At 50.7% G+C, this 71,128-nt stretch overlaps 1 long non-coding RNA gene across 2 annotated transcripts; it reads left to right on the top strand.

Annotated features, from left to right (window-relative positions):
- Positions 1 to 44,012: 44,012 nt before the first annotated feature.
- Positions 44,013 to 56,502, top strand: LOC123584294. 2 transcript variants are annotated; one of them, XR_006705303.1, is made up of 5 exons: positions 44,013 to 44,615; positions 45,833 to 45,892; positions 53,416 to 54,239; positions 54,885 to 55,159; positions 55,849 to 56,502. It is a non-coding gene; the product is annotated as an uncharacterized LOC123584294 (long non-coding RNA). The 2 variants fall into 2 exon arrangements; XR_006705304.1 differs by lacking the exons at positions 54,885 to 55,159; positions 55,849 to 56,502 and having other exon boundaries at positions 53,416 to 54,437.
- Positions 56,503 to 71,128: the final 14,626 nt, after the last annotated feature.

Below are 71,128 nucleotides of genomic sequence, written 5' to 3'. Positions count from 1 at the left end.
ATCATTAAATACACCTTCTCACACTTGGCACATAAACCCTGATAAAGTTTCACCTTTTAACGAAATAAATGACTCAATTAACAAGATGAAAAACAGCAGTGTGGTGGCAGGCCCACTTGGTGGCCGGAAAAAAAAGGCTGGAGAAGAATTATCCCAGCAGGGAGTTAATGCGGGCAGAGGCCCCGTGCTCGGTGGGCGCCCGCTGACTGCCAGCCTGCCAGCCTGGGGTGGACGGGGCCTGCTGGCCGCCGCGGCAGCGGGGGTCGCCCACGTTCTGGGCCAGGGCCTGGTGGGGGCTGTGGTCCAGGGGGGCTCCCCAAGCTGAGCCCTGCATTGCTGAATCAGGCGGGGTCAGAGTGTGGAGGGAAAACGAATGCATATTGTGTGTGCGTGAACATTTGCCTTCCTGCCTCGCCGGCCCGGCACCAACAAATCATGCCATCCTTGTCTTTAATGGCGAGACACAGCCATGCCTTGCTCTGGGGTAAATCTTTATATACTTTATCCCCGTAGGACAGAGGGCTGACCTAGAAATCGGGAGGCAGGACGCCGGTTCCGAGCTCAAACTTTGTGTAGCGTTGTGTAACTCCCTTTGTGGCCCCATCTCCCCTGTGCCCAGAGTGTTGGACTAGGGCAGGGTCTCACCCGGGGAGGCCACGGTCTGTGGCCAGGTCTCGGAACCGGGCTGAGAAAATAGCATTGCCCCTCGGTTTTCATCACTGTCTAACTGAAACGGGACACTGTTCGTAGGAGATGGTGTCACCGAGGCACAGGACTCCCAGTGCCTGTGACTTTGTTACCAAGAGGAATCCCAGAGCCTTTCATTTTCCATTGCAGCTGGGGGAAATTTCAAGATGCCATTTACACTTCTCGCTACTTGGAAATTATGGTAGTTATTAGACCCTCTGGTACGGCTCGTTATTTAATGCGTTAATAAAGAAGCACATGGTACTTCTAGATCACAAATCTGTTTTTAATATTTGATAACTTTCAAAATAATTGGTTTCCTTTGTCATCATATGTATTCTATTTTATGCGGGCAAAACTATATTCTGAGAAAGGGCTGTAGGCATCACACACCCGTCCAAAGGTCCGTCGCACGAAAATGGTTGGGGACACCTGGTTAGGGATTTCTGAGGGCCCCCCGAACACTGATGATCTGTGAGTCAGTGGAGCTAGGACAGTCATCATCAATGACAATAGTGTAGTTATGGACTGCTTGTGATGTGCCAGGGACACTATTATTTCTTTTTATTGAGGTATAATTGTGCATTTCACATCCTCAAGCTTTTAAATGCACATGTTGGTGAGTTTTGACAAATGTGCCCATTCCTGAAACAACCCAGTGAAAGTATAGGGCACTGCCACACCCCACAAAGTCCCTGCTGGTGCTTTATTGATCTATCCCCTCCTTCCTGATGGGAGCCACAGGCAACCACGATTCTGTATTGTCTCATCCTAGATTGGGTTTTCTTCCAGAACTTCGAACGGATACCATTTTCCTTCTTTTGCATTTAGTTTCCCTCCCTTAGCATGTGCCTGGGAGACTCATGTGTGCTGTCGTATGCGTCTGTGACCCATTCCTTTGTATTGTTGAACCTTGTTCCATCATGTGGATTAATCCACGTGTGAGTGACTCACTCCCTAGCATCTTTATTCATTCTCGCATAGATGAATATTTGAATTGTTTATATATATGTCATGTATATGATATGTATTGTATATTGTAAACACATGTACAGATCTTTTGGGTAAAAACCAAGGAGCGGAATTGCTGGGCCATGTGATGGTGTGTTTATCTCCATAAGAAAACGCTAAACTATTCTCCCAAGTGGTTGCACCATTTTGCATGAATGATGCAGCTGTTTTATATCCATGCCAACCTTGGCATCATCAGTCTTAGCCATTCCTGAGGATGTGTGGTGGTATCTCAGGGTGATTTTAAATCTTTACTGGCATTGTTTAATTGGCTCCTCAAGGCCCCAGTCCTGTGAAGTGTGGGCTCTTCCTGTCCCTACTTGGTGGATGAGGACCACATCATTTCCCCGGTGGTGGGGCCATGGTTGGAAGGCAGGCTGTCAAGTGTGGGGAGGGTGGACCATGTCCCTTCTGAGGCCCACCCCAGGTCTGAGACCATCTATGAATGTGACTCATTGGCCTGGAGCCCCTGTTGGGATGTGGAACCTGGTCGGGGTCCCCGGATCATCCGGTTCAGAGGATGCTCCTTCCATTGCTTATGGTCTCTGAGTGTTTACATCCCTGAGTGTTTTAGTTTGACCCTTGATTCTCAAGGTGTGGACACTGGCCAGGAGGGGACCAGAGGTAGAGAACTAACACACGTTCGGTGACGACCGTGATCCAGGCAATGTGCCAGGTGCTGCCACAGCAATTAGAAGGTCTCCCATGAGGCAGATCATGTTGTTCCAATTTTGCAGATGAACAAACTGGGGCTTATCCCTGAGCTAGCCTGTGAACAGGAAGTGAAACCAAGCACTGCATGTCAAAAGTTGGTGGGTTACATGGATGGTGAAAGTCATTCTCAGACCTTGGAGGGAGGCCCTTTGAGCTGATGCCCTTGTGGAAGCCTCAAGATGGGGGCAGGTCTGAACAGAAGGAGACCTTTACTCTCGGTGAGGAGGGTGTGACATAGTGGGAGCACCTCGTGTGGGGCTGGGCATGGCAGAGATGAGAGAGGATTGGGGGGGGTGGGTCCAGATGGCATGACAAAGAACACTCGGTCAGGGTCCCAGGGGTAGGAGATGTGGAGAACAGAGGCAGACATCAGATTCCAAACGTGTGTTGTGAACTCGAACTTGTTGGAGGGAGATGAGATGTGAATAATAACAGAAAATGCCACTTTGAGTCCCTCTCAGTGGGACACAGTTTTTCAGTGAAGTGACATGTATCTTGGCTGTTGTTGTTTTAAAGGGTCATTCTGTGACAACCATTTGTTTGCTAACCCCTCTAGTGAACTGCGCATTGCAAATTTATTCTCAGGGGCACCTGGGTGGCTCCCTGGGTTGTGGGTTGAGCTTCCGACTTCGGCTCAGGTCATGATCTCGCGGTCCGTGGGTTCGAGCCCCGCATCGGGCTCTGTGCCGACAGCTCGGAGCCTGGAGCCTGCTTCGGATTCTGTGTCTCCCTCTCTCTCTGCCCCTCCCCTGCTCATGCTCTGTCTCTGCCTCCTCAAAAATAAATAAAAACGTTAAAAAATTTTTTAAAAAGTTTATTCCCAATCGTGAGTCTTTCACATCTTTTTCAAAATGTCTTTTTGTACGAATATAGTACATATTACTTACGTATACAATTTTAAATTATTATATTATATATAATATAATATATATAATATAACTAAGTTAATTAAGTACGTATTACTTATGGGTAATTTCCAATTATTATATTATGTATATGATATATATAATAGAATATAAATTAAGTACATATTACTCATATATAATTTCCAATAATTTTATCTTTTGATGATTTCACTGTTTTGCTATAATAATAGTAATTATTAATATTAATGATAATATTATATATGGTTATATATAGTACATTATATAGAATATTATATATAGAATATAATCATATTAATAATATGGCAATGAACATTCTTATAGATGAATCTTTTTCTACTTTGCCTGTTCCCTAGGATACATTTCTTGTCAGGGACACGTACCCTTCTAGCCTGCTGATCCATATTGTTAATTTGACGATCAGAAGGGGAGGGCCAAGTTGGGCTTTCATGAACAGTTTTGGGACCCCTATTTTGCTGCTCCAGGATCAAAGCTGTAATCTTAAAAAAAAAAAACAAAAAACCACAAAAACTTTGCTAAGTCGATAAGAAAAAAACTCAAAATGTTGTTTCATTATTATTATGAAAGCACGCTTCATGCCCAGTGCAGAGCCCAGCATGGGGCTTGAACTCATGAACCTGAGATCGAGATCTGAGCTGAGATCAAGAGTCAGACCCTCAACTGTCTGAGCCCCCCAGGCGCCCCAAAAGAACATCGCTTTATTTTGCATTTATTTGATTGATGCGGAAGCTGGACAGTTTCGTATCATCTTGGAACTTATGCATTTTTTCTTCTTTGGAAGTTGCTTATTCACGTCCTGGATCTGTTTTTCTTCCCCAGATGTTGCTCTGTCTGCACGACGGCCCGCTGCAGGGGTGCAAGGGTCTGAGGCTGCCGAGAGCGTGCTTGGGCCAGACACACCATGGGGGCCTCGGGCCGTGCCTTCTCCCAACAGCCGCCAAGAATGAGATGTCTCAGCCGCCCCTGAGCAGGATCCGTCTTCCTCATGTGGAAGTCCCCCGGGCTCCCTGCCGGGCCCCCATGCCGTCCAGCTGGGGGGGCTCAGGCCTCCACACCCTTCGCTCACGGCCATTCCCGAAGTGGAACACCAGCACCAGGAGAGAAGGATTTGGTGGCCAGGTAAATCTGGGACTCCCTTGTATTTTGTACACCGCCTTGGAGAGTCACAAGGGAAATTCACATAGTAAAGGCCCTGAGAAGTCCTGCAGCAGAGACACCTGTCTCACTTTGTGCAACTGACCGCTTACCTCTCTTGAATGACCATGAGCATCAGCCTGGTGGCCTCTGAGGATCACACCTGGTGACACGTAGGTCTTGGTGTAGACCCTGGAGCGGACGATGTATTGTTTTATATGATTGCAGTCCCGGGTTCCACTTGGAAGTACAGATTTACTCATGCCTCTTCTCACCCTCCGAACAAAACACACGTGCCACCTCTTTGCTTGCCTGATGCCCTGTGGCCTGTCTGGGGTAAACGGCCTCCCCTGAGAGCCAGGGGCTCCTCTTCCAGATAAATCACGCTTTCTCGACCCCCTTCCTTCAAGCCGGAGCCCCGCCATGCATCTTGTTCTCTATTTTCGATTTGCTGGAACTCCAGGGTGGGGGAGGACCCGGGGCTTCAGGCCTTGAGCCTCCGTCCCAGTGCCCTCTCCCCGATCTGAGTGCCCCTCTCCTCCTGGCCCTGCCTGGGGGGGCCCCACCTGTCCTCTGCCCTCCCCTGCCCTGACAGTGAGCGCTCAAAGCTTCCAAAGATCGGGCGGGGCTGCATTTCTAAGGATAGAGTCAAATGCCACCAAACCGATGGTGTCTGAAAGCTGAACCCCTCGGTGAGCACTGTCCCTGGGGCCGGGCTGAGGGGCTGCAGAAGGGTCTGATGACAACCCAGTGGCCTGTCGCTCTCTCAGGCCCTTGGAGCTGAGCTGCCTGCGGGGCTCTCTCTCTCTTTTCGACTTGCGTTTTCCCCTGAAGCCTCCACTATTTCAGCGTGTGGTGCAGCCAGGACCCCAGTTGGGGGCCACCTTCCCTGCCTTATGTCCCCCCACCCGGCCCTTACCCTTCTATTCATCTTGAGCTCTGGCGCAAATAAAGAGCAAAACCCTCACCCCAGTGGCAAACACAGCCTTTTCACTGTGGTAGCGTGTGTCTTTTTGGGGCGCGGGGGACATTTTGATCCTGGCTCTCTGTGACGTTTTGAGCTCGACAGGTCCCCCTTTTCTGCCCAAAAAAGGGGGGCAGGTGAACATACTCTGGCAGTGTCAGCAGACAGAAACTGAGAAGTTGCCGGGTGCTTGGAACATGCTTTTTGTCCTCACAGTCTTTGGCACAAACGGCCCTCTCCCAGCTGCCCATGCACCCTTCCTGAGCCTCAGCCCTTCATCCGCGCAGTGGGGCTAAGGCCGTGGACCTTGGGGGTGTGAGCAGAGCGAGGTGAGGTTCTGCGTGAACGGTGCCCAACACGGGGCTGGGCTGGGGACCCCCGCTCTCTCCCTTAACGGCCATGCGAGTGCCTCCCCCCACCCCGCCCACATCAGGGGGGCATCTGCAGATCAAGTCGAGGGAAGGAGGTAGGTGAGCCCTCCTTAAGAAATGTCCCCCCATATGAGACAGCACTTTCTAACCTGGAAAGCACCACGCACATTTTCACAATTAATCTTCCCCCAAACACCACCAGGGGCGTCAGGTGTGCGGTATTAAGTGGATCCTTGAAATGTAGGTCATGGATTTCCCAGCCCACAGAAGTGATCCGCAGTTTAGCGGTTCTACTGTGCCTTATGGAGGTGGAGTGGTGTTGATGGAAAATAGGGACTTAGGAGCCAGAGAGTCATGGTGTGAACCTGTAGCGACCATTTCCTAGCCGTGTGACCTTGGGCAAGCCAGGTGGCCCTCCGGGGGCACAGTGTTCTCGTCCGTAGGCTGGGAAGGCTTCATGCTGACTCACAAGGTCATGGGCTCCAATGAGGTCACGGGTCTGAAAGGTGCTCGGTCTGCTGATAAGAAAGGGCTAAGGAAATGTGTCATGTTGTGGCTCAGAGAGTGCCAGGAAGTGCACTAAGCTCGGGACCTTGGCAGTTCATCTGGCTGCCCCAGCTTCAGTTTCTTCAGCTGTAAAATGGGGAGAAGCAAGGTCAAAGGCCAGATCAGAGGCAGTGTGACGCCCCCAAGCTCTCCTTATCCTTGCACTCACCTCCCAAATCTGTGTGCAGGACGGCTGCCCATGCGGAGCACAAACCAAGAACTCAAGCCTGGACCTACGGGCAGAGGAATCAACCATCACATGAGGGAGCCAGGACCCAAGCCCAGGAGACAAGGAGAGAGGCACCAGGCAGGTGGTGGCAGATTTCGGGGCAAACGTCTCTACACAGGCAGGCGTGGAATGGCCCGGAAGGAATTGACATCCTCTGGAGCCAGCCTGGGAGGGCTCCCAAATACAGAGCTCTGTTGCCATGGGCGTTTTGTCAATGGCAGATGAATGACCCACGACACGCCAAACTTGTGCATATGGTCATGTCCACATGGCCATTCTCTTCTGGCCACAGCTGGCAGTGCAGGGTGGGCACCTTGTCTGACTGCAGGTTTTGTTTGGTTTTCCTTTTGGAAATTGCTCTTGGAAGCTGAATTTGGTATCTCCATGAATTTGGCCTGTGAGGGGCTGGAAGTCATCGAGAGTTGCCTTTGGTGGCCCACGTACCAGCAGGTAAAGCCGATCTCTAGAGAGAAGAGAGAGAGTGGGGAGAAGCAGAGATGGGAGACCAGGAGACAGCACGAAAAGAGTGAAAGGAGGGTGGTGAGGGAAAGGGAGAGGCAAAGCTATAGAGACACAGGGTTTCTGTTTTCCAGACCAGGCCCCAAGATTTTCAGCTAAACTTTGTTTTCTTTCTGCCCTGAAATGTCCAGTTGTATCTTCTTCACAGTGAGCTCTTCCTCCAATCGTGACCTCACCCCTTTGCTCCTGTTTGTTTGAGCTAATCAGGAAGGATGCTGCTTTTCATGGCCATCGTGTTCTGGGGTATCCAAGCTAGCATTCCCAGTTGATGGTTTTATTTCTAAAAAAATTTTTTAACGTTTTTTATTTATTTTTGAGACAGAGAGAGACAGAGCATGAATGGGGGAGGGGCAGAGAGAGAGGGAGACACAGAATCGGAAGCAGGCTCCAGACTCTGAGCCATCAGCCCAGAGCCCGACGCGGGGCTCGAACTCACGGACCGCGAGATCGTGACATGAGCGGAAGTCGGACGCTCAACCGACTGAGCCACCCGGGCGCCCCATCAGTTGATGGTTTTAGGAGCCGAAGTTCAGAGATCGCCGCACAAATGGCCCAGCGGGGGGTAGTCCCGACCCGTGCACTGTTGCCAGCTATTTATGTTCCCAGGCTGACTTTCTGTGAACAGCTTCCATGACAAAGACCATTGCTCACTCCAGAAGCATGGCAGCCAGAGTCCCACATAGAGGGATGAGCCGAGGACGGCTTCTCCCATCCGCTGCAGGAGAGGGCAAGCTGATGAGCTGAGACCATTTTCTCCACAGGTTTTGGCCGGCCACACCCTACAGTCAGGAGGGCTGTTTGGGTACCACAAACTGAATGTTGGACGTGCGGGTTTCATGCTGACCCCTGGTTTGAGCAAGGGGCCCAAAGACATGATGGTTCATCGGAAGGAAACCTTGGGATTGGCCACCAGCCCTTTGAGGTCAGCATCTGGCCTGTTCTCTGCTCCTTCCAAGTGCCTCGTCCAGTCTGGACAAGAGCTGGGCCTCCCTGGGAGACAAGGGGTGCAGGACACGGGGTGGGCAGGGGTGACAAAGCGGGCACAGAGCGCCACACTCCTCCAGGACAGCACTGGGCCCTGAGGTCTGCACCTCCTAGTAGCCCTCTGTCTACATGCTGAAGGCTAGACAGCCTTCACCCCACGGGGCTCTGAGCTCCTGCAGACAGCTTTATGCCCCAGGACTTGGCCGAATGTTTTGCCTGTGATTAATGAATGGATGTCTGCCGAGCGAAGCGAGTGCTGGAGGAGAGAGGAAGGCAGACACCAGGCTTCTCAGGACGGTCTTTGAGAGGAAAACCTTGGGTTCTCTGACTCGCCCCCCCTTTTTCCTTTGAGCACTTGCCGCTCTTGTGTTGTTCCCATTGGGAGATGGTGGTAAGAGCTCCGAGGGCAGGGACGCCAGTGGGTTCTCCTGTCATGACTTGTGACTGTCAGTGGAAGGTGAGGAGAGGTTCTGGGGACACAGCCCGGGCCCAAGAATTGATCTGGGGTCTTCACCAGTGGAAAGAAGCCAGTGGACTCCTTGTGAAGTCTGAGTGCCCGAGACCTGCAGGGCAGAGTGTGGGAGAGCCCTGCCACACCTCTCCCTGCTGTCTGGACTGCCCTGGCCTTAGTCACTCAACACAGATGACCCTGGACTGGTCCACTGTCTCAAACTGGTGTCTCCAGGCCTCCGTGTATGCCGATTCCAGTAAAGCAACTCAGGTGAGGTTTGCCCCAGTCTCTGTTGCCTGACATAGAGAAAGAGGGAAGCCTGTGTTTTCTAGATGGTTTGTTTGGAAGCTCTATTAACCATCTTCTGTGGTTGATTCCAATTATGTTTTCCTTTCTGCATGGCAAATGCACCTTGCTGTAATTGCAATAGGGGTCCACTTTATGGGGTGGGACTGTGGTCCTGACCCAGGATCTGGGTGCGACTCCCTGCACCCAGATCCCCTGCAGATCTCCCCCCTCACCCCCCAGTTCTGCATGGAGCTCTGGCCAGAGGGACTCACTGATTTGCACTCTGAGGAATCACAGATCATTTTTTTTTTTTACTTTTCAAAAAATTCCTCTGGTCCAAAGTGATTGATTGCTTCATAACCTCAAAGGCTGATGTCATAGAAAATCCTGGAGCTAAAAAGAAGTGGGTTTGAAATCTGTTCTGTCTCTTACATGCTATGATGGGTACGTCACCCCCCTTCTCAGGCTTTCCTCGGCCAGGAGGGGCTCAAATAGCTTGCACTGAAAATGTACTTCGAGCATCCGATGGGACAAACACATGAAAAAGCTTTGTAGCTTAAAAGAATTATAAATTTTCTCAAGTACTTCTCATTTATTCAAAAATGAACTGTCCATTGAAAGATGTGCTTTTTTAAAAAAAATTGTTTTTACATTTATTTATTTTTGATAGACAGAGACAGAGCATGAGTGGGGGAGGGGCAGAGAGAGAGGGAGACACAGAATCTGACGCAGGTTCCCAGCTCTGAGCTGTCAGCACAGAGCCTGATGCGGGGCTTGAACCCATGACCTGCAAGATGGTGACCTGAACTGAAGTTGGGCACTTAACCGACTGAGCCACCCAGGTCCCCCGAAAGATGTGCTTTTAAGTAAAAAAAGGGGGGACCCTGCCTATTGCATATAGTCATTTTACATTTAACAGGCACCAACTGTTTTCAGTGCAGTCCTGTCTAGATCATTGAAAACAGAATGGCTTTGCAATAATGGCCACGTCCCTTTACCCAAGTTAACGTTTTATCTATTTCTATCTTCCTAAACGTATTTTGGTAAATCGATTTAGAACACGTTTGGAATGAGCCTGGGTACAAACCAATTTGGCCCTGGTGTTTGAAATGATCAAACATCTGGAAGGGATGCGGATTTTTAAAATCGAGTTGTTTGGCATGGGATAGACTGCTGGGAGTCACGGGGCTTTCCTGGCATTGCAGAGACGGACCTCTTCGGGGTGTCCTAGGGTTCTGGGCCTGAGGCTGGATGGCCTGTCCATGAGAAGTGGCTGAGACAGCAGCACCAAGCCCAGGGCCAGCTTCATGGCCATGTGACCAGGGCAGGTGCACAGGGCTCGCGCTCAAGAAGGCCCTGTGCTTGGTTTCACGCTCTGCTCTGGCCTTCTCAAAATTTGTAGTACTTTTATCTTGGAACTTGTAGGTGGGCATCCAGTGGGACAACGGGGCAGGTGTGTGAGCAGAGGGGATGTGTACCATGTGTCCCCCTTCCCTGCTGAACACACAGTTCTCCTTCACCGTGCCCCACAAACACAGAATGTCAGAGCCACAAGGCTGGGAGGTTCAGGGAGCTATCAAAGCAAGTATCGGGTCAGCACGTTATGGAAGCTCCCGGCTGCCACGGAGCATTGGCAGAACGTGCAGGTGTCGAGAAGTGACGCGGTAACAGTGTGGTTGGTTTTCTACAGTGGGCGTTTCCACCGTCGTGGGAAGAATGAAATGTCTGGACTGGGCTCACCACCCCGGGTGCTGCACGGTGGGCAGGTGATCTCTGTGAACAAACTCAGGTCTTGGAGGCAGGTGGTGGAGAAGCAGCCTCACCTTTGCTCTGTGTCTCATGCTACCTGTTTGCTCACGCTTCCTGCTCCTTTCTGGACGCCTGAAGGTCAAGGCCTGGCTCTTACTATCTTTGAGCCTTCCTCACTGCCTCGCTCACCAACTGCCATCCTGGGAGTGAGCTGTTGAGACTTTCCTTTCTTTTTAGAGAGTTAAAACAAGACCCCAAATGCTACAAGCATATCGTGAATAGGTAGACACTTTCTTCTTTCTTTCTTTCTTCCTTCCTTTAAATTTTTTTAATGTTCATTTTTGAAAGACAGAGAGAGAGACAGAGTGTGAACAGGGTTGGGGCAGAGACTGAGGGAGACACAGAATCCGAAGCAGGCTCCAGGCTCCCAGCTGTCAGCACAGAGGCCGACGTGGAACTCGAGCCCACGAGCTGCGAGATCATGACCTGAGCCCAAGTCGGATGCTTAACCCACTGAGCCACCCAGGTGCCCCATAGCACCGACAACATGCTCAAAAAGGTGCTCACTGTATCCACAGTGAGCAAACAATTTGCAACAGTAACAGGCCATTCCTGATGCATGTTTATGCTACTGGCTTCTTTGGCTTCTTTTCAGAAGGTGGCCCTCTCACCTCTGTTGGTAAAACTGGCCTTCCCTCCCCCATCTTCTCCCAGACTCTATACTCTGGGAGGTTCTGCTCATGAGCCCAAATCAGGACAACTTCCCTGTTTTAAGTACGCAAGGGCAGAGACACGCAACTCATACTGAGAGGAAATCTACTGCACACAGATTCTTTTTCACCTGCGGTGCTGGCCTTCAAGCTTGGAAAATTTGTTTCTTAACCATCCTTGAAATCCAGAGGAACTTTCTCTGATTGTTGAAGACGGAATGCCAATAGAAAGCTGGGCCTGAGCCCCAGCATAAGAAATGGATGTGGAACCAAAGGCAGGAAAAAGAGAGCGAATCAAAGAAAACTTGCCCCTCCCTTCAAAAAGTCACACTTTACTATTCTCCCCTCATTTCCATCAATCACCAGGGCAATACCCCCTAGATCAATGCATTAACTTGTTTGTTTTTTACAATGAAGGGAAACTTCATAGCCTCATCATTCATTCCAGAGTGTGGGGGAAAAACACAAAAGCCAGCCACCGAAATTTGCATGGTGCTCAATTATACATTAGTGAACATCACTTGGCAATCTGTTCATATCAATTTAATTGGATTTTAATACTGCCTCTGATCTTGTTTTCTAATTAACAGCAGTGCTTGGAAATAAAGCAGAACCATGCACCCAGCAACACCTTTGATCTCGACCATATGGAGCTCCACCAAGCTCTGGAAAAAAATCTCCCTTGCCTCCACAGCCGGCCGAGAGAAGCGGGGGCCCCCAGATGGCCAGATACCATGGACGCCCGCGCCCCACGGATTGTCTCGTCGTCTGATTGGTCCCTGTGGCAAAGGCAGAGGACTCGCTTCTCCAGCTGGAGGCAAGTCCGTGTCCCCAACCTTGGGTGACGTTGATGGTTTTCGCAGCTCGGTTTTAGGGGACAAATGTTTGAGTAAACAGACCTGACCTTGTAAAGGCTTGTTTTAGAATAGGGTCTCAGCGGCAGGACAGAGTGACGGTAGCAGGCGCTGGTGCACGGGGCGTCACATCCTCACATCCCCCTGCCAGAGAGCACGGTCAGACCCGCGCGGGCAGTTGCAGTTCCGGAAGCTGGTTTCCAGCCGGACTCCGCTGCAAGACGTCTCCCTCTTTGCCTTTTTCCCCTTTCTTTCCTCTCTCTTTCCCCCATCTTTGCTTCTGTAACCTTGCATCTTGTGGAAAGCTTGATCCCCACCCGGAGACAACCTGAAATAGCGTAAGACCGTGACCGATGATGTCAGTGTGGGGTCGCCAGGGATGCTGGATGTGCAGGGGGGCAGGTGGGACACGGCCAAGGGCCTGGGAGCTGCTTACACCAGCGTGGGGCCTGGCAGGTTAGGGGCAGTTGGGAGAGGTGGGAGACAGCCCTGTGGGGAGTGTTTACAGCTGTCCGGGAACAGTCGCTGTCCATGGTAACGGTCACGTGACCCCGGCCTGTCGCTTGACCTCCCTGGGGGAGGGGGGGGGGAGGGGGGGGGGAGGGGGGCTGCGGCTCACAGACCGCACTACAGTTCTGAAATCCTAAAAGCTCCAAAAGTCAATTCTTTTACACATTTATAGCAAACTCATCTGGAGGCAAACCCTGACCTCTGTAATCTTCACTTATCCTACTTAATGCTCATATTCATTCATTTTGCGGGAGAAATAGTAAAATGTCTGGGATGATGGGAGACGGCCCCAGACTCCACTGCGATATTATCTGTTTATCTTTCTAAAATTCAGAATCTTCTGGATTCTAATCTATGTCAGGCCCCAAGGGTTTGAAATGAGGGCCTGTGGCCTAGCACCTTCCTCAGGGGTGTGAGTTAATCCACCTACAGCACTGATCCTCAGTTGGAGGGTTTACCCTCCCCGCCCACCCCTCCCTTCAGGACACATTTGCCAATGTCTGGAGACATTTTGGATAATCGCAATCTGTATGGGGGTGTTGCTACTGGCATCTACTAGGAAGAGACCAGGGATACTGCTAACCTTCTCATAATCCATGGGCCTAGCCCCCATGACAGAGAACTACCTGGTCCCAAATGTGGGTAGTGCAGAGGGGGAGAAACCCTGCTCTGGAGAGGCCAGCTTTGGGCTCACCCCACCTTGCCAGGCCTCCCTTTCTGCATTGGCCACCTGGAGATAATGGGCATGTGTCTCCGAGGGCTGTGGGGAAACCCTGTGAGACAGTAGTCATGAATGGACCTTACAAACTTCACCACTCTGTAAGGACATAAAGTACTATTTAAATCACTCAAGGAATAAAATGTGTTTTCTGTAACCTCTGTTTTCACACTAACCACTTATCTGTCCATGTGCCTTGGGAGCTAAGCAGTGTGTAAGACACACAGACAGAAAGATTCATGGTTTCATTTCCACGGAACTCATAATCTAGCTTCTGTCCTGTCATAGGTAACCATTTATGGCTTGGTCTGTATTGCGGGCCTATATTGCACATATTTCAAATATCTTGAAAGCAAGATTTCCCTTGGCTTGTTTTAACTTAAGAAAAATGTAACGGTTTTTATTATTTTTTTATTAAATTTTTTTAATGTTTATTTATTTTTGAGAGAGAGAGATAGAGTGTGAGTGGGGGACAGGCAGAGAGCGAGGGAGACGCAGAATCCGAAGCAGGTTCCAGGCTCTGAGCTGTCAGCACAGAGCCCGACGCGGGGCTTGGACACATGAACTGTGAGATCATGACCTGAGCCGAAGTCGGATGCTTCACTGGCTGAGCCAGCCCTAAATAAATAAAGCCAGCACCTAAATAAACAGGTGCCCCACTATTTAATTTTGAGAGAGAGAGAGAGAGAGAGAGAGACAATGAGCAGGGGAGGAGCAGAGACAGAGGATCCGAAGCAGGCTTTGTGCTGACAGCAGAGAGCCTCGTGGTGGGGCTCCAACTCACAAACCGTGAGATCATGACCTGAGCCAAAGTCGGACACTTAACCGGCTTGAGCCACCCAGGCGCCCTTCCCTTGACTTGTCTTAATCTTTAGATTTCCCACTTTCCAAATAGCCCCCACCAGTGCACTCACACCCCTTGTCACTAATTCGGGAACTTTGATATGCACGATAAAGCTCTGATAAAGAAACTTGAAACAGCAGGTCCTGCTGGACTTCTGTGTCTCCTGAGCTTCTCTACCTCCAACGGAGATAACTTCACCCCTACTCTCCTGCTTCACCCCTGTGCTGGCCTCTGGGACCAGTGCCACCTGGCATGTGGGGGCTGGGAGCAAGAACCATTCGTCTCTTTTTGCTCAGAATTGCCTCTCATGGGGTTAATCCGCTCCTGCCCTTGAAAGTCGTTTGGCCTCTGGGTTTTGGCCTTGTCCTAGGTTCTCGTTTCCTAACTGGGTCTTAGGTTTGGGAATCAGGTTTCTCTATTGCAGGTGTTTCCTGGAAACCCACGTCGTTCTAGTCTCTTCAGGTTGGGCCCTGCCTTGTGCTAGTGGGGACTTTCCTCAGAAATTGGATCGTGGCTCTTATCAGTCAGTGAACCACAGACTAGCCAGATTTTGCCCACCTGTTCCCAGATCCCTGTCCCTGGGCTCCCACAGGCTTGCTTCTCTGCAGCAGGACAGGGTCTTTTTTGGAGGAGGTCATTCTGGGATCTATCTGTTCAAATTGTCGCTGCTGGAGGGAGGTGACCTCTGCACGCAGGAGCTCCCACTGACCACACTCGCGCTGACGTCTGGCCATTTCCACACCACCTGTGTTCCTGCAGAAGTTACACAAGCTCCTTGGATGTTGTCCAGCCTTCTGACTTGGCTCAGACGTTAGACGCACTCATGGCCAGCTCACTACCTGCTTCCTTAAATATGACCATGTGCATCAGTCAGTAGAAGTAACTGCACTGGTTATGGAAACAACCCGCATGCCAGCCTCCAGGAGCTTAAGAAAACAAAAGTTGATTTCTTGCTCACGTCATCATCTGATGAGACAGGTCCTGGACAGGTCCTCTCTGGGTGTGACCTATGAACTAAAAAGACAAAGCTACCCGTCTCCCTTGTGTCCAACACAGAGCGCTGGGACAGGGGCTGTGGAGTTGGGAAAAAACTCTTCCTGGAGGAAAGTGGATGATGGGGAGATGGGAGCATCCCTGATCTGGAGCAAGTCTGAAATCCTCAGGTCCTGTGGACATTGTGAAGGGTCCTTGCCCTGGGGACTGGGCCTGGTGTCCAGGACAAACTCCCTGCTCTGGGGATCTCTGTTCCTCCCGGATCCCCGATTTAGAGGTTCTTCGTTGTCTATGCCTCTCCTTGGTTACATCTGAAGTGGTTGTTGAGGGATAATGCCCTCTCTGGGGAACGTGCAGGCTTAAAGTGTGCCTCTTGCTCAAGGAAAGGTGGGAGCTTAAGTGTGATGTGTGCGTGTGTTTTTAATGCTAAGGAATATCCATTACCCACCATGAGCTTTTACAAAAGTATTTTAGGGGCGCCTGGGGGGCTCAGCCGGTTGGGTGTCATGATCTTGCGGTTCATGAGTTCGAGCCCCGCGTCGGGCTCTGTGCTGACAGCTCGGAGCCTGGAGCCTGCCTCCAATTCTGGGTCTCCTTCTCTCTCTCTGCCCCTCCCCTGTTCTCTCTCTCAAAGAATAAACATTAAAAAAATTTAATAAAAAGTATTTTGAAAGTTGAGATATAATTTAAGGATGATAAAATTCACCTGTTAGTGGACAGCTACTCTATTCGTTATGGTGAACACATATAATCATGTAACAACCACCACAATCAAGACTTAGGGTAGTTCCATCACCTCCAAATTTCCCTCATTCTTTGTATTCAACCCCTCTGGTCAACCCCCCACCCCCACCCCACCCCAGACCCTGCTGATCTGTTTTGGAATCACACAGCATGTAGCTTTTGAGTCAAACGCCATTCAGCCAGTACAATGCACTGAGATGCGTCTAGGTTGTTGAGTGAATCGAGAGTTCATCCTTTTTTGTTGCCAAGCAGTATTCCATTGTCTGGATGTCACCTTGAAGGATTTCACAGAGATTCCTGTTTTGGGGCCGGGGTCGTGAACAAAGTTTCTGCCACCATTTGCATCCAGGTTTTTATGCGAACCTAAGGTTTCATCTGTCTTCGGTCAACACACAGGGGTGGAATTACTGGGTCAGATGGCAAGTGCCTGTCTCATTTTGTGAGAAATTGCCAAACCGTCTCCCAAAGCAGCTGTGCTATGTTGCATCCCCACCAGCAAAGTGCAGGAGTAACAGTGACTTCCTTTTTCTCTCCACACTCAGTTTTGGTTTTCGCCATTCTATTTAGGAGGATAATTTGCATTCCCTTCACCACGGGTGATGTGGGGCATCCTTTCATGTGTCTGTTTTCATTCAAGTGCCTTCCTCAGTGATCTGCCTCTTCAGATCTTTCGTCCATTGGGTCGTTGAGTTGTTTCCTCATTTCAGGTTGTGGGTGTTCCTTATTACGTAACATAATTCACAGGTATTTTCTCCCAGTCTTTGGCTTGTGTGAAGTTTCTTGTCAGTGTCTTGAAGAGCAGAGGTTATAATTTTGAGGAAGTCTATCAAGTTTTTCTTTTAGGATTGCACTTTTTGCTTCTGCATCTAAGAAATCGTCACCTAGCCCCAGGTCATGAAGATGTTCCCCTGTGTTTTCTTCTAGAACAAAATGTGTCCTAAGTCTTGAATAGCGAAAGGCTTTTAACATTCACTTTTGGTTTCTTTCGCAATGCCTAGCCCTCAAGAACTCTAGCAGCTTCTGCACAGCTTGCTTTGCTCTCGTACCAGTAACCACACCCCAGGTCCCTCCCGAGCCACACCCTTAATCCGATCTTTGCTTTAAATTACTTTATCCAAAAGCAGAGGATTTACTGGGCCCTTGCCCCTCCAATTTTCAAATTTCATTTCTGTTTGGGACCAGAAGCCGTTGACTTTTTTTTAACTTGGTAAGGCCCCACATTTCTGGACTTTCTATTCCCCTTCCAACCTGCTTGCCAACTGGGTAATTATTTTTTTTAATGTTTTATTTCTTTATTTTGAGAGAGAGAGAGAGAGACACAGCACGTGAGCAGGGGAGGGGCAGAGAGAGAGGGAGAGAGAGAGAATCCCAAGCAGGCTCCACACTGCCAGCACAGAGCCAGTCAGGCAGTTCTTTTCTGAGTTTATCCCTTTATAATGTTTTCCCGGTTGCGCCCAACTGTATCTGATACACACAGATTATTAATGCTCTGTTTTCAGACATCTTCCCTAGAGCTATAAGTTTGGGAGGCATGGGTTCTGCCTTCCACATTATCACAGACAATAGTCTTAGAAAATGCTTGCCCTGTATAACTAGATGTCCATCCATCCATCCTAATATATCTGTTTCTTCACTCACCACTGCTTGACTGATAGAAAAGCTGATGCCATCTTTTTTTGTCTCCTAGTTCTTTAACAGTCAGGATAGGTAGCACTAGCTGCTATAACAAATAACCTGGCATTTCAGTGACTTAACATAGTAAAAGTTTATTCTTTTGTTAGCATCCACTGAGGGTTGCTGGCTCCTTCTAGCATTGACTTGTGAAATTGGGGTCCTTCCATTATGTCGCTTCACTACTTCAGAGTCCTTTACCTCTAGCCAGGGGCACAGAGGTGAAGGGGTAGAGGGCAGGCATGGAGGACCATGCGGAGTGGTTTGGAGCTTAGAAAGACCAGCATCCATTGCCCAGAACCTAGTCACATGGCCCTACCATCACTGCAAGGGAGGCTGGGAAACGTAGTCTTTCTGTGAGTCCAAGAAGAGAAAACAGGAGCAGTAGGGTCTAACTGCATGGACCCATTTCATTGGCAGGGCGCTGGAGGCTCTTTGGGTCAGATTTCTCCTTGTTCTTCTAGGGATTGTGTATCGGGTAGAACCTCAACATTTCATTTAATTCCACCCATGTAGAGATTTCTTTAAACAAACATTAGTGAGAATCTCAACGCGCTAGGTATGGTATTGGCATGGGAAAGTGGGAGGTGGGAGGGGGCAGTGCTAACGTTTGTTAAGTGGCTGCTGTATATTTAGCACTTGAAATGATTAATTCCCACAGTGACAGGGAGACCTACTTTATATCCATTGTACAGATACACAAACTGGTTCAGAAAGGCAATCTTGACCAAGGTCACAGAGCTAGTAACTTGATCAACTGTGATTAAATCTTATATTCATTCTGAGTGGTTAACCTACATTTGCATCAGGAGGAAGTTTATCCCCTCCAGGTTATAGTCTGGTAGGGAAGACAGACACAAAACCAGATAATTACAATCCAGGGAGACAAGCGGACAAGGCATCGTCAGAGCACTGACTGTGGTAACTGGGGGCTGGGAGGCATTAGTAAATCTTCCAGGGGGAAGGCCATTGGAGCTGGGGTTATGTGGGGTAGTCAGGAGCTCACCAGATGAAGGAGAAGGAAAAGTTTCACTACTTATATTTCTCTGTGGCCTCTGCTAGAGGCCAGGCCCTATATGGAAGTTTCCCTCAGGTTTCAGTTTGGGGTTTCTGGTTTTAATTTGTGATGCCTGTGGTAGGGGAAGGAACTAAAGGAAATTGCTGTTGTGAGATGGCTGGGCTGTGTCCCCAGGAGGTGAAGATGTTTTGATAAAGGGCTGTGATCATGACCTTGCTGAGCAGCCCTGACAGGAGATAAGGTTGGTGGGGGGAGCAGAAGAAACTTCCTGCTGCAGACTGATTGGCTGGTCAGCGGAAGAGAACTGCCTCCACGGGTGGGCCAGGCCTGTGCAACCCGCTGACTTGGCTGGTGATGTGCTGAGGCTGCAAGAATGCTCCCTCCCGTGTGGCTGTGTCTCTGATCACGTGCTCCATGCAGGACCCATTCCAGATAGTTGGGGGCAGGGGAATGAACTGGGTTTAGTTAGCTGTGAGACCTTGGGAGAGTCACTCCATCACCCTGGGCTTCCTTTTCTTCATATGGAATGAGGCGATCAATGTTTACTTTGAAGCACTGTTGCTAGGAAACAGAGCTGAAGTACCTACAAGGGGTTTGGTGTAGAATAGAAGCTCAATAAAAGATCACCATCATCACCATCATCACCATCATCACCATCATCATCACCATCACCATCATCACCATCATCACTATCACCATTATCATCACCGTCATCACCATCACCATCACCATCATCACCATCACCATCATCACAATCATCATCACCATCACCATCACCACCATCATCATCACCATCATCACCATCATCATCACCATCATCACCATTATCACCATCATCATCATCATCACCATCATCATCATCACCATCATCACCATCATCATCATCACCATCATCACCATCATCACCATCATCACCATCACCATCATCACCATCATCATCACCATCACCATCATCATCACCACCATCATCATCACCATCACCACCATCATCATCACCATCACCACCATCATCATCACCATCATCACCATCATCATCACCATCACCATCATCATCACCACCATCATCATCACCATCACCACCATCATCATCATCACCATCATTGTTATCACCATCATCTTCACCATCATCATCATCATCATCATTCATTATCCTGGTCTGATTGCAGCCTCTACTTAGAGAGGATTCCATTCCAGGTCTTTCTTGAGCCCTGTAGGCTCTGGGGATACAGCCATAAGCAGCCCTGGCTCCCCTGGAGCTTCTGAACTAGGAACTGAGCTGAACAAATAATCAAACCCATAAGCCACCAGTGGCGGTGAACTCTGTAGGGGGGAATCGCAGGTGGTGCCGTGAGGCAGCCCCGGTGGCCTAACCCAGACCTGAGACCCAGAAGTTCTGCCCTAATCTGCCCAGTGACCCTAAGGGCTGGGTTGTTGCAGGATCTGGATCTGCTCAACTCTGAAGACATTGTGTTGTTTTGTACCTGCAAAGTGAAGCCACCATGTTCTCAGAATCCATATTTGTCTTATTTGGCATCACCATAGTCCTTTCCATTTGGTCCTCAAAGGAAACAGGGTAAAATGTCACTCCTCTCCAATTTAGTTTGTCAAAATACTGATGGCTCCTTTCCTCCTTCCTGCCTTCTCTTCCTCCCTCCTTCCTTCCTTCCCTCCTCCCTCCCTCCTTCCTCCCTCCCTTCCTCCTTCCCTCCCTTCTTCCTGCTTTTCTTCCTTCCTTCCTTCCTTCCTTCCCTCTCTCTCCCACCTTCCCTCCTTCCTTCTGATGCTGCTTCACAAATACAACTGTATGTTCCTGTTAGCAGGCAATCTGTAAGCATTGCTGAGCACTATACTTGAACTTCAATATCATACCTATCTTCATGTGCACTATAAAAACCAATTTTCGGGGCGCCTGGGTGGCGCATTCGGTTAAGCGTCCGACTTCAGCCAGGTCACGATCTCGCGGTCCGGGAGTTCGAGCCCCGCGTCAGGCTCTGGGCTGATGGCTCGGAGCCTGGAGCCTGTTTCCGATTCTGTGTCTCCCTCTCTCTGCCCCTCCCCCGTTCATGCTCTGTCTCTCTGTGTCTCAAAAATAAATAAACGTTGAAAAAAAAATTAAAAAAAAAATAAATAAAAACCAATTTTCTATCTAGAAGATTCTGAATACCTTAAATGGCAAGGGAAGCTTCTGTGTCCCATCTTGGCCACCAACTTACTGTGTGACCCTGGGGAGATCCGCCTCTTCTCTGGTTCTCTGGGCCCCTCACTTGGAAAATGTGTGGACTGGTCTCCATCATTTCTAGATCCCTTGTAGTTCTGTGCTGCTGCCTCCCTCTAGCTGGCCAGCATTTCTCCCAGAAACCCTCCCTCACCCCAGAATCCACTGTGGATTGGGGAAAAAAAGAACCCAAACATATATATGATATTGCCTTAGGTCTAATGCGTGAACAAAAAAGTCAGTCAGCAAGATTATTAAGACAGAGTCCAAAGTAAGACTTGGCGAGAAGAATGGAAGTCCCCTTGTGGCGACAAATACATGAGCACAAATGCCTGCGTTTTGGTACCAACTTCGCACACAGCCGTCTTGCCTATTGACAGGGCCGGAGATCTGACTTTGGGAGGAAGCAGGGACACTGTTCTTTGTGAGCTGACGGAACCTCAGTGCCCATGCTGTGTGTAAACCTGGGGCTGCAACTGTGTCTGAGTCCCAGGTCCAGCTGTTTGGGTGAACAGTCTGAACACAAATTCAGGACCACAGGGGAAAGTCAGAGCCAGCTGCAAGGATATTTGGCGATTTTGAGGACTTCTTTTCAACTTGTGCTACGGAATGACTGGCAGAAACATGGACAGGTTCAGGGCATATGGGTGGCTCAGTCGCTTAAACGTCCGACTTCGGCTCAGGTTATGATCTCACAGTTTGTGAGTTCAAGCCCCGCATCCGGCTCTGTGCTGACAGCTCAGAGCCTGGAGCCTGCTTTGAGTTCTGTGTGTGTCTCTCTCTACCCCTCCCCTGCTCACGCTCTGTCTCTCTCTCTCTCTTTCACTCAAAAACAAATAAACAATTTAAAAAAATTGAAAAAAGAAACACAGACAGGTTCATTCATTAGAAACTTCCCTCTGGTGTTAGACTCAGGTTAGTAATACAGGTGAAAGGGTGGGGGCTGTGGGTCTGGAAAGCTAGTGTCCATCATCATCTATGACAGCTTTATTGAGGTCTAATTGACAAGCAATAAACCACACAGGCTTAGAGTGCACATTTTGATAAGTCTTGACATTCGAGTACCCATGAAACCGTCACCACAAACCAGACAGCGAATGTATCCAACACCTCCCAACATTTCTTCACGCTCCTCTGCGATCTCTGCTTCTTGCCCCTCCTCCACCCTCAAGCAACCCTGGTCTGCTCTCTGTCCTGGGGATTAGTTTGCATTTTCTAGAGTTTTCTTTGAATGCAATGGTACCCCTTGTACTCTTCTACATCTGGCTTCTTCCACTCTGCATAATTACTTGGAGATTCACTGATGCAGTTTCCAGCAGGAAAAACTCCTTTTTATTTATTTATTTTTTTAACCGCTGAGTAGTATTCCATTGGATGTCTGTCCTACAATTTGTTAGTCAGGTCAGCTGCCATGGACGCCTGGGCTGTGTCCAGCTATGGATTATTACAAATAAAATGATTATGGGCATTCAAGTATGAGTCTTTGCACAGACATGTATTTTCTTTTTTCTTGGGTAAATACCTGACAGTGGACCACAGATGGGAGGTGTGTGTTTGACAATGCAGAAACTGCGAGACTATTTTCCAAAGTTACGGTACGGCTTCACATTCCCACCAGGAACGTGAGTGAGTTCTAGGGCTCCATAGCCTCACCCACATTTGGTAGGGGAAGGCTTCTGAATCTTCCACATTCTATTTAATAGATGGGGGTAGCTCACTGCAGTTTTCAACTTACACTCCCCCAATGGCTAACAATGGTAGGCGTCTTCTTAGGTGTTTATTTGACATTCCTTTATTTGCTTTGGTAAAGTGTCTGTTCAAATCTTTTGCCTGTTGTTAAATTAAACATTAATAATAATAATAATAATAAATAAACAATAATAATAAGTTATTATTATTGAGTTTTAAGAGCTCTTTACCAATTCTGGTGTTGGTTCTTTATCAGATATGTGGTTTGCAAATATTTTCTCCCATTCTGTGACTTGATTTTTCAATTTCTTTAAAACGATTTTTTTAATCTTTATTTTTGAGACAGAGAGAGAGACAGAGTGTGAGCAAGAGAGGAACAGAGAGAGACACAGAATCCAAAGCAGGCTCTAGGCCCTGAGCTGTCAGCACAGAGCCTGATGTGTGGGGCTCGAACTCACAGACAGTGAGATCATGACCTGAGCCGGAGTCAGATGCTTAACTGACTGAGCCACCCGGGCGCCCCTTGACTTTTCAATTTCTTAACAATGTCTTTTGAAGAGAAGAAGTTCTTAATTTTGCTGATAATTTGATTTTCTTTTCTTTCTTTCTTTCTTTCTTTCTTTCTTTCTTTCTTTCTTTCTCTTTCTTTTTACCTTTAAGCATTGTGCTTTTGCTGTTGTAGCTAAAAATCACTGCTTAATCAAGGGTTACAAAGATTTTCTTGTAGAGTGTCTTATAAAAGTTTTAGAATTATAGTAAGTTTAACAGCATTACAATGTAATGCTTTACGTTAGGTTTATCATTTATTCCGGGTTAATTTTTGTATGTCAGATGAGGTATGGGTTAAAGTTCTTTTTTTGCACATGATTATCTTCACTACTTTTTGAAAAGACTATCTTTCCTCTGCTGAATTACCTTTACATCTTAGTTGAAAATCAATCGACTATGTTTATGTGGATTTATTTTCGGAGTCTAATCTGTTTGTCTATCTCAACAGCAATACTACACTGTCTTGATTATTTTAGCCTCCTAAGTCTCAAAGTCAAGTAGTTTTAATCTTCCAATTATGTTCTTTTTACAAGGTTTTTTTTTTTTTTTATTGTTTTCCATTCTGGGCCTTTTGCACGTCTCTGAGAATTTAATTAATTAACTAATTAATCAATTAATTTTTAAATATTTATTCATTTATTTTGAGAGAGAGATCAAGCAGGGGAGGGGCCAAGAGAGAAAGAGAGAGAGAGAGAGAGTCCCAAGCAGGTTCTGAGCTGATGGCATGGAGCCTGATGTGGGCCTTGAACTCACAAACTGTGAGATCATGACCCCGGCCGAAATCAAGAGTTGGTCGCTCAACTGACTGAGCTCTCTTCTATTTCTAGTTGGCCGAGGATTAAAAAAAAATCCGAAATGAATGCTTGCTTTGGCCAAATGCTTTTTATGAAGATGATCATAAATACTTTTTTCATTTTTTGGCCTATTAATATGACGAATGACATTGGTTGATTTTCAGAAATTAAACCAGTCTTTTATTCCCACAAAAGAGCCCACTTGGCCATGATGTTATTGGATTCAGTTTGAATCCAATTTTAAAAAGAAGTTTAAAAACATTTTTAAAAAGTTTTTATTTGTTTTTATATGGGATATTGTGCTATTATTTTCTTCTAATATCTTAATCTTATTTTGGTATCAGGATTGTGCTGGCTTTATAGAATGCACTGAAAAATGTTCCTTCCTTTTCTATTTTCTGGGAGAGTTTAATATTATCTCCTTCTGAAATGTTCAAATAGGATTCACAAGTATAGCCATCTGGACCCGGTGATTTCTATTGGGGAAGTTTTTGACTACAATTTCAATGTCTTTACTAGTTAAAGTGCCATTTGGGGAATTTATTTCTTCTTGTGTGAGTTTGTAGTTTGTCCATTTCATCTAAATTATTGATTCTGTTGGCATAAATATTTTTATATTAAAAAATTTTTTAATGTCTACTTTTGAGACACACACACACACACACACACACACACACACAGGGAGAGACAGAGTCGGGTAGAGGGGCAGAGAGAGAGGGAAACACAGAATCCAAAGCAGGCTCCAGGCTCCGAGCTGTCAGCACAGAGACCGATGCGGGACTCGAACCCACAAACTGCGAGATCATGACCTGAGCCGAAGTCAGATGCTCAACCGACTGAGCCACCCAGGCACCCCGGAATAAGATTTTTTAATTATGTTTCCTAACTATACTTTTAATATGTGCGGAGTCTGTAGTGATATCATTGCTCTGATCTCTGATATTGCTGATTTGTTTCTCTGTTGTCACTAATCAGTCTGGCTAGAGTCTCAGCCACTGTATGGATCTTTTCGAAGAACAATTTTTGGTTTTATCAATTTTTTTTCTATTGGTTTTCTATTTCTTTGATTTCTCCTCTGATTGTTTTTATTTCCTTTTTGTCTACTTAATTTTGGTTTATTTGTTCTTTTTCAAGTAGTTTTTTTTAGGGCAGAAGCTGAGATTATTGAGTTGAGAACTTTCTTCTTCTCTAATACAGGCATTTAAAGTTAGACATTTTGGGGCGCCTGGGTGGCTCAGTCGGTTAAGCGGCCTACTTTGGCTCAGGTCATGATCTCGCGGTCCGTGAGCTCGAAACCCACGTCGGGCTCTGTGCTGACCGCTCAGAGCCTGGAGCCTGTTTCAGATTCCGTGTCTCCCTCTCTCTCTGACCCTCCCCCGTTTATGCTCTGTCTCTCTCTGTCTCAAAAATAAACATTAAAAAAAATTTTATAAAAAATAAAATAAAATAAAGTTAGACGTTTCATCCTGAGTGCTATCTAACAGCATCCTACAAATTTTGATTGTTTTCATTTTCATTCAGTTTATACTACATTCTAATGTTCCTTTTGATTTCTCCTCTGACCCATGAGTTATTAGATGTACGTTATTTAATTGCCAAATTCTTATAAATTCTCTAGATATCTTTGTGTTACTGGCTTTCAACTTAAGTCCGTTGTGGTCAGTGACCATACTTTTAGGATCTGGGCTGTTGAGACTTGTTTGATGGCCCACAATATGTTCTATTCTGGGGACTGTTTCATGTGTTTTCTGCTATTGTTGGGTAAAGTGCTCTGTAAACGTCAATTAGGTCAAGTTGGCTAGTAATGTTCAGGTACTATCAATGATTTTCTGTCCACTTGGTTCTGTTGATTATTGAAAAGCAACTGTTGAGATTTTCTTTTTTTAAAAAATTTTTTAATGTTTATTTATTTTTTGAGACAGAGAGAGAGGGAAAGAGCGTGAGGGGGGAGGAGCAGAGAGAGAGGGAGACACAGAATCCGAAGCAGGCTCCAGGCTCTGAGCTGTCTGCACAGAGCCCAACATGGGGCTCGAACCCATGAACCATGAGATCGTGACCTGAGTCGAAGGCGGACGCTTAACCGACTGAGCCGCCCACGTGCCCCCAAATTCTGCCTTTTACTTGTGGTGTTTAGATCATTAATTTTAATGCCACTACTGATATGGTTGTGTTTAAACCTACCATCTTGCCTTTGGTGTTCTCTTGGTCTCATGTATTCATTGTTTTCTTTCCCCTCCTTTGGATGGTGTATTTTGATTGTCATTCGATTTTGTCTCCTTTATTGGTATATGAGCTTTAACTTTTTGTTGAGTTATTTTAATTGCTGCTTTAGGGTTTTTAATATGCGTCTTTAATTTATCACGGCCTTTCAGTGACACTGTTCCGTTTCACGTACGGTGCAAGAAACCTGCAACCGTGTTCTCCTGGCCTTTGTGCAATTGTTGTTACACACTGCACCTCTTCTCGTGCTATAAACCTCACAACACATTTTTATATCTCCTTTAAGCAGTCAATTATCTTTGAGAGAGTTTTGAATAGGAAAAACATCTTTATATTTATCCACGGAGTTACCCTTTCTGGCGCTCCCCATTCCTTTGTGTGGATCCGGATTTTCATTTAGTATCCTTTTCCTTGTGGCGAGGAACTTCTTTTAACAATCCTCCTAAGTGCAGGTCTGCTGGTGCTCAATTCTTTCAGCCTTTGTGTGTCTGAAAGGCACTATTTAGCCCTCACTCCTTGAAGGACAGTCTCAAAGTCTCTGCAAATCTGCAAACAATTCCCTTTCCACTGCTCCCCAAGGCTCTAAGGGGATGTATGCGTGTGTAGGGGGCAGGGTTTAGAATTATCTAATGTTTATTTATTTTGGAGAGTGAGAGAGAGAGACTGAGTGCAAGCAGGGGAGGGGCAGAGAGAGAGGGAGACACAGGATCCGAAGCAGGCTCTGGGCTCCGAGCTGTCAGCACAGAGCCCGACGCGGGGCTCGAACCCACAAACCGCGATCATGACCTGAGCTGAAGTCGGACACTCACCCGACTGAGCCACCCAGGCGCCCCTGGATTTAGAATTATTTATTTTGTGTGGGATATTTTATAAGAGCATTGAGGAACCTGTCCTGCACCCAGCGGTCCACTGAGGCAAGAGCTGGTGTGGCTGATGCTTCATCCTGACCGCAGGAGTGACCACTGCACAGGAGGACAGTGTGTGACGGATGGTGATCTATCACTAGCAAGATTAGCTTGATGGGGGGGGGGGAGAGGAGATTTTTCTTTTATCTTGAGGATAAACCAGTGGTGATGAACTAATGCCTTCTGCTACCAGAGAGTCAGTATCTTTCATGCCTCGATGGCAAAGTTGTGGGTTTCTGTGTACCATCAAAGCCAAGTCCAGTTTTTGTGTTCTGTAGAAGGAACTAGATTCGCAGAAACCGTGACGGAGATTTCTGTCCTCTTGGCACAGGGTGCCCGTGGCTGGTTTCCTCCCCGGTGGCCTTTTCCTCGTCCTCCAGGCAGGGCAATGGCAACATGTCCTCAGCTCAGCTCAAGTTCCAAGCCATTTCGTCTGTAATTCCGTCCGCAACATGAAGCTATGCTTTCTGATCATTCTCCCCCCCACACCCCCCATGGCGATTTTTACTTATTTGAGCAGCCCTGGCGGTCACACTTCAACCCACCTGATTTCTCCAAGACAGAACTTTGGAGAACCCACAAAACACACAAGCAGTCAAAGTCTGGGCCGAACAACAAACCTTGCTTCCTCTCGGCTGTGGAGGATGGGGGTCTGAGGTCAGGGTACCTGCCCGGTTGGGTGGGGTTCTGGGATGCTGACCTCTCCTCACACCCCCACGTGGCGAGAGGGGCTCGCCGCTCTGCGGGGGACAAGCCTTCAGACCACAGCTAGGAGGATTGCTCATGGCTTCCCCGCGCGAAAGTTCCTTTCTAGAATCTGAATATTTCTAGAATCTGAATCCTTTCTAGAAAGTTCCTTTCTAGAATCTGAACATTTCTCAGTTGGGAAACATATCTGGCCTCAGAGGCGAGGGATAAGTAACGTTGACTCTATAGTGAACAAGTAATTTACAGCCACTTCATCGGAAAACAGGAGGCCCGCTGATTTTAATTTGCATTTCCTTGTTCACCAATGAGGCTGATGAAGTTTTGGGGTGAAGGTGGGGTTCATGGGGGTCCACGGCCATATACCTGGGAGTTGGGGGCGAAGGTAAAGTCCAGGGGAAGTTTCCAATGAGATTTTCGTGTGCTAAAGGAGACTCCCCAGATCCTGGAGGCCTAGCTCTTGTCAAGCTAAGGTTGTTTTTCCCTCTAGCAAAGCATTAGCATTAACACAGTGGGGAGTTCTGGAAACACCTTACTCTGCTGGCCTCAAGGGTCTGTCACTTGAGGCTGCAGGTTATAAGGACATGGAGTTCTACCTGCCATTTCCTCCTGCCTTGGTTTCCCCCATCAAAGCTAAATATTTAGTTTCTCTTCAACATCCCCGTTATTCATAGCTCTTGGCCATTTTGACAGAGATTTTAGTTATCTAGAAAATTTCTTTGAAGGGCATTTGTGTTTTCTCCTCCAGAGGCACTGAGGGATATAGCCTCAGCATCCTTGCTTTTTGGAAATTCCCTTTCCTCGCTTCTTCGGTGAGCGGTTTCTTGGCAGGGGTCGATTCTTGGCTTGCGACCCCCTTAACTGAGGAGAATGGTCTGACGTGTTCCGTTATTCGGGAATGTGGAGGAAAGTTCTGGTGCCAACTCATTGTTATGTTAGTGTGGATGCTGCTACTTTTTTTTTTTTTCATCCTTCAGACTGAAAAAAGAGTCACTTAACGCCTTGGGCTCTTTAATTTTGTCTAATATTTACAACGTGAAAACAACACAAAGAAAGATATTCATCTCAGGGAAATTATTTCTCTTGGTCCTCAAGTTAGTTCTGACTCTCTGTCTGACCCGGGCTGTCTGGAATCCCTGTTGCACACATACTGTGTCACCGTGATAGAGGTTTCTTGCCTGCCATCATTTTGCTCGTCGTACTGTCTACTGATCTTTTCCTTGGGTGATGGGGGGATTTCCCCAGCCAGTGCTCTGCGTCTCTGCTTTGGTTCTGTGCACTCTCGGCCCTTCCCTCCCTCTGTCACCTTCCTTGTGTTTACCCACGTGAATATTTCCTTTTGGGGCACCTGGCATTTGACCATGACTATGTGTCTGCTCAAGAAACTTTACCATTCTTGATGTCACTCTTTTCGGCTGCAGGATGGGTGAGTGGGGGGTGGGTTGGACACCCTTTGAGGTCCTTTTAGCATCATTATTCTGGAATGTGTCCTTGAAATTGCTGTGAAAAGGGAATAATTGACACTTGCCTCCACTCCCTTCTCTCCCTTCAGTTAGAGACATTAACTGGCCATGATATTATTAATTCTTTGGGCCACAAAAAATTCCTGTAAGAATACATTAAGGGGGACACCTGGGTGGTTCGGTCAGTAAGCGTCTGAGTCTTGATTTTGGCTCAGATCGTTATCTCACGGTTCGTGGGTTTGAGCCCTGCGTCGGGCTCTGCATTGAAAACGCAGAACCCACTTGGGATTCTCTGTCTCCCTCTCTCTCTCTGCCCCTCCCCCATGCATGCTCTTTCTCTCTCCCAAAAGAAATAAATAATCAAACAAAAAGAATACATTAGGGTGCGCCTTGCATCAGAGTAGTTTTGCTCTGGAATGTCCTAAGAGTCAGGGGACCATGCGGCCCACTGAGCACCAGGAGGAAATCCTTTCTCTCTGTGCCCCAGTCTCCTCACTTGCCGAATCAAGGGCTCTCCTACCCACACCAGAGCCCCAGCCCCTGCCGTGCGCCCTGTGGGTCTGCAGGGGGAGAACTCTTTCAGTGAGTGAAACGACAATCAGTTCTTCACAACTCTGTTTATTTTCCTTCCTTGGGCCCTTCAAAACTGGGAAGAACATAAAAATGTGTGCCCCGAGGCACCTGGTTTTGGGCCAGCCCTTGACAATAAATGGTATAGAATGTTCTCGTGCCTCATGGTCGGATTCACCTGCTGGAATTCACGGGACGTCCACTTCCTGAGAGCCTCCCAGGGGCTGGCCTTTTCATGTACGTTCAGTGCGGATTTGAACGCAAGGATAGTTGGCTGAACATACGGGGCTTGTCTTCTTTGTGGGGGTCAAAACTAAGGGAAGCCAAGTTCCACTGCAAAAGGGTTCAGCATGGCAGCTCTCTAGGGAATGTTCAACCCACGGTGGCCGGAGGTCTGCACTAACAGTGAAGCCTGAAGCCGTGCAAGATACTGCCCGGATTTACACGGCTTTAAGTATGCGCCAGGCTAGAAGTTCCACGTGAAGTCCCTCCACGGAGGGAGAGCCTTGGTGTTTGCAACGCCTTCCACGTCTGGCCTTGGGATGCGCTGTGTGTCTTCCGACGATCTCGGGAGGCAGACGGCTCGGGGATTAGTCTAACTCTGACATTATCTGTGCCACTGCAGACTGGGGCTTCTCTGTCTCAGCACCCTTGACCTTTTGGACGGATAAGTATTAGTTCTGTGGTTTGTAGGGTGTGGAACAGCACTGCTGCCTTCACCAGTAGATGCCAGTGATGCCCTCGAGGTGTAATAACCAGACATCTCCCAGGTACGGCCGAATGTTCCAGGTGGAGACGCGCCGCTCGGAAGTGACTAAGGTGCCTCTCTGGACCTTGGCCCCAAGTGGTCAGTGTGGGGACACTTTTTGTGCAGGTGGAGTGATATTTATCTCATTTAAAATAGTCATCTTCCTGGGGCGCCTGGGTGGCTCATTCGGTTCAGCGTCTGACTTCGGCTCAGGTCATGATCTCGCGGTCTGTGAGTTCGAGCCCCGCATCGGGCTCTGGGCTGACAGCTCGGAGCCTGGAGCCTGCTTCGGATTCTGTGTCTCCCTCTCTCTCTGCCCCTCCCCCGCTTGTGCTCTCTCTCTCGCCTTCAAAAATAAATAAAAACATTAAAAAAAATAAGAAAAAAATAGTCATCTTCTTGGAGATGGAGGGACGTGGGTTGACCCGACTGCCTGCTGTCTATCCTGAGCCCTCCTGCAGTAGCCGCCCCTGCCCAGCTCTCCTTCGCACATGCTGCGTATGTCTCGGGGCACACCGGGAAGCAGGCTCCCTCTCGCTTAGCTCTGGTGTGCCCCCTGCTTGGAAAGGCCGGAGGCTCAGCTCTCATTCACTCTGCACCTGGAGCCACCATGTTCCCTGACACTGGGCCATGGTCAAGTTGGGTGCCATATGGGGGCCAGCGGGAGCTGCCTCTGAGGTGGGGTGGGGCAGGGAGGCTGGAGGCAGCCAGGGGTCCTGAAGGCAGTCTTGTCCGTGGCCTGACATCCAGAGGTGCCCCAGCCACCAGGGTCTGCTTCCCTCCACGGACCTCACGCCCTGGCGCCTCTGCCAATGTCCTTGGGAGTTGTGGCACCAGAACGTTTCCAGTGTGAATCCTCGACACTTCCAGTGTGAAGACAGGCTGTTGGCTCACGGGGACTCGTGGCAGCAAGAAGGCGGGCTGAGCAGACCCCATTCCTCCCATTTGGCAGGTGGGAAAATGGAGGTTTGGAGAGGAAAAGTGACTTTCCAAGGTTGCACGGGCTGCCTTTCTTTCTGCGGTAATGAGCTCTCCTTCCCTGGAAGTGTTCAACACTGGGGACCTCTGGACATCGGTCAGGGGAGCATGCGGGGCCGCGCTGCCGAAATCTGATGCGCTGGCGAAAGCAGGGTGGTGTTCTCACTCCCGAGACCACACTCATCTTCCTCCGAGGCCACCCAGCTGGTTCCCGGCTCTTTCCAGCGTTTCCCCTCCTCCCTTGGAACCCGGTCTTCGTTCTCTCTCTGAAGTGAACTCGCTCTATAAGTTCCAACAAGAAATATTATGATCTAACTTCTTGTGGCTTCAGGAGATACAAATCTGTGGTAACACTTCAAATTAAGTGTCGTGAATGAGTAATTACTTTCTGAATCTGAGGAGTCCAATTGAATGGGAATCATTATGGTACGTTAATTAAAATCCCACCGATTATTAAAATTATATTTTGGTGTTTTAATAACTCTATAAGGGACATGCAGATAAAACCCAGAGATATACACCAGTGTGGGTTCTTGCTAAACCCCAATAAATATTGGGACTAATTCAAACATGTATTTATTGTTTCATAGAACTTAAATGGAATTATACCCGAGATAGGTTGGGTGTCGCAATTAAGGTCTGTGCGTCTTTGGAACCCGAACGCAGGGATCTTTTGATCTTTATGAAGTCTGAGTTTGGGGCAAGCATCTTCTGAGTGCAGAGAGGCTGAAAAAACCAAAGAGAAGGTTTTAGGGGGTTATGACGTGCTCCCGTCAAAATTCCTCTGGGCTGTTCCAAGGCCCAGAGTGGAATCGGAACTTGGAGTCCTCTTTGAATCTGATTATTCTTAGATCATAGAACTGTATGCCCTGGGTTGGTAGGAATTTCAAGTCATTTATTCACCCAGGCCGGCTGCTTATCAGAATCACCTGGGGAGCTCTGGAAACATTCACATTTCTCACGGCTCCCTTGAGGCGCTGAGTGGGTAGGTGGTGGTGGTGGGGGGGAGACCAGCCCCTCAGGTGTCTGTCTGCCCACAGGGGCCTGAGGATACATCAGGGACATTCTTACCTCTGCCCTTTTCACTCTTCTGTCTCCCCTGTGGGCTCCCCCTGACTCGAGGGGTCTGCAGAAGTGTCTTCTAGAGGTTAGCATTGCACTGGGGACCCTCACAAGTCCCTAGTCTCTAGGGTATAGGTCCAGTGTCCCCAGTACACTGGGGCAATGCTGCTTTCTTGCTTTCAGACGGGGGGCGGGGGGCTTCTGGCCTCCTCAGAAGCTGAGGTCACAGCAGGCCTTCTCAGGGGCCTCGGAAACTATTTCTCTAGGGAGGTGGTGCTGGCCCAGGAGCTAGATGGAGAAATGACGTTTTGTGCCCCCAAGAGACAGGACATTTCAGGTGGCCCGTTTCACAAGGCCGTTTTGATACAGGATGTGTATCCGTTAGGCGCTGGAAGGAAACGGGGCACCCTCAAAGCGGGTCACTTGAGGGGGGTGGACAGATGCGGCATCTTGCAAAGGCATAAACAGGGAGGAGGGAAAAAGCCTAAGGGTAACGCAGCACCCAGCGCGTGCCAAGGTGGGAAGGGGGTCCCGAGGGGGGGGGCGGCCACTTGTGGGGGGTCCTGGGGCGCAGCCGCCTGTGGTGGGTCCCAGGGAGGGATCTTGGGGGGGCCGGGAGGCCCGTCTGTCACCGCAGCCTCCCGGGCTCACGGGGGAGAGACTGTACCTCAGGGAGATAGATGTCGGGGCCGGCTCCGGCTTGTACCCAGTACCCATAAGTGACCAAGGGGCAGTTCCTAGAGGGCGTGGCCTCTGAGACGGCCCTGAGGGGCGGGCAGGTTCCGGTTGGTGGCAGGTGGCAAGAGGAGGCGGGCCTCTGCGGCCGGTGGCGGCCCTGGGCCCGCAGCTCAGCGCCAAGGCTGGCTGGGGAAGCTCTGCTTCAGCTCCTTGCTGGTGCACGTCCCACGCCACCGGACGTGAGCGCGCCCCCAAGCGGGCGATGCGGGCAGGGCCGTGTTTTGGGAAGGGGAACGTGGCGGGATGGAAGGACCGGGGTGGGGGCGGTGGGGGAGCTGTTAGGGGTTACTGCACCGGTCTAGGCGAGGACTTCACGAGGGTCACGATCCCAGCGGCCACCGCGGGGGTGGAAGGTCTGAGGTTCTGGCCAGAGAACAGAATCCATTCCCCGATGGGATGTGGGGGAGGGGGAGGAGGCCCCCGCCTGAGAACGGGCTAAGGCCGGCCGAGCCTGAGGACTGACACGGGTGGGTTGTCCGGGTGTTGTTGCTGCCAGTTCTTCTGTGCCCGTGACCTCGGTGCCTCCCACCTGGTTCTGGGCCCCTCAGAATCCCCTGGAGACGCCATTCAAACTAGCGCTCCCTAGGGGCGCCTGGGTGGCTCAGTCGGTTGAGCGTGGGACTCTTGGTTTCCGCTCAGGTGGTGATCTCACTTCTTGAGTTTGAGCCCTGCCTCTGGCTCTGTGCTGACAGTGCAGAGCCTGCTTGGGATTCTCTCTCTCCTTCTCTGTCTCTCTCTGCCCCTCCCACGCACTGCCTCTTCTCTCCCAAAATAAATACACTTGAAAAAAATAATAGCTCCCTGGGCCGCATATGCAGATGAGCCAGACTGGCTCGGGAATCTGCGTTTTTAAATTTTTTTTTTTTTCTCAACGTTTTTATTTTTATTTTTGGGACAGAGAGAGACAGAGCATGAACGGGGGAGGGGCAGAGAGAGAGGGAGACACAGAATCGGAAACAGGCTCCAGGCTCTGAGCCATCAGCCCAGAGCCTGATGCGGGGCTCGAACCCACGGACCGCGACATCGTGACCTGGCTGAAGTCGGACGCTTAACCGACTGCGCCACCCAGGCGCCCCGGGAATCTGCGTTTTTAAGGGGTCCCCCCCCCCCCCCCCGGAACCTGTCACGCAGCTGGGCTGGCTTAATTCAGCTCCCTTCCCTTCACCTCCCCGCCTCCGGGGAGGGTCCCTGGGGTTTTCTTTCCTTTCACTGATGTGGAAACTGAGGCACGGGAAGGTGAGCGGCTGTCTCAGCCTCCGAGTTTGAGCCCAGGCCCAGTGGAGCTGAGGCCTGGCGGGGACCGAGGGTGGGGTGGGGACCGACTTTGATTCCTTTGTTCTCCCCTCACGGGGCGCCTGGCAGCCGGCTGGCAGGTCGCGTCCCCGGGGCAGGGCAGTGTGGGGACTGGGCGAGTGGGTGCCAGGCCCTTCCTGGCGGTTGGGACCTTGGCAGGGGGAGCCCCGCTCAGCCTTGGCAGCCCCAGGGGAGCGAGCCGGCTGGAAGGGGAAGGAGAGGCAGGTTGGCCACTTGGTTCCTGGTGGATGCCCCGTGACAGGGTCTTGAGGAGAGAAACGAGCGTGTGTCCTTCCCTCTTCAGTTGGAAACACCGTCCGCTAAACCAGGTCTTTGGGGGGGTGGTTCCTGAATCAACTGTTCTTGACTGAGGCACGTGGCCTCGGTTTGCCGAACTGTGAAACAGAAACTGGGGTAGAAGGGTAGCATCACACGTCAGACCCCCGGTTTCTTCACCGGCAGAATAAGGATGGCGGTACCTACCTCGCCTGTCGTCACGTCGCGTGGTGTCGGGTGAGTGGCGCATACGGCGTGGTGTCGGGTGAGTGGCGCATACGGCGTGCTTAGCGTGTGACCGGGTCACTGGGCTCAGGGCGGGGAAAAGCGTGCCCATCGCCACCGTCATCACCGGTACTTTGCCAACCCCAGCGTGTCAAGCGACCGCTGGTGAAAGCGGATGTTGAGTGAGCGTCTCTTAAGTGTCACACACTGTAAGTTGCTGTAAAGGCACGCGGGGATGTATATGGACCCTGGGGACCCGAAGCTTGTACTCTGGCAGGGGACAGGGACGGCAGGGAGAAGACCCGACTGAAGTGGACATTACACGTGGGCTCTGTCAACACTCTGTGTCTCGGGCATTGGCCTGGACCTTCCTTGGGGCCTTGGGAACGTGAATGAGAAGCAGGGACAGGTTCTTCATATGCGTTCTGGGATTCCTCACGTGATGGGGCTGCCCCCGACCGCTTGTAGTCAGCTAGACCGAACCCTTTGGCATCTTCTCCGAATCCTGGTCTGCGTTTTACCTTCTTGCTAGCTCCACAGACTCCTACGCACCCTTCAAAACCCTCCTTAGACGTTACTTCCTCCGAGAATTGTTGTCCAACCTGTGTGTCCCTCCTGGACTCGTTCAGTGCTTCTCTGCTTTCTCTGCCTGGTGGCAAGACCATTAGAGCTCCCATCACGCTGTGTGGTAAGGGGCGGTGGCCTGACTTCTCGTGACTCATCGGCTACTGGAGGACACCGGTCATAGCCACCTCTTTGTGTCTACAGTTCCAGCCCGGGGCAGGGCACAGAATAAAGACCAGGGGCTCCATTGGCCCAGGAGAGCCCGGAGTCAAACGCGATGGAGCAGGAAGCAAGAAGGGGAGCTACACCGGGTGGGCGGGCAGCCCAGGGGTCCCAAAGTACTTCCAGGAGCAGGCGGCTTTTGAGATGGGATTTGAAAGGTGACGGGATGTCTCCTTCCTAAAACCATGCTCTTCATCTTGTAGGGTGCAGGCTAGGGGGCCAGCGGGAGGCAGCGTGAAGGGAAATGACTCATCCAAAGAGGCTTTCCCCTCTGCCACAAGGCAAACGCACGTTTCCCAAGCAGGCAAGTGGGTCTCCATTCCTTCGGGGTCGGACTAGCCACAATTCACTTCCGACTCAGCTGGGATCATCCCTTTCAGAGAAAGCCGGGGCAGGGAGAGCTGGGGTAGGAAAGGTCCTGGCAGGCCAGGGAAAAATGAAATGAGGCAGGAAGGGCCAGGTCTGGGCAATGCACAAGAAAGGAACATCAGGGTTGTGTGGACGCCTTTGGCACAGTAGCCGCTGCTTTCTCAGTTCAAGTTCAGGGAACATCTCCAGGGGGTGAGACTCGATGCTCTGGGCTGCGGGGGAGCAGGTGGATAGGTCATGCTCACTGCCCCCGGGAGACCACAGGTGAAAGAGGCAGACAGACATGGGGATGATCAGTGCCTTAAAGCCTTCTGGAATCTCTGAGAGTTGACTCCACAGAGATGGTCTGCAAGGTAGAGTGACAATTCATGCCCATGTGGGCATTACACAATGCTATGTGCCTCATATCGTAGGTAGACTGTTAAAATGCTGTCCCCGTGGAATGTACAGTCCAGTGAGAGAATCAGTCATTTATCAAGCAAGTAAGAGCTGGGGATGCTGGTAAAAGTGAGGTCTTTTCCTGCTGGGAAAGGCCATGTGCAACGCTTGGAAGGTAAGAAGGCAAAGTTGAGCAGAAACATCCCACGAGGAGTGAACAGCACGTGCAAAGGGCCCATGGCAGGCAGGACTAAAAGAGGGCTTTGTGGCTGGTATGGAGAGAGTGGGGGCCAGAGTGGGGTGGGAGGGACACTGGTGTGCTTTCACTGGGGGTGTGTGACGTGACCAGATGGGCGTGCTGAACGATGACGTGCTTTTGGCGTGGACGGACCAGAGGACACGCACAGCAACGCAGTGAGTCGTGGTCCTCGCCAAGAAGACCGTGGCTGGGACCGGGCGGGAGGGCGGCGTCAGGATGCGGTTGCATTTTAAAAATTTATTTATTCATTCATTCATTCATTCATTCACTCATTTATGTTAAAAAATGTTTAAATGTTTATTTTCAGAGAGAGAGATAGAGAAAGAGAGAGAGAGAGAGAGGGGGGTGGAGAGAGAGAGAGAGAGATAGGAGGAGCAGAGACAGAGGGAGAGAGAATCCCAAGCAGGCTCCACGCTGTCAGTGCAGAGCCCGACACAGGGCTCGAACTCACAGCCCGAGAGAGTGGACGCTTAACTGACTGAGCCCCCCGGCGCCTCAAGGTGGAGTTGCCTTTTAAACGCTGTATGTAAATCTGTTCCCGGTCGTGCCCATTCACTCCTTCTTTACCGCCTCTGTCTGGTTTGAGGAGAACGTGCTGGAAGGGTTCTCTGCCTCCCGATTCTGTCCGTTAGCATTTGACGCCAATCACACGGCGGCTGTGCCCAGGGCTCTGGGGACTACTCGCCGACCAGGGGCCCTTGGGGACTGCCCTGCCCGGCAAGCCCGGGGGCACCCGGCGGTGATGGTGGACGGTGCCCTAACCGCCCTGAGGGGCCGGGGAAGGAATTTTGCCTCAGATGGTACCTAAGCCTTATCTGGGCGCAGAAGGCAAGGAAGGGCATACCCAGTGGGAACAGTGACAGGGAAGCATGGAGACCCATGAGAACATGGCACCCGAGGGAGGTGGTTAGACGTTGTTAGAAAGGGAAACGTGAGTAGGAGGTAGGCGTGGAGAGATGTCCTGGCCAAGGTGGGAAAGCCTGGGGTCTGGCAGGACGTGGCCTGGGCCCGTTCCAAGCAGTGAGGCGCCCACAGGTGGCCCTTTGATCTCACAACAAATGCCCTATTCAGCATCTCTGAGACTGGGCCGGCTCCTGGCAGCCAAGGTAGGAAGGTGGCAAGACACAGGGGATTGTCTGCCCGGTTCCAGGGCCGGGAATTGGCTCAGCGACTCCCACTGCCTAGGAGGGAGTAGTCAGGTCCCAGCAGCCTCCGAGGACACCCCTGACAGGGCTGGCCTCGGGGGCTGGTGTCTGGGAAGGTGGCCTTTGGAGGTCCCGGGGCAGGAGTGGGGGGCGGGACAGGGTCGGGATCTCCCGGATCGGGTTCATGGGGGTGGTTGTGCTTGGGTGCACAGAATCAAGACAGACAGACCCCCTTCCCCCACCTCCCCCGCAAGAGCTGAGTGTTTGGGACTCCCTTCCTCCGCTGGAAACTTCTCTGTGGCAGAAGGCCCCTTTGTTGGGAGAGGCGAGGCTGGCTACAGCAGCCGTAAATACCACAAAGTTTTAGATCTCCTCCCCACCCTCCACCTGCCATTCAGTAGTCGATGCTAAAACCACAAGAGGCTGTCTTTTCATAACACTACACGTTCCCGATGCTGAAGACCAAATGGCTTGTTTCGAGACTCTTTGGTTCTGTTTATTTCGGGTGTCTCAGCTTCTCAGGTATCCTGAGCACATATGTAGAAGGCCCACTGGCCGAGGGGTGATGCCGGAAAAGTCCTGTCTGCAAGTTGCCAAGTTAGGAGAGAAAGCTTGGCTGGCGCGAAAGGTCGTTTGTGGGCAGGGTTGGGGGTCAGGTGTGGACTCCCTGTTGTGGCCTTTGACCTCCCTGGCTCCGCCGAGCTGTGTGCTCTCAGGTGAGTCACATAACCACTCTGACCCTCAGTGTCCTCCTCTGGAAATTGGTAACCATGCCGTTTGCAGGGTTACTGTGAAGTTCGAGCGTGTGGATGTAGGGAGTGTGGCATGTACCCATAGTATATGCTCAGTGAACATTACTTCCCCATCTCTTAGGAAAGAAAAGTTGGCTTAGGAATCAACTTTTTTTTTTTTTTTTAATTTTTTTTTCAACGTTTATTTATTTTGGGGACAGAGAGAGACAGAGCATGAACGGGGGAGGGGCAGAGAGAGAGGGAGACACAGAATCGGAAACAGGCTCCAGGCTCCGAGCCATCAGCCCAGAGCCTGACGCGGGGCTCGAACTCATGGACCGCGAGATCGTGACCTGGCTGAAGTCGGACGCTTAACCGACTGCGCCACCCAGGCGCCTCAGGAGTCAACTTTAACTAAAATGTTTTTGTTGTGTTAAGAATGGGCCAAAAGTCACAAAATTATTTAGAGATTGTTTTCATTGAGTTAAAAAAATCCAGGAGATGATTTAATCAACTGTCTGTTTGCCTCCTCACAGCCGCAAGGATGCACTCCTTTCTGAAAATGCAAATCAAACAATTTAAGTTCTCAAGTGTGTTCGATTCCTTCACTCACTCCTTCACTTCCTCTGCAACCAAGTAGTCAACACCTACTCCGTGTGAGGGCTGGTGGAGAGAGGGGCTTGGGGCTGTGGGAGCCGTAAGCTCAGATGTGTAGATCCCTGCAATTTACTAACGGTGACCTTGGGCAAGTCATCACCACACTGCAGCCCTCGGTGGGCCCTTGCAGGGCTGTTGGGGAGGATTAAAGATCTCGCGCACAAGGTACAAGGCGTTTTGGTGCCATGAGTGGACGGGAGCAGCCACGGTTCCTGAGACGTTCCCCCTGCCCTTCGGTGACTGACGGTTGTGGTGACAGCCTTGAGAGTGCATCTCTCCTTCTGCTTCTGGGCGAGGCAGGTGGGAAAGTGGCCTCGGGGGCTCCCCGCAGGAAGCTGACCCAAGGACGTTGCTTTGGGTGGCCCTTTGGGTGGTCTGTTTGTAGCAGACAATGGAAAACCAAGCAGATCTCCGAAGTGCTTTTGAAGACGTTCCCCGGGGGGCCTGCAGCACTGCCCAGGAGCCCAGGGGCAGGTTCTTGGGAGCCTGGCTGTCTGGGTGCTGGGCTTGGACGAGTGGGAGCAGCTGCGGGGAAAGGCAGAACTCGTTCCTCCGGAGTGTGTTTATCCTGCTTTTCTGACCTCAGAGCCCAACCATCCTAATGATTTTTAATGACTCTAATGTGCCTCTCGTCTCCACCGGACCCACTGGCCATACAACCAAGTGCCTTTTTCCCTTGCGCCCAGCGGAAGGTGGTCAGATGTCAGCTGGGATTACACGGTTAGGCTTATCGCCAGACAAGCTTTAGCCCGGCACTCAGCGCGAGCTCACGGGACGGCTCCAGCCAATCCTCTCCATAAAGCCAGGTGGAAAGAGGTGCCAGGGAACTGGTACCAGGTTGCAAGTCAAGAAGACGTGAGTGCAAATCTTTTTTTTTTTTTTTTTAAGTTTTTAAAGCTTATTTATTTATTTTGAGAGGGAGAGAGACAGAGAGCACAAGCTGGGGGAGGCACAAAGAGAAGGAGAAACAGAATCCCATGCAGGCTCCATGCCATCAGCACAGAGCCCGATGGGGGGCTCGAACCCACACACCATGAGATCATGACCTGAGCGGAGATCAAGAGTCAGATGCTTAACCAACGGCACCCCCCGGACGCCCCGATGTGAGTGTAAATCCTAAATGCGTCGCTCACCGGTTGAGCTCTCAGGGGAGTAACTCTGCCTCTCGGGTCTCTGCTTCCTCATTGGAGGAGTGGGCGTGACGTGAGCTCTCGGGGTGTCCCTGGGATTCCGAGCCATCTCCAGGCCTGAGCTTTGCCACTAGCCAAGTGGACGGTTGCTGAGGCGCCTCCTTGTTTTGCAATCCTATGACTCCCTTGCTGGCCAGCTCCTTCCTGCCAACACCCACTCCCATCGGCCTGAAAATACCTGCCTTGGACAACGTGCTCTTGGCCAAGCAATTTCCCAAGAAGGGCTGTGACGGCCGGGACGGCCGCCCGCCTGAGGCCTCGTGGGGCCTGGCTGAGCTCTGTGAAATAGCCTGGAAGCTCACCGGCCCTTGGACCCTCCCTGCTGGCTGCCTCCAGACAAGCCAGACCCAGGAATACTGAGGCCCCTAGGCTCCCTTAACACGTGTGGTGCGACTGTTCAGGGGAATGCAGGTTTCTGGAAAGTGAGGCTCCTCCGTCAGTCAGTCAAGGGCTCAGATCACCTCCCTGCCTCTCTCCTAAAGGTTTCAGTTCTTGCTTCACCCGGATCCACCCACTTCTGTAAGCCGTGGCATCCCTGCCAGCTGAGTCACTGGGGACTCTGGCTAGAAAACGGTAGCAGCTCTGTGGCCCAGACCCTCCTGGGGAAGGCCTCGTGCCTTCCCCACTGACTGTGTGGGTGGCATCCCCTCTCGTGGGACGTTTGCTTCTCCACCTTCCCATCCTACAGATGAACACCCCCCGGGGCAGGAGAAAGTTGCAGGCACTCGCCAAGGGCCTCACGGTGGGGGAACGCAGAACAGCTCTGTCCTGGGGTCTGACAGCAATGCCCTCGCTGTGATTACTGTTATATTCCTGTTTCTTAAAACTCTTATGTGTGTTAGATGTGAAGTTCGAGGGCCTGAGTTTGAAAGTGTCCCTTAATATACGACCAGTGTGATCTCATTCCCCTAGGAGATGTTTGGCAATGTCCAGAGACTTTCTTGGTTGTCACGCTTGGGGAAGGGGTAGTTCCTGGCATCTTGTTGAGGGGTAGGGAGCGTGGGGGAAGGGGTAGTTCCTGGCATCTTGTTGAGGGGTAGGGAGCGTGCTCAATACCTTGCAGGTGCACAGGACACCACAACTCACTGCAAAGAATGATCTGGTCCAAACCATCAGCATTGCCGAGGCTGAGAAGCCCCCGCTATGAAGGAAAGTAAAGATGTCCCTTTTTTTCGCAACCAGACCATGAGGTCTCCAGAGAGTCTCAAAAGTAGTATATAACACACGCACACACGTCATTTCTATTGTGAAATGAAGATTATTTTAGAGGTGGAAGGAAAGGCTGGTTTGTGTCCAAGTCAAGGTTGACTTGACTTGGCCTGGTGGCTTCCCTTACCCCGTCTCCCCCCATCCCTGGGCTGTCCTGACCCCTGCTCCAGGAGTGCGGATGATGCCAACTCCCTGCTCTGGGTGTGGACACATGGCGTACCCCACCGTCTCTAGCCTTGATCTCCATCTGGGGCTACTGTCCCACATTTCTGCTAGTAGTGAGGACGCACCTGTGGCTCAAAACATGTGCCCGTCCTGAGCTCAGCATCTGCCTCCCAACCAGCTCCTCCGTGGCCAGCCCTGAATCTGGCCTTGGTGCTCAGTGGTCTCCTCCCCGCCGCCCCACAGCTGGCCTGTTGGGTTCACGTCCACAATCGCTTTTCCATCCAGGCATTCGTCCTACGTCCATGGCTTCTGTGTTCCTTTCTTCTCTGACCTGGAATCCCGCACCTTCCTCCTCTCTCCAGGTCTCAAATCTTTTGCTCATGCCACTGTGAAATGTATCTGCATAAAGGCTGTTTTCTCTAGTACTTTCCTAGTCAAAATCCTTCATGGCTGCCCTGCCTAACAAGGTAATGCCACCTTCTCACCTTGGGATTCACATCTCTGTCCGATCAGGCTGTCTACTTCCTACCAAGGGGTAAACGTCTGCTGTTCCAGCTGCTCCTCTCGGCCAGGCAGGCAAGCACACGGTGGCCTGAGCTGTCCTTGTTCCCCTGGGTGGAGGGACTGAGGACGCAGCCTCTCCTGTCCTGACCCCCGATTCCTCGCCTCCATTTGTCCATCCCCCATCCTGGAAGGCCCCTACTCCCTCAGCCACACTTATGAGTCCCATGCGAAGCAGACTGTGCTCAAGTGCTGCCTTCTCGGACATGCACTCATCACTCTGCTGTGAATTATAGCGATTTAGGAAAAAAAAAGAATAATGGTGGTGGTTACTATGTATTTACAGGCCAGGCGCGCTCTTTGAATCTGCACAACTACCTGGTTCAAATAGGCATTAGAGGCTCCATTTTAGTAAAAAAGAAGTGAAAGTTCAGACACCTTCATAGATGTACTCAAGGGCAAGAGCCAGAGGTGGTGCCCTGTGGTTTTGGGAATGCCACCTAGGGACCATGTGGCTGATGCAGGGTGCACATCTGTCAGAGTACCATGCTCTGAGCATACGACATCCGTCTGTCCATCCATCCATCCATCTGTCCAACCATCCATCCATCCGTCCATGCATCCATCTATCCATCCATCCGTCCATGCATCCGTCTATCCATCCATCCATCCATCCATCCATCCATCCATCCATCTGTTGGTCTGTCCATCCATCCATCCATCCATCCATCCATCCATCCATCCGTCCATCCGTCCACCTGTCCATCCATCCATCCATCCATCCATCCATCCATCTGTCTGTTGGTCCGTCTGTCCATCCATCCATCCATCTGTCCAACCATCCATCCATCCGTCCATCCATCCATCCATCCATCCATCCATCTGTCTGTTGGTCTGTCCATCCATCTATCCATCCATCCATCCGTCCGTCCATCCGTCCACCTGTCCATCCATCCATCCATCCATGCGACTGTCCAGCCATCCATTCATCCATCCATCCATCCATCCATCCATCCATCCATCCATTCATCTGTCTGTTGGTCCGTCTGTCCATCCATCCATCCATCTGTCCAACCATCCATCCATCCGTCCATCCATCCGTCCATCCATCCATCCATCCATCCATCCATCCATCCATCTGTCTGTTGGTCCGCCTGTCCATCCATCCATCCGTCCATCCGTCCACCTGTCCATCCATCCATCTGTCCATCCATCCATCCGTCCACCCATCTGTTCATCCGTCTGTCCATCCATCTGTCTGCCCATGCATCCATCTGTCCATCTGTCGGTCCATCTGTCTGTCCATTCATCCACTCATAGACTCACTTATTTATGAGGGAATGCATAAATTACAGAAGTGAATGAATCAATTTGTTCAAGACACATTGAGTATTTTTCAGGCATATCATCTAGGTGATCAGTAAAAGATTTCCTGCTTTTTTTTCAGTTTTATACAGAGAAAGAATCGTAAGCAGGTTCCATACTCAGTGTAGATCCTGATGCAAGGCTTGATCCAGAATTCTGGGATCATGACCTGATCCAAAATCAAGAGTCAGATGCTCAGTCGACTGAGCCACCCAGGTGCCCTATCCTGCTGTCATTTTTTGGGAAAGAGGAGGTGAATACATTTATGCCTCTGGCCTATTGAATCAGGAAATAAGTAACTTAAGAACAACTTTTGAAATTTTAGAGCCATAGCGTGATAAAAGCGGAAGGGACATGCGTGATCCTTCTTACCTGGGGCCCCAGGTCACAGGAGAGAGCCACGGGCCCAGCGCAGGGGAGGGGCTGGCCGGCTCGCCCACCTGCCTGCGGGCTCACAGCATGGTGTTTGCCTTCACGGAAGAGCTGTTGTTCGTTGTGTCTGCGGAACTGATGTACCAATCCAGCTCCGGGAATGTGTGGACCAGCAAGATGTGGGTTTGGAGGTGGAGACCAAAAGAGAAGCCTCGAATGCTCACCGCGTACTCTCAGCTCCTGTAGCCTGAGGGAGGCGTCCTGGTCTCATTTCACAGGCGGAAATGTGGGGTTCCTAGAGGAGAAGTGACACGCCCAGCTTGCAGCCCTGCCCTCCCGGCTTGGGACTGGATGTGGTGGTGCCACCCAGCAGTGAGGCGTCCCTATACGTCAGAGCCCGGGTTTGAGCTCTGCTCCTCTCTCGGTGTGGTCTGTGAGGATTGGGTGAGTTGTTCCCATTGGGGCAGAGCACGGTGCCAGCACAAGTGTGTGCCCACAGGTTGTCAGTGGTAGTAACACTGTGATTGTTAGGGCGTCCTTTGGGTCCAGACCCAGAGTTGCCTTCAGTCCTTGGGATTCCCAAGGTGAAATCCCTGGTTTCCTTCTGTGTAAAATGGGGCCACAACACCCCCTCTTCCCCTGACTCCCCAGATGCTGGTGCTCAGCCAGCGTAGACTGCGATTTCTATTTCCATTTCTCTGTAGAGGTTGTTAAATTAAAAGAACAGGAAAAGGGGTTTCGATGTTGGAGAAAGTCAGGGGTGGGGTCCTGGGGGTGCTGGGCCTCAGCCGTTAGGAATTCTGGCTTTCGGCAATTTCCCCTGGGCTGTCTGGAAATGTTGAGCAGATATCACACGTCCCACTTGCCTCATCCGACTGGGCATTGCAACACCAACGTGCTGTGAGAATGGCACTGTCCTGGGAGAGCCACCTGAGTCATGGGAGCCCGGGAGCCTCTCCTGGGAGTGTCCTGTAGGTGGGCAGGGCCTGGGGGGAAAGACCTGGCTCTGTAAGTAGCCACCTGGCCTACCTTGAGACACATCTGGTGATCTCCGTGTACCCAGGGGAAGCTGGAGGGGCTGCCTTCGCCGCCCAGCAGAGGGGGCGGCGCGGCTGGGATTTCTGTGAGCTCCTGGGCTCACTGGGAGGCGCAGACCCAGCTTCACTTCCTTGTTGTGCCATCAACTTGCTGGTGAACTCGAGCAGGTCTAGGCCTTGGGAGTCCCACCTGTACAAGGAAGTGTTTGGTCTTGCAGGCTACCACCATTTCAAGTTGCAATTTCTCGAGTTGGGTTTCCAGCTCCTTATGGAGCCCAGAGCCCAGTGCATAGCAGGCTCCCTGTAGGGGTGAGGTGAACAAATGACTGAATGAATGATGGATCCAAACACAACGTGTCCACCTTTTTTGCCCACAGAGTGTGTTGCTCTGGGATCAGCTCTGGCAGAATCATCTGCAACGTGGCATCAACGTGGCTGCATAGCCCATGAACAGCGGCTCTCTTAGAGAGAGAGGCTCACATAGGTGGGTTGAAAAAAAACCAATTAAGGGCTTGTGTATTTAGCATTTTGCACTCAGAGTACTTAAGGACGAAGGGTAATCTTTTGAAATCAGACATATCTTGTTGGTTAATGTTGGTGTAAGTTTTTTTTTTTTTTTTGAAGGTAAGGCCTGGACATGGCAGTCAGAGCTCATGTGAAGAGGTAAATTACCGATACATGAGGGTATGCCTAATTACCTGAAATTCCCTCCTCTGTTGAGTGAAAAACACAGTTTTCATCAGCCTTGGATTAATTATGGCTGCCGAGAGCTGTAATTGGCAAAAGTGTGTTTTTAGCTCATGACTCAAGGCTGACTCAACATTGGGGACCGTGCTTTCCATGGCCTCAAGCTGGGCTCCCTTTTTTCCTGGAAACGCCTAAGTGGTTTGCCAAGCACTTTGATGGGGCCCATCAAGCTTCCCTGGGAGGCTCAGAGCCTGGTTTGAGCCCCTGGCATCCAAACTGGGGGTGGGGGAGGGGTGGGGAGGCGGCCATGCTGGGCGCTCCTGGACTTACCTCACGTCAAGCTGACAACACCTTCACGAAGGTGAGCAATCTCAGGCATTGGCTTCTAAGCTGTGGAGCTTGGATTTGAACTCCCTGTTATTATTTTTTTTCCCATTGCCCTTTGGGGCCTCACACGGGTCACCTGCAGGGCTTGGAGTGGCTGTCCCCACAGCGAAATGGTCTCGTGAGGGTAGATCTTGCTGTGTGTGTGAGTGAGACCATGCTGCTCGGGGCTGAACTTGTTTCTGGTTCCATCAGGAGGGCTTTGATGACAATGCCCAATTCTAACACATGGAAGATTTTCCGGGTGGGGAGAAAAGACTTTGTCATAAATCCTGGCCTTGCGTCTGGATTGACGGATGGGTCATCCATTCGTGTTGGTGAGGTCACCTTCCCTTCTCATTTATCTCCTCACCCGTGGCTGTCTCTGTCCTCGATTGGCTTCCCAGGCCTGGCCTCAGAGTGACCATTCTGTGGGCGGAGGGGTACCCGGAAAAAGTTGCCTCCCGGTGGGATGGGACCACCTGTCAGAAAAGGCCGATTTCCCCCACCCCACTTTGATTCTCTGAAGCTGACAGACTGAGCCCTCATTTCCTGTCCTCTTTCATAACCGTGGCCCATTGGATAGATGAAGAAGCCAGATTTGGTTTACCAGGTCCAGACCTGCCTTGGTCTTTCAGGAAACAAGGTGTGAGTCCTGGGGAAGTGGCCGGCACCCTTCCACGGACCGCAGAGGCACATGGGGAGGCTCTCAGAGGGGATGGTTGGTGTGAGGGGGCAGGCTCGATGCTTACATTCACGTCCACGAGCTCAACTTTTCCCCTCCTAGGCCTCCCCAGGGGCAGGGTTTTATCATTCCATCTTTTCTGGTGAGTAAACGGAGGCACAGAGAGAAGACAGACATCTTGTCCACAGTGACGCAGCCTGAATGTTCAGGGTGGCCCAGCTCGAAGCGGCCCAGCTAGGACTGCATGTTGGGTCCGCCGGACAACAGGAGCAGGCTGTCTCCTCCCCCTCTGGGGTCGAGGGTCGCCCAGTAGGTGGGCAGGGGCCACAGTCGGTGCGTCCAGGGCTGTGCGATAGTACCTTTCAGTGTGTGCCTTGAAGGATGTGTGTGTGGGTGGAGTGCTCCACTGGGCAGTGAAGATGCCGTCTCCTTTTGCAGAGTTAAGAAGCAAGCCAGCACCTGAAGGACGTGGAGAAGGTCTGCTGTGCAGCATCACATGGGGCTTTTCCGACCCCCCCAGCCCCCCAACGTGTGTGACCACTTGTCTTTTGTTGGTTTTCCAACCCCTGGAAAGTTTTGGAGTTTTCCAGCTCTCCTCCCCTCCCCTTCTTTCCCTCCCCTCCTCTTCCCCCCCTCCCCCCCCTCCCCTCCCCCTACTGTCTTCCAGACCAGCAGGTGGCACGGACTCTGGTGGACAGGGCTCTAAGGTGCCGAGGAGGGACCTCCCCAGTCTCAGCTGAACACATATTTGTTTCAGTTCCTGCCTCGGGCCTGGGGCTGGGGTAGACTCTGTCCCTTGTGACACCTCTGCACAGGGGCACATCCCTGTCCTCATTTCCCCAACGAGCTCCCAGAGGCCCGAGGCCCGGGGGGAGACCGTGGTGCACCCTCCACCCCCACCCCCCTGCAAACTGCTGCACCCCAAATGGGTGTGCGTGGACTTGGGGTTCGCTTGGGCTGCATCTCCTACTTCCTGCTGACCAGCTGGGCCGCCCGACCAGCAGTTGCCCGCAGGCTCACCCTGATGCTGAGACCTGCCCTGTTGCGTGAGGACAGGGCGAGAGGAGGAGGTGATTGTTATCTCTACACAAATGAGCCGGCCAGTCCGCACTTGTGCTCACCCTTGCCGCAGCAACAGGAAAGACGGGATCCACACTAATTGCCCTCACGTCTCTTTCTCTGGTCAGAGCTGTTCCCGACTGTCAGAGGGACACATGGCTCCCAACACAAGGCCCGTTGCAACACTTTCTAATTTTTTCCAAAAGATTTTGAAGGCGGGAAGAGTTTCGGTTCCGGTGAGGTACCCGTGGCTGGCTCTGATCTTTGATGCTAGGGGACAATTCTTGTCCCCGCGATATAGGGTTGCACATCCTTTCCTCTGGCTATAAGGCCTGCTATTTTTAACACAGAATTTCTTCCAGGATCTTCAAACATCTTTTCACCAGATAGTGATGATTCATTTCTGGACAGGACAGCAGAACTAAAAGATCAAGTTTTGCAGTGCCTCTTGGCCCGACTCCCCTTTTATTTCTCCATCTTCTTCCCTTTCTTGCTCACCTACCCCACCCACCTTGCTCAGGCCGTCTCTCCAAGCCCCAATTAGCAGATGGGAGGGGCCTCTTGGTCAAGGACGCTGGTTGTGGGTGGTCCAGGTTGTTGAGAACATGTTCTCTCTGCATCACCAGCTCTGGGGAGATGGACTGTTGACATACATGGGAAAAATCTTCTTAGGAGATTTCAAAGCATTGGAGACTCACCTGTTGTTGGGAGCTAACAAGAAAAAAAGAGGCGAAATATCCCAAAGGCAGTATTTGGACAGGATCACCCGACCTCACCCCCTCCTAGCATTCAGATTCCATGATTGCAGGCTTCCCTGGACCATTGGAGTTGCTGCTGGTGGTGGGGGGGTAGGGAAAGGAACAGCAGGGGGAAGAGACAGCTTCCTCTGTGCTATGTGCTTGTTTTGTGCCCACAGATTTTTGTCACTCTGAGCACATAATGATGTTGACCATGTTAGCAAGCCCACGTTGGGGGCACTATCTGCTGGGAACTGTTCTCCGCACTTTGCATGCACTAACTAATTTAATTTTCAAAGCCATCATTAAGTGGGGACGATCGGTGTCCAGTTTTACGGTGGGTGGGTTTTGAAGCACAGAGATGCAAAGTAACCAGATCAAGCTCACACAGCTCAGATGAGAGCCGGGAATCAAACCGGAATAGTCTGACTCCAGGGTCAGTATTTTCAGACTGCACGTTACTTAGTAGGGACAGGCTGTCCCGGACTTTTGCAGCTGCTGGGGACAGGGGACTGTGGACTGGGAGGCGCGTGAATAGTGCACATGCAGACCTCTACTCTAACTGAACGTGGTTCTCCCCAGCAAGGGTCCATGGGCAAGATCGGGAACTGGGATCCGTCTATCTCAGGCCACGGGTGATAGGGGGCACATGTGTTATTGTGGCACACAAGCGGACCTCCGCCCTGGGGAAATGACAGAATGGGGCTCAAGGCAAGAGGTCCACAAGATGAACCTGAGGGGGATGGGGACAGACCATTATCGGCTGTTGTTACTGTTTCTTAGTGAGGAGCTCTGGTTGTGGATACTGGCAGTTATGGTCATTGCACGACAGATTCTATTGTGCCGCGGGTGGCTTTCCGTCTTTATTGGTTCGCCCCACGGAGGCCTGGTTGTGCAATCCCTGCCCATGTCCCAGCCAGCGAGCCAGAGAGCGGGTGGGTGGGTATGTGGAACAGAGGTACTGTGACTACCTGGGCAAGACTTGGCTCTGAGTGGAGGCAAAAGCGAATGGAGTTTTGTCTGGCCAAGTGTGTTTCCTGATGTGCATTTACACGCACTTTTCTTTGTTTCACCTTATTTCGTTTTATTTCCCTTCTATTGAACAGTGTCTCCTTACCACGGTCTTCTGGAGCCCACACTGGTTTCCACTTGCCTGACGATGACGCGAAGACTGAGTGGCCCCACGGCCCGCCACAGGTCACACGTGTGAAATGAGGATCTGCTTTGCCTTTATTTGCCAGTGGGGTCCCCACTCACTGGTCCTGTCTCCTTAAGGGAGTGGACCCTCCTCTCCCTTTTCCTGCCTTTCTCCTTCAGGTCTTCAGCAGAACGGGGGTGGGGGGTGGGGACGGGAGAAAAGACAGCCTCTCAGACCCCAAATACCTTCTGCTCCACGATTGCAATCACACTCGTGCTGAGTCCCGAACCTGCCTGGCTTTCCACGGTGCTGAGCCTGGAGCTAAGGACGGCAGCCCCTTTGGCGTTGAAATCTGGTTTCCTCTTGGAAAAAGGCTACTTCCTGATTGCTAGAGAGAGGAACGTCTTTAAAAGGCTCTGCTGTTCCTGTTGGCCTGCACACCATTGGCCTATGACATTTGATGATTTAAGGGTTGATGGATTAAAAACATGTGGTCTGGGTTTCCCTTGAATGCAAATGCATGTTGAACTTAAGGATCAGTTAAAAGAAAGAATAAAATAAAGAAGGAAGGAAGGAAGGAGGAAGGAAGAGAAGAAAGAAAGAGAAGGAAAAGAAAGAAAAGGAAAAGAAGGAAAGAGAAGGAGAATAAAGAAAAGGAAAAGAGGGAAAGAAAGAGAAAAAGGAAGAAAAAGAAAGAAAGGAAAGAAAAAGAAAGAAAAAAGAAAGGAAGAAAAGGAAAAGAAAGGAAGAAAAGGAAAAGAAGGAAAGAAAGAGATGGAAAAGAGAGAAAGAAAAGGAAAAGAAGGAAAGGAAGAGAGAAAAAGAAAGAAAAAGAAAGAAAAGAAAAAGAAAGAAAAGGAAAAGAAGGAAAGAGAAGGAAAAGAAGGAAAGAGAAGGAAAAGAAGGAAAGAGAAGGAAAATAAAAGGAAAAGAAGGAAAGAAAGAAAAAGAAAGGAAAGAAAGGAAAGAAAAAGAAAGAAAAAGAAAAAGAAAGGAAAGAAAGAAAAAGAAAGGAAGAAAAGGAAAAAAAAGAAAGGAAAGAAAAAGAAAAGAAAGGAAAGAAAAAGAAAAAGAAAGGAAAGAGAAAGAAAAAGAAAGAAAAGAAAGAAAGGAAGAAAAAGAAAGGAAAAGGAAAAGAAAGAAAAGAAAGGAAAGAGAAAAGAAAGGAAAGAAAAAGAAAGAAAAAGCAAGAAAAAAGAAAGAAAGAAAAGAAAAAAAGAAAAAAAAAGAAAGAAAGAAAGAAAAGAAAAGAAAAGAAAGAAAGAAAGAAAGAAAAAGAAAAAAGAAAAGGAAAGAAGAAAGGAAGAAAGTCAAAGAAACAGTCCAGGTTTTTCATAAAATAGGCCAAGGTTTTTGCAGAGTACAGGCTCCACGTGGGGCCTCCCGGGCACTCCGGAAAAGTCTTCAGTTGGCCTGGAGGCAGCAAGGACTTGTGTGGGCCCCGATCCCTCCCGGCTCTGGCCCCAGTGTGGCCTCGTGCAGCTCGGCACCCTGGGGAGACCTCAAGTTCGAGGAGAGAAATAAAGCTACAACTTCCTGTCTTCCGGAGACCCCCTTCCACCCTAATTTTGCCCAAAGTAAATCACTCTCCGGCCAGGCAGCATCAACCGAGCGTCTAACGTGCGCCGGTGTCCCCGGTGGGTTCCGCGATGAGGTCCCAGCGCCTGTTCACGGTCCTCCCGCTCTGACCGAGCAGCTCCCGGTTCCAGCCTTTCCACCTGCGCCCTCCCCAACTCCTCCAGCCCGCGGGCCCTTTCGCTGCCTCTGGCCGCCCCAATCGTATCCGTTCACACCCACGGTGTTCCCTCCAGGGCTGTGCTCCGTCAACACCCCGGGGGCGACGCTGAAGGGCTCACAGCGAGCCGGGCCTCGTCGGGATCCGGGGCGCCGATGGAATCCACGGCTGCCCCCCTTTGGACTCCACACGTGGCGCTGAGCGGAAGGCCGTCGGCGTTGGCTCCCTCGGCTTGGCTCCGCCCCTCCGTTTTGGAAGGTTTGCAGGCCCCTGCCCTCTCATGCTCTGTTTACTGCAGGCAATGATTTGAGCTTAATGGAATCGGGAAGGGATTCCGCTTTCATGTGGTCGGGAGGCCAAGGCCCACACAGATACCCGTGCAGTTTTACGGCCAGGCCGGGGGGGTTGGTAAATTTGTCGAGGAGTGCCCTGCTCCCAACAGCTCGCTGGGAACAGGGCCTATAAATAGCTCCTGCCAGTCAAGGCATAACGATTTCAATCTTCCTACTGTATAAATAAACAGTATTGTTCAGGAATTCTTGGCCGCAGTTTTGGCCCGCGCGCCCCGAAGATGATCCAGCTGGAATTTTCGGCGAAGGCAAGGAGCTGGCATTGGGGGGGGGGGGGGGTGGCGCGTACCGTGTGCCTGGCCTCGTGTAGACATTTAAGCGAGGAATCCCATCCAACCCTCAGGCCGAGCAGGAATCCACACGGTCCCGGTCGGCTGGTGCGGAAACGGGCAGACGGCAGGAGCGCGCTGGGGTCACAGGCCAGCGCCAGGGAAACGAACCGGTGTCTGCAGAACCCTGTCACCCTCGCGTTCCCTCATTGTCTCAGTCATCCTACAACAACCCTGCAGAATCAATGTTTTTGTAAGACTGGTGTTTTCCTCGGTAATATAAATAACACATGTTCTTTTCTTTACGGGAAAGTTTGAAAATTTAGAAAGGCGCAGAGAAAATTAAAATCGCCTGTATCCTTGCCACCCGGAAAAATACACAGGAGTATGTTTTGTTTACATTCTCCCGACGTTTAGACAGATAAGTAGATAGATCTGAGAGGGAGAGATGACCTTGCAGAGGCACATACTGATGGAATACCAATTTTTTGAAACAAAACTGAGGTAAAGGAGTGAGTTCTGTTTTACAAGACTGTTTGCGTAACATTTACAATGCAGTTATTACCCTCGTTTTCCATATGAGGCATTTGATCTCAGACACGTGAAAGGACTCGCCTGGGGTCGCACGGGGGGGGGGGGTGGGACCCACTTTCCTTCCTGTCCCTATCCCCTTTCCTCTCTCTCTGTCCTGTCTCTCTCCGTCAGGTCACATTCTGGGTGTAAATCAACGAGTGCATTTGCCTCTTTCCTTGTGCGCCAGATTGCGGAAGGTCAACGTTCCAGTCCTGAGTCTGTGACTCACTCAGGCAGCTCAGCTTTTGCTTTCTCTCATCCATGAAATGGGTACATTTCGATTCAAAGTTCTAGGGAATCTGGAAGTGTTGGGTGAAAAAATTGGTAGAGCCTAGGTGTGGGTTTTGAAAGCTAGCTTGCCTCTTATTTTCTGCGAAAGCTTGGGACAGTCACTTAACCTGAATCTCGGTTTGCACATCGGCCACAGGAGGACGGTGACATTGACAGTGATAGTGGACTTGTGGTGAGGATAATCGTAACGATCGTAGGAGATATTACCGAGTACTTGCTGGCCGTCATGGGCTGTGCTGAGCCCTTTCCATGAATTCATTTATTTCCTTCTTAGAACAACTCGGTGAGGTTTAGGAAGAGTGACTGTTCCTATTTTACAGATAAATCTGAGATAAAGTGAAGAAACTGAGGATTGAGGTCATGCATCTGGGAAAATGGATCTAAGATCACAAAGACCCTTTGAAACCGGGAACCCTTCTTTTTCTACACAGGACTCAAGCAGGCTTTTAACAAAGCTGGTGTAGGACATTTTTCTCTATTACTGTCCCTGGAGACGTATCCCAGACAACAAAGGATAAAATGAAACAACTTTTCACTTTCTTAAAAACAAGGAAAAGTCTCAGCCCCAAGCCATGGGACATAACGTGTATCTTCCAAAACCTGTGAAGGGCAGGACACCAGGAGGGGGTCCAGAGCTGGCATCCACCTCCTTGGACCTTGAGCAGGATGCATATGTCCCTGAGTAAGTGACCCAGGGGTAAAAGGTATATCCAATGGCTCACTGATTATCACAGTACCATCTAGGGCATGGGCAGGTGATGTCCCCATGCAGACTTGGTTGGGCATTGTGGAGTGATGGGTGGGGGAGGGGTACAGAAGAGCCCAAACCAGCATGCTATTTTTGGTGCCCCGGACCAAAGCTCCTTGTTTAGGAAAGTGTGGGTTTAAAGCAATGTGGAGGAACATAGAAAGGCAGGAAATTCCAGATCAAATGCAGAGGCCTCCCATGGTAAAGGAAAGCCTCTTTCCTGGCAGGGTAAAGACCAGATATGAGGTAGAGACCTACCTCAGGGTAAATAAAATCACGTGGAAGAACAGAGGAGTTCTGCACAGCAGTCTGTGTCCATGTCTGTGATGTCCCAGTTCGTTACTCTCTCCCCTTGGCCCAGGTCAGCACGTGACGAGCTCCATCCAATTCAAAAAGGTACGTAGAGGAACCGGCCTGTGACCTATCATACTGTAAAAAAATAAAATAACCATAAACATCGAGGAAGAGAATTCCCCCACCAAAAGGCAGATAAAAGGACTATATAGCATTAATTGTCCAAAGAAAATAGTGGCAAAATTTAGACACATACTATTAATAAAAATAATGACAAATCAATAAACGTACAAATATTAATATGATCGAAAGTATGATTTTTGAAGGTAGAGCCCAAAGGGGAAATTTTAAAACAACATGAAAGGATAAAAAGTGAGCGGAACTCTAGAAGAAAACCTGCTGTGGAAAAGAAAAATGCAACACAAATTAAAGTCTCGTTAGAGTCTTTAAAGATTAGAACCAACATTGCAGAAAGCATCATCCAAGACATTAATTCTAATAGAGCCCTATTGGCATTTTGAGCGGGACATTAGTCATGGGACAAGTCTCTGTGTGTTGAAAGATGTTGAGATTTTTAACCCTCATCCCCCAAATGCCAGTTAAGCCCCCCTAATTATTGTGTCCACCAAAACACCGTCCACTTTCAAAGCATAAGGATATTAAATGATTTTATCTTCAGGATATATCTTTATGGTACATAAACAGAGAAGAGAAATATGACACATGCTTAACCTTGTCTCTCATTAGGAAGAGGCCACAGAACAGGTGACACAGAAAAATGTTAAATGATATAAGTGAAGAAAACTTTACCGAAATAAGTAACGGGCTTCTCAGAAGGAAAATGTGATATGGAATGAGCAGCACCAATGAACGCTGCTGTGAAAATCCTGAAGTTCATGAGTAAGAAAGGAGCCCTATTGGCTTCTAGGAGAACATGCAAATTTCAAGGCATAAAGGCATATCCTAGAATTTTCCACAACTGAAGTCAGTGCCAGAAAACGAATATCTACAAAGTGGTGAAGGTAGGATTAAGAGGCGTGCTCTGTGAATTTTAAGCCAAGTTACATTTGTCCTTCAGATGTAAAGGTTTTGGAAATATTGACAAACACACATACACTTGCGGAGTGCAGTGCCTCTAAGACTCTGGGGGGAAATAAACACAGCTCCGTTCCCCAAAAGAACCCCCCGATTGATTTTGTGCCTTAAATTGAGACAACGTAAAGACACCCTAGAATAAGTAATGCAGGAATAATGACATCATGGTTAGACAGGGAACATTGCCGTCAGTAAAGGATTAAGACGGACCAACTGAAATTTTGTTCACGGAACAAAATGTAAATGGTAGAAAGCGAGACAATGGGTACAAAACTGAGAGGGGGGGAAGTATATGGTGTTAATTTCCTCTTCCTTCACAGCAGGGAGTTAATAGTCTAAAATTAAAATGTAACTTAAAGATGACTGCAAATCAATGGGTGCTATAATCTCTTTTCGTAATTTAAAGGGATCTTTTAGCAAGGAGACCATATTCTAGGTAGCTGAAATAAGTCTTCTCATTTTACTTTAACTTCTTTTTCCTTCTGTTAAATTCAAATCAAAGAGAATTTAGTACTTTTAAATATTAAAGATAGTGTGCATAATATGTTCCTATTTTTATCCCCTTATCTATCTTTTATTTTTTCACCTGTCCTTTTATCTCTCTCTCTCTAAACAGAATAATGTCTGGGATGATGTTTACCAAATATTGATGACCACGGCCACTTGAGTAGTGGAATTTTGGATAATTTTTTCCCCACTGGCTCTTTTGCACTTTTTTGGTGTTGCTGGAATATTTTCACGATGCTCATATGTGAAGTGTATTCACTGAATAAAGCCCATATTCCCCACCAAAAAATGAAGCCATCACAGTGGAAGAAAAGGCAAAGCTAATTTCTAAAAGTGGAGTTGCCTATCTGGCCACCCATTCTCTGGACTCAGATGCTAATCATGGCTGTAAATTGACTTTACCTATCCCAGCAGATTTCCCCAAGAATATCTGAAGTGCTTTACAATTCAGGTTGAATCTAACGGGGACGGAGCCCATACATCACAGTAAAGGACAAGTGCACAAACCCTGGTACCCCTTTCCTTGGAGATTTTCGGACATGGAGGCAGGTATGATTACAATAACCGCATCTATCGTGACTCATTTAGACACTGATTTGGTGGCCTCTACTGAGTCACTTCCCATAGTATCCTGTAATGATAATGTGCAATTTAAACACAATTTAAAGGGGCCCCTGGGTGGCTCAGTCGGTGGAGCGTCCGACTTCGGCTCAGGTCATGATCTCACGGTCCGTGAGTTCGAGCCCCACGTCGGGCTCTGTGCTGACAGCTCGGCTCTTGGAGCCTACTTCGGATTCTGTGCCTCCTTCTCTCTGACCCTCCCCTGTTCACGCTCTGTCTCTCTCTGTCTCAAAAATAAATAAACGTTAGAATGATTTATTAAAAAAATAAATGCAATTTAAAGAATACTGTTTATTTGCATTCTGGTAAATACCTTCACATGCACGACCTCAAGAACGATCCGTGGGAGAGGTGGTGCCATACCTAATTCACAGATGAGGAAAACAGAGGTTCAAATGACTTGCAAAGGAGTTTAACCTTCCAGCCGGAAATCTGAACCAAGATCCTGGTTTGTAGGTGAATGTGTGGGGGCCAGGACGTTAGGAATGGACTTCAGAATTTATTTCCGAAGTTAGCGGTTTGTCCCTTTCTGGAGCCCTGCCACATCTGAGGATGTGTCTTAGACCCTCTCTGCATCCATATCATTTGGGCGGGATTGACTTCATCCCACTCGTCCAAGATTGTGCACGTGACCCGCACACGGGCTCACCGTGCAGCCCATTGCCGTAGCACCCTGATGATTTTTTCTGGGATGAATTATGACCCTAGATGGTCCATGGGAGTGAGCACTGGGGCTTTTTTCCGGTGCAAAGAGGGACCCGATCTTCTTTGAGTATAACAGCAGCAAGGATGACAGAAGCCTCGACCTGCTAAGAACCACCACAGGAATCCCAAGAATAAAGCCAACACAGGGGAAAAAGAGCCGAGAGCTGGAGATAGACTGTGTTCCCATTGCTTCGCTGAAGCTCCTGGATCCAGCCATGCCTGAATCTATTCACCACAGAGTCCTCTTTTTGCCTTATTGAGTTGGATTTCGGACACCTGAGGTGGTGTGGCCCTTAGGCATTTGGAAACACCACATGTGTCGGAGCAGAGGTCATGACTGGATCTCCTGGCTCTCAGTGTAGATTCCTTCCATCGAACTCTCTGGGATGCCTTGCAATAAACTCACACAACATTTCGGTCCCCCTCGGAGGCGACTTCATTTGTGAAAGAGGAAGAAGACTCACTCATTTTTGAACCCTGTGTCTCAGGAATGACTTTCCCACGAGAACTGAACTGCAAAGGATGGGTGAATTACAGCTAAAAGGTTGTCACTTGGAAAGTTTTGTTTTAAATGAGCTAAATTAAAGGAATAGTCTCTCCCTTTTAATGCGCATATAAAATCACTTCACTTTCCTGGTTAACAATGTAAGTCCCATTCTCATTATCAGAATCATAAAAATGAGTGAGGTGACAGTTTCTTTTTAAAATGCAAAGTGTTATATGCCAGAAGTTATGAGAAATTAGCTGGCGATTCTCCCTCTGTGCAGGTATAAAAGGGTGACTTTCTTTCTTTTGGTCTTTTCCACGATTATGATCCAATTTTCTTGCCTTAAAAACAGGAAGGGTTACGTGTACCATCAGCCAAAGAAAACAAGAAGCCACACTCAAACTCCTGCCTTTTTACGGAAACAAAGAGGAGGCAGTGAGCTGTTCAAAAGGAAAGTTACAAATGCAATGATAGGAAGACCATGTGACACACATTAATTCAAAAGGGCCCCTTTATTGGATTGCGATCTGATTGTGTTTACAAATATATAGCCAGAAGGCTTTTAATTTGGGGGCAATTTCATTGTTCATAGATATATATCCAGCTACAGATATACATCTATGAAATTATGTGCTTATGTGTTTTAAATGAGATACAGTTCCTCTCCTTTAATGCAATAATGTTTCCTATTTTATGATCTACAGTTGCCCAAAGTTGGGGCAATTTTATAACAATCTTATTTGAAATATCATAATAGATGAAAGATGTAAATACTGTGATGTTTAGAGACCCGGTTGGAAGTTGAATTCATTGGGATTTAGGAAAACCACCGGAGCGAACAAGGACAGACTTGATTAAAATCGCACGGATTGGGTTCCTCTTCCAATTCCAGCCACTTCTCGCCTCCTTGCTGTTTATTTTTCTTTTAAGCCCGAGCTCAATAAATAAACCCAGCTAACAATTAAAAAGTCCTCAAATGATTCTAGATGGAAAAATTCAAAAATAGCCTGGCTGGCACTGCTTTTGCTGTGGAGTTTGATTAAATTCTCTAATTGCATTCGAACGGGCGGGGAAGATCACAATGTGTTGGTGCTTTTAGCATGAGCCGCCGATGAAAAACTTCAATTACCACTAAAAATGGAAAATGGTCATAATAGATAAATGCTCTTCCTATTTGAGAGCAGCCTTTTAAAAATTACGTAACTGGTTTGGGTGAGATACTATTCTATTTCCTCTTGTGCTCTGCCGATCGATGCATGCCTTCCCTCCAGGCTAGGAACCCCTCCGTCCTCTGGGGGAGGCCTTTTGCCAGCAGCTGGCTTGGCTAAGGCAGCCCTTTTCCTGGCCAGAGACTGAATGTCCTCCGGCAGAGATGATGGAATCTGAAGGTTTCTTGGATAGAAGGGCGAACAAAGACTGAGGAAGGTGGGTACCTTTGGAGCAGCCCTGCCGTCTACTGTTGACTTGGACCCCGCTGGGGAAGGTGGGTGAATTAGGGGCGGGGCAGAGGATAGAAAAAATTGCCAGAGAGTTGCCCATTTTCAAGTCCCGCTTTAAGCCAAATCTGCCCCCATCTTCTGGAAAAATGGATTGCTCGTCACATCGGGCTCGGCTCAAACGTGACCTCCTCCAGGAAGTCCTCCCCCCACCATCTCCTCTGTGCTCCCAGGATGCTGTGTACCGTCTACTGTGGCACGGTCTGCATTTGATGGGATCCTGGTCCCGACCACCTCTTGCCTCCCCTTTGCCCCCTTGGGAGCTCCCCAGGGCCAGAGCCCATATCTGGGTATTCTGTGTCCAGCCGTGTAGTTCCCTGGGGCTGTTCATGCCACCCCTTCTGTGTCTCTCCCCCTCCCCGGCAGGCAGGAGCTTTAGAATCACATAGACCCTGACTCCTGTGCTGCCCATTTTTAGCTGGGCGATGTCTTTACCCTTCATGCCTTGGCTTCCCCATCTGCAGAATGAAGGTAAGTCTATCCATCTCCTAAAATTGCCGAGCAATGGAAATAAAGGAGGTGAAGGCAGCTAGCCAGTGCTGGGAGCACCTGACAGGCTCTCAGGAGACACCAGGTTATTTCCTTTCTGCTTCCTTTTCCTGATTTCCCTCCTTCTACCCACTGCCATGGTCACCGGCACTGTCACCACCCCCACTGTCACCACTCAACGAGTAATTGCTGAGCGCTGGGCACTGCGTTGATGGCTTTACACAGACCATCTTATCTACCTCTCCAGTCCTTTTTCTTCCCCTCTTTGCCCAGCCCTGGCCTCAGTTTCCCCAGCTCCTGGGCTCTCTGTAGCTTTTCGTTGCATGGCCCCCACAGAGGGGGGTACCCAGCCCAGGCTCCTGGGGTTAAACCTCTGCTTTTGCAACCCAGAGACCCCCCAATGTCCTCTGCATCAGAGAGAAGTCTTGGTGCCTTCCCAGGAGAGGGGACAGACCAGATAGCACCACCTTGAACCACAGTGCTGCCCAGAGCACCCCTCCCCTTCATGTCCTGTGCTCTCTGTACCTCTCCCCTGCCTAGTTCTGCTGTCCAGACACTTCAGGGGACACCTCTGCCTGATGGTCCTGAGCTTGCCTGACGCCCTCAGCCTGTTTCGGCAGGTCCCCTGTCACCGTGGCTTCCTCCCATCATGCCTCAGACCTACCCATGCCCGGCCAGGTGTGACGCCTTCCCTGCATTCCCTCCTCCATTCCTTCCGCAACCCCCCACCTCCTCCCGCCTTTGCAGCCCTGCCTGATGCCCCTCTTCTTGTCCCCATTCTCTCTCTTCTCTCCCGTTCCTCAATGCCTGCAACCAAGCCCCTAACGTTTTATGGCCGGTCTGTCATTTCAGACACGCACACAACACGGCTGCAGCTCCGTAGGAGGCCGGACCTAGCAGGGAAGACAGAGCAACCACCTAGGACCACAGAACCCCGTGCGCCACGGAGAGTGGATGAATGCAGTGCCCCACACGTCGGTTCATATAACCAGAGCGTGAGGTCAGGATGGGGCGAAGCAGCTTTGTAGAATCGCGAGGCAGGTGCCTGGGGGATGTTATTCAATATAGGTCAACAGGATGATACGACAGTTCATAAAAAGCTAATGGGATCTGAGGCTGCGTTACGAGGGGTTCAGAGCTTAGATCAAGGGAGAAGGAAGCCTGCACTGCTCCCTACACCTCAGGTATTGTGCTCACTTCAGAGTGGGGCGCGGGGGCACCCGAAGGAAAAGCAAATTGGAGGACAGTTACAGGAAGGCGATTAGCGGGGTCGGGGGGGGGATGCTGACATCTGGTCACACACACAGGGGGGCATGGCCGACGGCAGGGGAGCGCGTTTCGCCTGGAGAAGTCTGTGATACAGTGCTGCCCGCGTCACTCCGCTGTGGCCCGAGTCAGGACGGCTTGAGAGCGAGCGGGAGGCACATCACCAGGGAAGCCGACGTGGGCACGGGCTACTGAAGAGCCGTGGTACCAGCTGAGCGACGCTGCCATCCCTCGTCGGAGGGAGGCCCTTCCCGAACAGAGAGGAGGTGCACGAGCAGGGACCCTGCACCAGGGGACGCTGGGCAAAGGGCTGGGGTCATGGTCACCACGTAGCCTCCTTGCCTCTCAGCCTTTCCACTGCTGGGAGCTTCGCCGGGCAAAACCAGTCTGTGCTCCTGCCCTCCTTCCCTCCCTCTGTCCTTCTGGGTGGGGACAGCCAGGGCTCGCACCACCAGGTTGCTGACGTCCTGAAGGGCCGTGACTTTGCAGCAAGGCCCTCGTACGTCCTGCGGGGAAAGTTTTGTCTTAGGACTTGTACTTCACTTCCTTCGCTCCTGCGAGCACGTAGCTCAGCAAAGGGAAGATGTTGAGAGGGTTGAATGAGCCGCGCAGGTTGATGGTGCCGGAAGCCTTCAGACGTCTGCACCTGCAGGGGAGAACGCAGGTGGGACCCTGGTGGAGGGCCTGTAACAGGCGCAGCGCCCTCCTCTGGGCCAGCCCCCGAGTCTCCTCGTCTCGTCCTCTGCGTGAACGCCCAGAAACTGAGAGTCCTGTCCTTCTCTGCCGCCCAAATTCTAGTGTCCCCCCCCACCCTTCACCTCTCCTCGGCAGCCAGAGGTCTGAAGTGGGTCCCGTTGGACTAAAACAAGGTGCCAGCGAGGCGTTGTCCCTTTGGGAGGCTCAGGGGGAGAATCTGCCTTCTTGACCTCTCTGTTTTCTAGAAGCCACCAGGTTTCTGGTTTGTAGCGTCTTTTCCCATCCTCAAAGCCAGCAGCAAAGGCGGCATCTTAAAATCGCTTTCAGAATCTGACTCCTGTGTTGGGCCACCCAGATCAGCCAGCATCACGTCCCCATCTCGAGGTCCTTAACTCAGTACTATCAGTAAAGCCCCTTTTTGCCATCTATGGTGATGTGTTCGCAGGTTCTGGGGGTTAGGATGTGGCGTCTTTAGGGCCCTTGTTCTGCCAACCACAAGAGTCCGGGAGGATGCCCCAGTTGCCATCTTTTTTTTTTTTCAACGTTTATTTATTTTTGGGACAGAGAGAGACAGGGCATGAACGGGGGAGGGGCAGAGAGAGAGGGAGACACAGAATCGGAAACAGGCTCCAGGCTCCGAGCCGTCAGCCCAGAGCCCGACGCGGGGCTCGAACTCACGGACCGCGAGATCGTGACCTGGCTGAAGTCGGACGCTTAACCGACTGCGCCACCCAGGCGCCCCAAGTTGGCATCTTCAACGCCATGGCTCTCAGCTCTCAGGGACGGGACGGACGGACAGGCGACTCAAGCCTGGTGTGCAATGTGCTCTGTGAACTGGCCCCCACCGCCTTCTCCTCCCTCCTCTACAGAATCCACCCGCTTGCTGGGACTTGGCACTCCACATGGCCCTCTTGTCATCCAGGACATTTCTCCACGGTCATTTCTGCCCATGAGCTGCCCCGAGGCCCTCTTCCACCTGCATGCATCCTTCCAGAACCGTAGCCCCACCCAAGCCGGACCTCAGTGGCGATCACTCCTCTGTCCTCCCCTTGGCTGCTCTAGGAATGCTCTGGTCTTGCTCCGGGGTGCCTGCCCGAACAGTGTTCCCACTGCCCTGTCCCCCAACCGTGTCCTGGGCTACTTAAGGTCACCTCAGGTCACTTCCAGAGCACACACTGGTGGCCACAGTGCAGGTCCACGTTTCTAAGTGTTGAAGTCAGCAGTGGCAGATACTCTGGAGACCCCGAATAAAGTGACCAGTGTGCTATATGCCTATCGGCTTATGCTCCTCTTAAATTAATCCCCAGTAGCTCGTTACATAAAGACCAGACTCCCCACCGTGGCGTCCCAGGACCTGTATGACTATGATCTGGCTCTGTCTCTTTTGTTTTCTGCAGCCTCAACCTCAGGCCAGGGTCTCCCTTGCCCCTTGGCCAGCTACCCGGGCCATCTTATCGTTCTTCAAGAACACCTCCGCCCTCCTGGACCTTGACTTTGGTTCACACCTCTCTGCTCCTCTGTTGGCTGCCTCTGTCCCCTCCTGATTTCACTGATGTCGTGTATACTCGTTCCTCAGGGATTGCCCAGCATGCATTCTGTTCCTTGGAAGCCTTCCTGACCCTCCAGATGAAGTCAGAGACACTCGCTGCTGGACGTTTGTGGCTCTGTGCACACTTCCACACCTCCCAGTGCCTTCATGGCACCTCACAGGCTTTGTAATTCTATACTTACTTGTGTGACTACATGATGAATTTTGCCTTATCTCCTGGGGAGCATAGATGTCATAGCAGACGCTGTGATTTATGACATATAAACCCTTTTAGGAGCAAAGAACTCATTTCCTGGCTACTGGGGCTATTGGCCAATGCTGGCTCAGAGCTGTGTCCCTTTCTGGGAATCTCTTGGCTGAAGGAAGCTGCCTTGTCTGAAATTTCCCCTCCCCACTGCGTGGGAGGGGGGGCGGGTATCGATATGTAGTGACTGTGCCATGTGGGGATACAAAGGCCTGGCATCCTTCTCTCTCTTAAGGGCATCTGATGGGTTATCCCAGATTCAGAGCTCCCCATGGGACTGGCTGAAGCCTTCATTGGGACTGCATCAGACTTCAGCTTGCCACTCTGCTCACTCCTTTTGCACTCGCTCTGTGACAGGTGTGGATCTTGAGAACTCACCTCAATACACCTCCCACATGTACATTTCATTCCAGGGTCCATTACCTGGGAGTCCATCAGGTGACCAGTGTTGATGGTGAGGTCCTAGGACATGGACCCTAGAATATGATTTTGGAGCCAGATCACCTGCTGACCCACTGGCAATAAAAAGCCCATCACTGGTAGTCGGTGCCATATGGGTAGACGCGGGCATGCTGCTGCAATGCGACTGGTAAGCCTTTTGCTGGTGGTGACATGGGATGGGATATTGGAGGAAGGGTTGCCCTGGCAGGTGCAATTTCTCAGGTGGGGAGGGAGGGGGTAGTAATTAGAAGTATTATGGAATTGGACGCTTGTTGCTGGGGGCAACCGATGCATTGCAGAGACAACTGGAGGCTAAGGGTGATTAAGCACCAATTAAAGGCTAAGTGTGAGAGCCAGAGGGCAGCATATAAGGAGACTTGTCTTCCTGGAGGGCAGAACATTGTAGATCAGGCCCAAGTCTTAATTATAAGATCAGCGGAGTATTCCAGAAGACGTTGAAGTCTCAAAGCCTGCAGGTCAGCTCTGCCAGGGTCAGATCCCTAATTAGGATGGGGGCAGGGCTCATCGGAGTTCAGTATCTCTCTCTGCCCAGCCCTACTTCCCTTGCTTCCTGAAGGTACATTTTAGTCTTGGTGAGAGGGGGTGTTTCACTGCAGGCCAGCCACCTGGGCTGGGAGAGAGCTGGCCAACAGTGAGAGGGGAGCGGAATGGGTGGTAAACAAGGGGCTGGTGAGCATTACACGTGGCCAGGATGCCAGGGCAGCTGCCGTGGCTATGGTGTGTCCTATTAACCTCCCTCGTAGGAGTTTTCCCAGGAAAAGAGACCAGCCAGGACCCTGGAGCAGCTGTTCCCAGGGAGAGTGAGCTTAGTATCTGAAGCTAATGGTCCAGGCCGCGCAAGAGGTCAAGCGGTGGTGATGCAGCCGTGAGGTGTTCCAGTCCCGCTTCCGGGCAGGGGCACTCAGTTGTTCGCCCAGGTGCCCGGAGTGTTGGCTAGGTCATCTCTGGATTATTGCCCTTGGCCCAAAGAAGCTTCCTTGCCCAAGGTCACCCACCCTCATCGGGGCAGATGCGTGGTTAGTGTCAGGCACAGGAGCCCAGCCTCTTTGCCTGCATGGGACGCATCCCTGACGGTCCAGCCCGGGTCTGGGGCTTCCCTGGCATCAGCTGACCCTCCACGTGCAACCGAATCGCAGTTCAAGTTCCTCCCTGCCCCGTCTTGCTTCCCTCGCTTCCTCTGCCACCCTCTGGACACATGGTTCCCAGGACCACGGCCTGCTCAGTAAACTTACATGCAGCCCTCAGGCTCTCACAGTGGACAGCGCAGGGGGGAGTAAGGTTGGGGGGTGGGGTGGGGTCTCATCCCCGCCATGTCCCTCTGGATTAGTCTCTGAATTCAAGGTCTCTGCTCCCTGCCAGGGGTCCTGCTCACTGTCCGAACTCCCTGAGGCCACTGTGATCCTGGCCCCGCCTTCCCTGGGCCCATTCCCACCACCCACTTCTGCTACTTTTCAAGAGCCTTGGGAGCCAGCTACAAAATGAGTCCTGGTGCCGTAGGCTGGACGGAGAAGGAGAGAAGGCATTCACTTGCTGACGGAAAGCACCCGGGGAGGAGGCTGCATGGGGCCCGCACAGGTGAGGCCTGCCCTCCTGCCGCACGGGAATCGCTTGCTCCCCAGAGTCACCCTGCTTGGCACGCAGGAGGGACCGAGAGGTGCGGTCTGGGCCACTTCCCCGTGTAGCGACGTCTCAGTCGACGGGCGGCCACACCGGGAGGGCTCCGCCACGGGTTGTGTTAGCGCCTCCTCTGGGCGCCCAGAGTCCACTCTGAGCTGTAGAGTTAATGGCTGGGCTACCAGACCATAGTTACTTGTTTTTGTTTTCACAAACATTTGGGTTTGGTAAAAAGCCCCAGGGGTGCTTTTTTTTTTTTTTTTTTTTTTTTTTTTTAAACGACACCCTTCTGTTAATTTCCAAGCCCCCTGTGCTTTGAGGGACCTTTAAAAAATGTTTTGGATTCATTTCCACGAAGCCCGTCAAAGTGCTAGTTTGCAAGATGGGTTTGAGGTCCCAGCAGCCCTGGTGAGCTGTTCTGGTTTTTCCCGTTGCCCAGATGATTTACGCTTTACCGAAGAACTGCCTCGTGCTCTCCTAAACGGGTTGAGATTCTTTTCTCAATGCACAGTGTCCTGGTGAGTCCAGTGTCCTGGTGAGATTTCCAAGCTGGCACAGCAGCTTGCCTCTCAGGCCTCATAACTTCCACGCTTGCCCTTTCATGATCAGGAAGAGTATTTTGGAAGAAAACGACTTTTTTTCCCCCCTTTTGGTAGCCGTAAGAGTCTGCATGCGAAAAGAGGGCAAAGGCAACAAATTATCTCCCCAACTTGTGGCTTTGCTGCAAAGGCCTCTGGGAAGCTCTTTCATACACGTCTTGCTGTTCTAGCTGACCACATCCTGCAACTCCGCAGGCAGGACTAGACCCGAGGCGGCCGGCGGCGGGGCGCTAAGCTTGCTTCTCGCTGGAACCCACTGCTCTGTCTTAGCCGCCGGGAGAGGACGGGCCGGGGCAGCTGTGATTGTGGACTGTGCTCGGGGCTGTCCTAAAGGGGGAGGAGTTGGCCCAGCACCTTCTCGCTCCGGGGCTCTCACACCCGCGCTCTCTCGCTTGCTTCTCTCCGGAGCACTGTGAGGTGGGCATCCATGAATCCCTCTGCAGATGCCGAAGGCGGGAGATGGCAATCGCTGGCTCGACGACCCCGAAGCACCCTTTCTTCTTCCTCCAAACATCTTCATGGTTGGGTGATGGCTGCTTACTGCCTCAGAACGTTGAGAATGTACTGAATGGCAATGGTGTGAATGTGGCCACCTCGTCCGGGGCCAAAAGCCTCGAACGGGGGCAGGGTTCCTGGCCTGGCCTGGCAGGTGCAGGATGGGACAGGGCACTCCTTGCTCTGGTTTTCCGCATGGGACATCTGGAGCCGGGAGGACCAGTGAGAAAACGCACGTGGGGCTTCAGCCCGGTGCCAGCCGTGCAGGCCAGGGAGCTGATACTCGTTATTCTGGGGACTGGGGGCCCACGCTTCCTTTCCTTCCTCCCTGGCTGGTGGCCACTGGGATCGTATCAGACTACGACTGTCTTGGAGTGTTTCACATGGCAAGACGGGTGGGATGCGGATCGTGCGGTGGCGTGAGAATAGGCACCCAGGAGTGGCTTACGCTGTCTTGATTCTGCTAGATGGGGAAGTGCGACCTGCTCTGTGCTGTTCACCCTGGGGAGGCAGAGCTACAGCTGGTCGGGGGAGCCTAGAAGAAGGTACTTGCCCATAGGCTGAACCGGTTTCCGGGTTGAGACCTCGCGGAACTTGTTGGAGGCCATTCAGCAGAGACAGGCTTGAGGTCTGAGTTGTCACTTCTCCAGCCTTGCCGTGTGTGTGTGTGTGTGTGTGCGCGCAGGTGTCCTGTCTCAGCAAGGTTCTGCGGCTGCTTCTCAGCAGGGATCTTCAGTCGCTTGCTTCTTCTTCTGTCTTCTTTCTTTTCTTGCCTAGTCTGTTCACAATCCATACATTTTTCTGCATGAAACATCTGGTCTATTTTCCGTCCGGCTGGGAAACACCACCTGGTTAGGGAGGGATCTGGCCCGCCCCTGCGCGAGCTCACAGTGCTGAGAACCAGAGCAGCCGGACTGCCTGTCTGACCCGATGCCTGCGGTCACCGGGGGGGGAAACTGAGGCACAGGGGGAAAGGAGGTAACCAAGAGCTTCATAGCTTCTTATGATCTCAACAGAGGTGGGCTCTGAAGCCAGGCTTTTTTACACAGTATTTTTTTTTTTTTGTTTGAAATTTGAAAAAAATAAAAACAATCACCTCAATTTCCTACCATCCAGAGTCACCTACTTATGCTTTTTCATATTTCCTTCAGTTATTTTTCTATGTACATAGTTGAACCATTCTGCAAGTAATGCATGAGGACACTTTAAAAACTTCAAGGACCGTACAGATAAATCTACAGCTGCGCGCCTCCCCGCCCCCCAGCACTATTCCTATCCTTTTCCACAGAAGTGGCCGTTATTATGAATTTCATGTTCTTCCTTCCCATCCACTTAAAATTACGCCCATCTCCCCCAAACTATGTATTACTGTTTTCGTGATTAAACATTTACATATTTACATACGCGGTCTCCTATATCCTACTGTGAGGAGCCGTTATCAGCCCACTTCTATTTGCCCCAGTGATGTATTTCTGGAGATCTGTTTGTGTGGACGGATATAGATCCGGCTCATTTCCCTCGGTGGCTGAGCAGATTCCTCTGCACGATCCTGCCACTTCTCAGCCACGCGCACACTCCTGGGTTGTCATCAAGCTGCGTGGCTCGCCTTTCAATGAGCTTCTGGGTGACAGACCTAGAAACCTGGAGGGCTCTCGTGGCTTGTTTCTGCCCGGGATCTGAAATGACAGGAGGGCCCCGAGTGGGCCCCATCACCACCCGTGCCTCGGTTTCCTTATCTCGGTGAAGGCAATTTGCCTGAGAATTGTGTGGACAAATGTGAAACCTTCCCATAGCTCTGGCTTCCCCCACATCTAGGCGTCTAAGGAGAAAAGCTTTTATTCCCATCGTGGGGCTTGTTTGCGATGGGACAACCACTCGCTTCTCACCTTAGATCGCCCCGCTGCGTGCGTAAGTTTTGCCATGGGAATTCTGCCCTTTGTGTAACGTCTCAGGATATGCTAGGGGCAGTCACCCCAAAGGGTGAGGTTCCCTTCTGAAGGGTGAAGTCATTCCCAGCTCTGTCACCTTGGGATCAGGCGGGTCCTCAGACAGGCAAAGCCCCTGGCAGAATGTGATCATGCAGAGGGAGAGATACTTCCGTTGCCCCTCCACTCTGGGGTAGCTGCAAGCAGGAGGTGACTTTGCTAAGCTTACGGAGCAAGGTCTGGGAAGCCCTGAGGTCAAACTCAGGGCTTGGTCTGCTGTTTGTGGGTGCTTCTCACTTTTCCATTATGAAAGAGGACTGAGTGGAGAAACATCAGCTTGACTCAAGGGAGTGGACTGCTGATAATGCAATGTCAGGCAGCAGCAAGAGAGATTCTGGACTCTTCTGGGGGCAGCTGCGAAAGCCTTCCTACGAGAGGTGACACGTGAGCTGAGTTTTGAAGTATGAATAGGAGTTTTGCAGATGAGCTAGGGAAAAGGCCACTCCCAGAGGATGTGCAGGTATAGAAAATCGGGGAAGAAGCAGGGACAGGAATGGTTCGGTGCACGGAGGATGGGGAGGATGTGGGAAAATTGGGAGCCTGGGAGGATAGATGGTGGAATGACTCGATCATGAGTGCTGCAAGTGGACCATAAGAGAATTAAGAGCAGGGAAGCAATGCAATGAGATTTGTGGCTCAGGGAGATCCGCGGGCAGCCACAGGGTGGAGGACAGAATGCAGTTCAGGGTTGAGGGAGGGAAGTCCAGAGTCAGGTCTGTTTCCCCTACTTCCCAACAAAGGAAGGAAAAGCAATCGGCAATCCCAGAAGACTAGGACGTCCCGTTTGGAAACCTGGGTGAAGAGTGACATTGGGAGACGTCTCTATTGCCTCCCAGTGTCCAGTCTCCTCTCCTGAGTTTCAGTGTGGCCATGTGGCCAGTTCTGGCCAATGCGCAGGGAGTGGAGCTGACATATGTCACCTCTGGGCTAGAGCAACTTCACAGGTGGTGGGCGGGCCCCCCCACCCCCCACTGCTCCTGCCTGCTGGCCGGGGAAACGCTTGGGGATGCACATTCCATCAACCCGGACACCTGAATGATGGCGGCGAGGGGACCCATGTGGCCGGAGTGTCACCGGGAAGTAAATCTGTGTTGCTTTAAGCCACGGATGTTTAGAGTCGTCACTGCAGCACAACACCCCCCCACCCGCTCCCCTGCAATACTGACCAAACGTGATGTTGTTCCCGGGACGGGCAGGGGGGTGGGGTAGAGGAGCATGAGTAGGCTGAGAACAAGGGCGGGGAGAATGACGTTTCTGGATTTGGGAAGACTGAGCTGCGGCAGAACGACATGGCAAAAGGAAGCCAGGCTGTGGAGACTAGCAGACCGGGGCCAGTGTCTCCTACTGTCAGGATGGTTTCAGGCCCCTCTGACCTCAGTGTCCTCAGATGAGAAATAGGGAGGGTTGTAATCGCTCGTGATGATCACTACCTCTGGGGCGACCGGTGCTAACCAATGTGGAACTGCAGCAAAGTGTCCTGTCCATGGCAAACACTCCACCAGCCGTGACCGTTACCTTTGGGAGAAGGCAGAGGAAAGTCAGTGAGGTGGCCTTGAGACGTCAGACATCTTCCTTGTTCGCTTGAATTATCCTAGTACAGAGAATGGCACCTGCACATAGTAGGCGTTCATTTTATATTCGCCGGATCCGGGAAAGAATAAAACATACCGTGATTGTTTGCTTTGTGTGCCCCTTTCTTCTCGCGACCCGACGGGGGACTCTCTGATGGGAGAGACCCAGATGGAGAGATTCACCTGTGTCCTCAGTGTGCCCGGTGAGTATCAGCTCCCAGGAAATTTTCCTTGAGAGAACGAGCCGTCCTGGGATTTAGAAACACCCAGATCTGTAGGCCATTTCTCCCTGGTGCATTGATATCAAACCCAGCCTCAGTTTTCCAGGAGGACCCCATCTCCCTCAGCTAGCAGGTCTGTGTCCTGCCCTCGGGTCCAGGTGCCTAGGAAGCTCCCCCCTCCACAGAAGCCGTATCTCCCCCTCCCCCCATTCTATCCCCAGACCTGGCATCTTGGCCATCCCCCATGTCTCCCTGTCCTCAGACTCCCCTGCAGATGGCTGTGTGCAGACCTTGGCAGGAGTGGGCTGGCAGGCAGTGTCGCTGCTTCCCAGGCAGACATGTATATAGCAAGTCTGTTTATCAGGCAACGCCTTGTTGTAGCCAGAGGTGGTGGCTTAGCAGTGGCAGAAACGCCTGGGTTGCCTCACAAGCTTTGGGTTACTAAGGTGTGCCCTTGGCCTCAGCAGGCAGATAAGCACCTGCATTGGAGAAGGAGCCCTTGATCACGGGCAGATAAGCTGAAGAAAGGATACAAAAAAAAAAAAAACCCCAACAACAACAAGAAGCTGAGCGACCCAGCGTCGGAGGCTTTTTCATGTACACATGGGCGTGTTAACTTGTCTTCGCCAACACACGGGGTGATGCAAAAGCTCCGATTTTAATTTAATTTGGTGGTCACGCAATCATGGAATGAGAGCATGTTAGAGCTGGAAGGGACTTCGGGCATTGTCTAGTTGGAACTTTTCATCTTCCAGGTGAGGACACTGAGGGCCATGGGGCTGTAACGACTTGTTCGGGATCATCCAGCGAAGTTTGGGCGGAGCTGGAACTAAACCCTGGGTCTCTAGCCCCCCCAGGCCTGCACTCGTTCTTTCCACCACACGGGATT

The sequence above is a fragment of the Leopardus geoffroyi genome, chromosome B3, assembly GCF_018350155.1.
Source record: "Leopardus geoffroyi isolate Oge1 chromosome B3, O.geoffroyi_Oge1_pat1.0, whole genome shotgun sequence".
Taxonomy (NCBI): Eukaryota; Metazoa; Chordata; class Mammalia; order Carnivora; family Felidae; genus Leopardus; species Leopardus geoffroyi.
This window is presented reverse-complemented; position numbering and strand designations above follow the sequence as displayed.